The 71328-nt window shown below is 46.7% G+C and overlaps 1 protein-coding gene across 1 annotated transcript; it reads left to right on the forward strand.

The window, feature by feature from the left end:
• The first annotated feature begins 9712 nt into the window (after window positions 1-9712).
• On the forward strand, window positions 9713-56068 carry DCLK3 (doublecortin like kinase 3). Its single transcript, XM_059162149.1, has 5 exons — window positions 9713-10030; window positions 29606-31437; window positions 47011-47143; window positions 50731-50898; window positions 53039-56068. Exons 1-5 carry the CDS (start codon window positions 9964-9966, stop codon window positions 53230-53232), a joined length of 2394 nt encoding a protein of 797 aa, XP_059018132.1. The 5' UTR covers window positions 9713-9963; the 3' UTR covers window positions 53233-56068.
• The last annotated feature ends 15260 nt before the right edge of the window (window positions 56069-71328 follow it).

Consider the following 71328-nt stretch of genomic DNA (forward strand, 5'->3'; position numbering starts at 1 on the left):
GCTCTCTCTTTGCTTAGAGGACCCCTTTCAATATTTCCTGTAGAGCTGGTTTGGTATTTGCAAATTCTTTCAGTTGTTGTTTGTCCTGGAAGCTTTTAATCTCTCCTTCTATTTTCAATGATAGCCTAGCTGGATATAGTATTCTTGGCTGCATGTTTTTCTCGTTTAGTGCTCTGAAAATATCATGCCAGCTCTTTCTGGCCTGCCAGGTCTCTGTGGATAAGTCAGCTGCCAATCTAATATTTTTACCATTGTATGTTACAGACTTCTTTTCCCGGGCTGCTTTCAGGATTTTCTCTTTGTCATTGAGACTTGTAAATTTTACTATTATGTGACGGGGTGTGGGCCTATTCTTATTTATTTTGAGGGGCATTCTCTGAACCTCCTGAATTTTGATGCTTGTTCCCTTTGCCATATTGGGGAAATTCTCCCCAATAATTCTCTCCAGTATACCTTCTGCTCCCCTCTCACTTTCTTCTTCTTCTGGAATCCCAATTATTCTAATGTTGTTTCGTCTTATGGTGTCACTTATTTCTCGAATTCTCCCCTCGTGGTCCAGTAGCTGTTTGTCCCTCTTTTGATCAGCTTCTTTATTCTCTGTCATTTGGTCTTCTATATCACTAATTCTTTCTTCTGCCTCATTTATCCTAGCAGTGAGAGCCTCCATTTTTGATTGCACCTCATTAATAGCTTTTTTGATTTCAACTTGGTTAGATTTTAGTTCTTTTATTTCTCCAGAAAGGGCTTTTATATCTCTCGAGAGGGTTTCTCTAATATCTTCCATGCCTTTTTCGAGCCCGGCTAGAACCTTGAGAATTGTCATTCTGAACTCTAGATCTGACATATTACCGATGTCTGTATTGATTAGGTCCCTAGCCTTCGGTACTGCCTCTTGTTCTTTTTTTTGTGGTGAATTTTTACGTCTTGTCATTTTGTCCAGATAAGAGTAAATGAAGGGGCAAGTAAAATACTAAAAGGGTGGCAACAACCCCAGGAAAATATGCTTTAGCCAAATTAGAAGAGATCCAAAATCGTGAGTGGGGAGAAAGGGGATAAAAAGAGGTTCAAAAAGGAAGAAAGAAAAAAGAAAAAAAAAAAAAAAAAAAGAAAAGAATTTTTTTTTTTAAAAAAGAAAACACCTAAGAAAAATGTAAAAAAATATATATATATATTAGATAAACTAGTAAAAAATCGTTAAAAAAGAAAAAGGTAACAGTTAAAAAAAAAAAAAATTTTACCCGAAGGCGAGAAAAAAAAAAAAAAAATGAAAAAGAAAAAATTAAATTAACTGCAAGACTAAAAAAAATCACAGGAAAAAAGCCATGAGTTCCGTGCTTGGCTTTCTCCTCCTCTGGAATTCTGCTGCTCTCCTTGGTATTGAAACCGCACTCCTTGGTAGGTGAGCTTGGTCTCGGCTGGATTTCTTGTTGATCTTCTGGGGGAGGGGCCTGTTGTAGTGATTTTCAAGTGTCTTTGCCCCAGGCGGAATTACACCGCCCTTACCCGGGGCCGGGGTGAGTAATCCGCTCGGGTTTGCTTTCAGGAGCTTTTGTTCCCTGAGCGCTTTCCGTAGAGTTCCAGAGGACGGGAATACAAATGGCGGCCTCCTGGTCTCCGGCCCGGAGGAGCCGAGAGCCCAGGGCCCCACTCCTCAGTGCGCCCTCAGAGAACAGCGCCCAGTTACTCCCGTCTGCCTGACCTCCGGCCGCGCTCCGAGCTCACCGAGCCTGCGACCGGTTCAAGGTAACACGGAGCTGCGAGCTTACTGTCGGCTCTGTCTCTGTAGCCGGCTTTCCCGTTCCAATACCCGCAAGCTCTGCGACACTCAGACACCCCCGATCCTTCTGTGACCCTGCGGGACCTGAGGCCACGCTGACCCCGCGTGGGCTTCGCTCCGGTTTAGCCTCTGGAGCGATGTCCCTCCGCGGAACAGACTTTTAACAGTCCTGATTTTGTGCGCGGTTGCTCCGCCGCTTGCCGGGAGCCGGCCCCTCCCCCCGGGGTCTATCTTCCCGTCGCTTTGGATTCACTTCTCCGCCGGTCCTACCTTTCAGAAAGTGGTTGTTTTTCTGTTTCCAGAATTGCTGTTCTTCTTCTCTTCGATCTGCCGATGGATTTTCAGGTGTTTGCAATCTTTAGATAAGCTATCTAGCTGATCTCCGGCTAGCTGAAGCAGTCTCAGCTTGCTACTTCTCCGCCATCTTGACTCCTCCCCCCTCTTCATTGTTTTTGAGGATCTTTGTGTCCTCAACACCCGGCATTATGGTGACATAATGATTGAACATAGTGCCCGGTAATTATTTACTGGATGAGTAAGTGGATAAATTCATCAGGCAGCAAGATATGGTGGAAGGAGCATGGGCCCTGTAGTCAGACAGACCTGGATTCCGATTTTAGCTGTGCAACTGCTGCTGTGTGACTCTGGCTGTGTTTCTTAAGCTTTTCAATTCTCAGCTTTGCTAGGTGTTTAAAAACTGAGGGCAGCCTCAGAAAAATGCTAAGATGACCTTATCTCACAGACTTACGGGCAGTTGTCTGTGTCCCTTCGTGGTGTCCCTTCGTGGAAACTCCTGATAGTTCAGAAATACTTGGGGGGGGGGGGGTTGGGAGAACCAGGTGGTGGGTATTAGAGAGGGCACAGATTGCATGGAGCACTGGGTGTGGTGCAAAAACAATAAATACTGTTATGATAAAAAGAAATTAAAAAAAAAAAAGAAGCCTACTGAAAATCCTCTATAGATGGCCTGAAACAAATTTCAAATCTCATGTACACAAATATTTGTTGCTCCCTTCTCCTCCCAATGATTCTTGTTCAAGTTGTACCCTCCTCAGTGGATGTCACTTAAATCAACAGCACTGTGCATATAAAATGTTGTAAATCTGAAAAAAAAAAAAGAAATTCTTTTTTCCCCTCTTGTATTGGACTTCCCTCCTTGGTCGGGGTTGTGAGAATGTTCAGAGAGAGGGTAAATCTACTGAATGGTCGACACTGAAAAGGTTAGATTAAATCAGAATGACTGCCTTAAACCTGAGAATGAAGGGCTTGAATTTTATTTTAAAGATTTTATTTATTTATTTGACAGGCAGAGATCACAAGTAGGCTGAGAGGCAGGCAGAGAGAGAGAGAGAGAGAGAGAGAAGCAGGCTCCCCACCTAACAGAGAGCCCAATGCAGGGCTCGATCCTAGGACCCTGAGATCATGACCTGAGCCAAAGGCAGAAGCTTAACGCACTGAGCCACCAAGGTCCCCAAGAGCTTGAATTTTTTTTCCAGAAAAATATTCACCGTTATTAAACATACAACAAATCAATACACTGTGGTGGCTTGCTCTTCTCCATACCATCAAAAAAACAGACCACAGAAATGTGTTGACAGTACAGCAAGGCTCTGCAAACTTTTTCTGTAAAGAACGAGGTAATGGATATTTTTGGTGTTGTGGAATACACAGTTTATGTCATAACTCTTCAAAAGCAGCATAGACAATATATAAAGGAACAGGTACGGCTGTATTCCAATAAAACTTCATTTACACATGCTGGCAATGGGCCAGATTTGGCGGTGAGTTCCATACAGTATATGCGGATCCTTGCCTTACAGCAGGAACCCTTCAGCTCAATATAAGAACTGGGAGGGGTGTTTGGGTGGCTCAGTTGGCTAAGTGTCTCCCTTCCACCCAGGTCTTGATTCTGGTGTCCTGGATTTGAGCTCCCTGTCAGGCTTCCTGCTCAGCAGGGAGTCTGAGTCTCCTTCTCCCTCTGCCCCTGCCCCCGCTACTGCTCTCTTGCTCTCTCTCTCTCTCTCAAATAAATAAATAAAATCTAAAAAAAAAAAAAAAAAAAAAAAAAAAGGAACCAGGAAAGATCTGTTCACTTTCTCTCTGTTTCTTTTTGAGGATAGCACCCATATCCTAAGTAACCTATTCTTTATATTTGATATCTAGATGAACAAGAAAAATTCATCTGAAGCCAACATAGTCACTGATAAATTCATTTTAAAATTTTATATAAGGATCTGAGCCCCACTTCCTTTATAGGGTTTTCAGTTTCATTGTGTCCCATACATAGGCATGAACCCTACATATGTATACATTTTGCAAATGTGTGTATATGTGTGCCTACATGTCTTCTCCTGGAATCTTAGGACAGGATATCATTTACTTACTTTCCTTTCTTTGAGAGCAAGTGTAGTAATTCAGTAAGAGATTCCACATATTTTTTTATTAAAGTCTAGCTTTCTCAGACTTAAGCCCAGTTGAGTTTCCTAGCTGTTGTTATCTAATTATAGGCCCAGTGTTTTGAGAAATGTTGCTTATTTCAAAAGTCATGTAATACCCTCTGAGACTTGAAAACTTGCCCTGAAACTACTGCTCTACTCTAAGGACTTGAGAATGTTTTCAACTTTCCATTTGTTACTATTCCATATTTGAACATTGATTAGTAGTTTTGAAAATGGGGTTGTTTTCATTGCTAGAATACAGAAACAATGATCTGCGTCTTACTTTTACAGCAGTGAGTGCCATATTCTTGGGCATCAGGAAGGCCCCAATGGCAATTTTAACAGGAGCTTGTATCCAGAAAAAGTGGTAACATTTTAGATGTATTCCTTCAGTCATGTCTACACACAGCTGACACAAAGTTATCTGAACTAGAGTGAGAAGAGAGATTACAGGCATGAAGGACATCCACCTGAAACACTGTATTTTATCTTAGGCAATAGTTTTGACTTCTTCTCTTTCAAAACCTGTCACTGGTGTGGACTCAGGCCAAGCCTGACAAGTCTTTCAAACCAGATGGAGCTGACTTTGGGCTGACTTCAGGTAGGTAAGAATCGCTGACTGAATGGAATGTGCCAGTGACTGGGTCAGTTGTCAGCACTGGGGAGAGACCAGATTGGCCATGCTGCAGTTACCTCAAACACCCTACTTTCTTATCTTTCTGCTGGTAGTGAGTACGGACTAGTTATGGCTTGAATCATGGCTTGGCAGTTTACTTACTGAGGGGAGGTGATGCTGGAGTAAGGGATTCTTAGGGGCAGCTGAAACAAAGCAAGAAATGTGCACTAGCTGAAGCCTACAGTATCCATGGGGGAATGGTGGGAGATCATGGTTGATAAGTAGACAAGACTAGAGGTTGAAGAACCTTCAAGACCCTTCTAAGGGGTTTACAGTTAAACTCTCAGAACAGATTTTTATTATTTTCATTAGCAGATCTTTAGATCTTTAGTGGAGAAATTACATAACATATAGAACAATACTGAGAAAGATTTCCCTCAGTCCAATAAGGCTGGGTGTTAAGTATGGAAAGGATATAGCAGTGCAAGGAAGGAGATGCTCAGGGTGCTGGTTGAGATGTAATCAGAGTGTGAACAAGACGATGGCAGTTTGGCAGGGAGGAGGTGTTGGGGAGAGGACAGAGTTTGGTGACTGGAAATGGAGTTGACATTCATTCCTGGGTTTATGGCTTGGACAACTGAATTGAATGAGACCAAGAATCTAGGAGGAGGAACAGAATCTGGGGGAATGGATGATGAGTTCTGTTTTGGATAAGCTGTGAGAGGTGCCTAAGAGAGGCCTCTGAGGAGCTGTCTAGTAAGCCACTGAGTTCGTTTTGGGAGAGGGGCGATGGAACTGGTCTGAAGTTAGCACTAAGGCATTGAATAAGGTCAGCCAGGTCAGTGAGTCTATCAAAGCCAAGAGCAAAGCTGTAAGACAGAACAATTTGAGGTCTGAGCAGAGGAAGAGAGACCCACAAAGCAGTAAAAATGTTTGCTTTGAGAAGGTGGGGTAGAATGAAGAGCACTGAAGCCAGGAGAGGAGAGAGTTTCAAGACAGATCACATGCTGCAGTGTGATGAAATAAAACAAGGACTGTGTCATGCAGTGCTCACCGAATCGGACAGTAAGATCGTTAACGGTGTAGTTAAAGCAGCAAGGCAGAAAGATAGGAAGCAATTTCCATCCCAGCAGGTCTGAGGAGCTGGGCAGAAGGGAAGGAGTGGAGATGAGGAAGGTATAGTAATCTCTCTAGGGTTCTAGAGAGGAAAGGAGAGATGCTGTGACAGCTGGGGGTGGGGAGGTGTCTAAAATGCCCTATCCACATGGTGAGGAGACATGTAAGGTGTCACTGGAGAAAGCACATTGCAAATTTGTTGGAATAGTCGTTTGTGTTAAGATGCTGAATTTTTCTCCTTTTCCTCGATCTCAATCTGGAATCATCCTGAGTAATGCTGGGAAGTAGAGCAATTTCTTTTTAGAAGCTTCATTATCCCTTTATCTAGGTCTTTCCTGCAAGTTTCTCTGGGCAGTGGTATCCTACCTGGGATTGACCTCCTGGAAATTTTCTAGTTCTTTCCTCAACAAAGCCTACCTGGTGTCCTGGATATGTCCGTCAATTTCCCTGCCATCAGCAATTTCCCCTCTAGGCTTAGGATATCTTTGGCACTGCTTCTGAAAGGCCCCCATCCCTATACCGTGTCCACCCCACCCCCAGGCTTTATTTCCATTCCATTCCCTCTAGCTGCTTTTCCACAGAGCCATGGTTATTTGGGCCAGGGATGGACACCTACCCTCAAAACAGATGATCCAGTATAAGTGCCCTTGTCAGAATAAATAAGCTGGACTTAGTATATTCCTTCGTAGAGAAACTGGAGTCTCAGATGTATCATATGCAGGAGACATTTGAGAGTCAGGTCACGAGGTGGTAGCCAATCTGCTTTTGGATGTTCATGAGATTTCTTCAGATAGCCTTCAACTATCCTGTGCTCCCTGTCATTTTGAGCTAATGGGTGAATTTGGATCACCTGCAAATGGAATAGCTTTGATAGCCTGACTAGACCAATAGGGGTATGTCTTCAGCTATGCTCAATGAGTTGCTAGTTAAGTGGTTCACTGTAAGCATGATGGATCTTTCTGTCTTCTATTTGACATAAATGATTGCAAATGTATGTGATCAATGTTTCTCTTAATATGAAAATAAAGTGATTTCATCTTTGAGTGAATTGATACAAATCATCACTTAGGAGCTAGTAACAATGGACTCTGACTATGGTGACTTAAACATACAAGGGTTCACTCTCTCTTAGAAGGAAAGTCCAGAGTCAGTACTTGAAGCATGGTATGATAGATCCATGATGTTGTAAGGGACTCAGGGTTCTATTTTTTTCTACTCTATAATTCTTAGGGCTTGGCTTCCATCTTCAAGGTGACTGACCACATGACCCAATATGGCTGCTGAAGCTCCAGCCATCATCAACCATCATGTGTGCTAGCTTTCGCCATAATGCTGAGAAATAAAACTGCCCTTTGTCTCACTCTTAGGTCTGCAAGTCTGGTGGGGGTAGCTCTGCTTTAGTCTGCAGGTTGGCTGAATTCAGCAGCAGGTCCAAGTTTAGGTCTACTACATGTTTCTTGACATTTGCTTGGACCAGCAGCTATTTGGGCTGTGGGCAGAAGCATACAATGGTTAAAGCAAATCACAGGAATACATTCCAAGCCTCTGTTCCCATTATGTCTGATAACATCTCATGGGCCAAAGTCAGAAAAATGGTCAAGTCTAAAAATCTATTTAACTACCCTCCATTTTGCTAAGAAACCAAACTACACTAAAAGAATAAAGCCTTTTCTAAAAAGTAAAAAAAAAAAAAAAAAAAAAAAAAAAAAATCAAGGTTTGGGAAGTACATTCTATGTACCTTAAAGGGTGGGTTGTCTGATTCTATTAAGGGGTGGGGTGAAGAATTGAAAATAATAATTAAACCAACCACGGACATTATGTGTGAAATCCTGGACAAAAGAAGGAGGTTGAGAGGGACAAAGGAACATATGTACCTATTAACCATATCTGTCTTTAAGGAGCCTATTTGAAACTCCCATGCAACCCAACCTATTCTATTTAATTGGCCAGAAGCTTTCCATATGACCATTCCTGATTGCCAGGGAGCCCAGGAAATGTATTCTTTATTCCAGGCTGCAGGGTGCTCAGCTAAACACTAGGTCTATTTCTAGATTAGAAAGAGGGAAGAAGTATTCAGGCAACCAGTGATGTCTTCCACAGTGTTCAACAAGATGGATCATATTTGCCCCTCACTGTTGCAAGGTAATCTGATAACTTCAGTTAAGGTGTTCATTTGTATCTAATTAAAATATAAATGATTACCTAACTAGTAATTAAACACTAATGGACTGTTGCTTTGGCAAAAAGGAAAACATAAGTCATCCAAGGTCTCTCCCACAAGTTAGTTTTTCACAAACTCAGTTTCAGTTTTATTTACTCCTAAAATATAAATGATGGGGCCAGGAGGAATGGCTGTTAAAGGCTTCTAAAAAGAAAAAGTATTTAAGTAGCTGAAAGGCCCTTACCTCCAAGAGAAATTTCCAAAGTGGCTCTTCCTTTAAGCTTTTGCTGAACTGTCACCTTGACAGTGAGGTCTTTCCTGACTACCCGACTTAACATAACCACTTTCCCCCTTTCCTTACTTCCTTTTTCTCCATACCAGGAATAACCATACTCAATTATTTCATTACTGCCTCCTCTTACTAGACGGTGAGTGACTTGGAGGCAGGTTGCTTGTCATTTTGGTCACTATTGGTGGAGTGGATTGCTGACTATGGTCCACTATGATCGCTTTGGGTTGTCTGGTCATTGCGCCAGCCAGAAGCAGAGGTTTCTTTTTCACACAATAATAATAATGTACCTATTAACCATAGTAGTATGGAGCTGTTGCAGCCATTCTCTGACCCTGAGGCAACAACCTGAGTCTGAGGAAAAAAGGCGATCTGTTGAAGGTGGGCATTTAGAAGCCTGGAATGATATCTGGTCCTGAGGTCATCCCTGAGAGGCAAGAACAGCCTTCTTTTAGACTTGTTCTATGTGAGAAAGACAGACAGATGCTGACATCTGGGACCTGGTACTCAGCTCAGCCTCAGTGTTCTGTTGAACCCCAAAGATTTCACAGAACATCAACATTGGACAAGGACAAGGTCGCTCTGTGACCTGACGGATCAGGGCAAAAGCAAGATCACTTCTGTAATCTTGTCAGTGTCCACGTGGGGAGGTGTGTGTGGTGTGTGTGCGTGGTGGTCCCTTGCATTCACCATCTCACCGAGGAGGGGCCTGGGAACCGGTGCGAGGATATAGGTCGCCTGGGCCTGGGACCATGATTGCAAGGATATCTGCAAATAGGTGGATTGGGCAGGTGGTACTTGGAAGGGGTACAACAATGCAAGGGGTACTGAGCAGTCCTTAGAGGGTACCAGAAAGACATGAGGCTGAGGGCTGTTTTGAAGCCTGTGCCTTAGAAGCCACTGGTGTGGTCAGAGTGTGAGCATGTCTCTGAATCTCGTGGGCAACAGCATGTACGTGGCTGCGGGACCTGGGGTCAGCGTGCTAGAGTAGTGGGAATGGGGTGGGATGGAGCGACTGGTGCGGGAAGTCTGGACTCCGAACTGCCAGGAGGCGCAAGGGCTGTGGGGTTCCTGAGGCTGTCTTTGCTTTGCTACCTACAGATAACGTGGGCGAGGCTCACGTTCAAAGCAGGATCCCGCCTGGCTCCAGGGCGCGCAGGGCGGGGAAAGAGTGCGGGAAGGCTGGGCCGCCCAGGGGTCCCCGAGGGCCACCTCCCGGCACTAGCCCGCGGAGTAGGGGTGTGGGCGCCAGTTCCCCGCCCTCCCCGCCCCGCCCCGCCCCGCCTCCAGGGCCCAGTGCGGCGCGCACGCTGGGCCAGCGCGGGGAGCGAGGCTGCGGCGCCGCGCGGTTGCTAAGCCCTGCGCCCGCGGAGACGTTCCCCGTGGCTGTCGCCGCGAGCGGCGCGGGGCGGGCGGCGGGAGGGAGAGAAGTGAGGGCGGGCGCCGGTGGGCGCTGTCGGGCGGCTACTCGGTCGCGCCCCGCCTCCCCGCTCCAGCTTGGCCGTCGAGCCGCGGCACCTCGCTGCCATCGCCGCACCCCGGGCGCCCGAGCCAGCCGCCTGGCCATGCCAGCCGCCGCGCCCACTCCACGCCCGCCGCCGCCCCCGGCCCGGCCCGCGCCGCCCCCTCCGGGTAAGTGTCCCGCGCTCGGGCCCCAGCGGGTCTGGGACAAAGAGACCCGGCTCCAGGAGGGGTGGGGCCGCCGTGCCGGACCCGCTGGGGTTCCCCAAGCGCTGTGTGCGCGCGTGTGTGTGTCCGCGCGCACACCTACACCCGCTGGAACTCGCTTTCTCGGGGCGGGGCGGGGGGGGCGGTTAGGGACATAACACCGTCCGCAGCTGATTTCCTCTCAGTTGCCAGCCAGAGGGGCCTTCCCGGGAAACGCGTGGGCATCGTTCAAGGTGCCGTGGAGCTGTGGAAGAGTGCATGCACCCGGCAGGCAGCTGACATTTATTGAACATCTCAATGTGCCAAGCGCCTTGCCCGGACTTGACCACCTTCCATCCTTTTCACAGCCTGTAAGGAAGGTGGAACGACAGCCTGCCCAGAACTCTTGACTTGCCCGAGGTCATAGGGCTTGGGAGAGGTAGAGCTGGGATTCGAACCCAGGTCTCCCGAGCTATCCGGCTGAGCTGAAAGAAAGGGAACACCTTAGAACTAGGTTAAGAAACACACAGAAGAACTAAAGACCATCAAGATAAAGGCTATGGGCAAAGCATTTGGAATTAACAGGAAAAAAAAATGAGTTTGTGAAATCTCCCATCACTTAATTTCAAATCTAAGATCACATTTACACTGCCTTCTACGTCTGGCTCTGGGGGCGAGGTGCTGGGGGGTGGAGAGAAGACTGTGCCAGGGCTGCGCAGAGGCACCTGGGGACACCTTCTCAGCGGATGCACCTGCTGGGGAGTGGGGTGGTGGCGGTGAGGAGAAGTTGTGGAGGGAACTCAGTTGTTATTCATCACCAATGTTTGTCATTCCATCACCTCACCTCTCCTTGTGGATTCCATCTCTTTCCTTTACTCCGTGTTTTGTCCAAGAGGACAGTGGTCAAATTGAAGCTGGCCCAGCTGCCATCACTGTGTTTCACCCAGCGTCTTGGCATTAGGTGGTCCTGTGCTTTGGTGACTGTTAGGAACTGCAAGGGCAGTCTGGGTTACTGCTTGGAGAGGTGAGTTCTGGTGGGCTGGTGTTGAGTTGACAATTGCCATCACAACCAAGAAGGCATCTAGAGTGGTAGCCAAGCACCGGGCTTTTCCTTAAGGGGCAAGGTAGCAAGAAGCAGGGGCCTTGGGAAGTAAAAAAGGAAAGGCATTTTGGGGTTGTCCAGCAGCCCAACTTTGGAAAAGCATTTCAGCTTAGTATTTGGATGCTTTGGGTGGTGCCATAGAAGACTTCACTAGAGAAAGTACAGAGAGGCAGAAAACGATGGAAAGTAATGAGTAAATGTAACTCATTTCATTTAGGTTTGAAAGCTCTTTGAGCCATGTTCTTTGATGGTGAGCTAAAAAAGTGTGAGAAGGGAGAGTCTCCGCACGAGAACCCCATGAAGCCCTCGGAAAAACAGAGATGAAGTCTTAGTTTATCATGGCCAGGCTGTGGGCAAAGCTTGGAGAGGGAAATGCTGGACAGTGGAGCTTCAGTACTAGTCTCATTGTCTGTGCTAGCCACGCTTTCCCACCTTTTCCTTTGGTGACTTGTTCACGTCGAAATTGGGCCCTTTACCACCCTTTAAAGGTGGTAAAGCAGAGCCCCTTTTGAAGATGCATATGTGGGGGCGTTCTTTGGGAAGGATGTTTTGTTAACTGGCTGGTAATGTAGGTCAGGAGAGGGAAATGCAGGGAGAGTGGAGAAGCGGGGAAGAAGGCAGTTGTACTGAGAATCAGGGAGCGGAGTTCCATCCCCAGAGGTCTGCAGCTTCTTGGTGACCTGGGGACAAGTTGCTATACTTCCCTGGGAATGTCAGTATCTTCAACTTTCTTTATTTAATAATATTTGTCTAACCAACCTCAGAGGGCTCTTGATGATCAAAGGGGAAGTGTTTTCATGGACTCATCAGACACTTCTTGAGCAAGTCCATAACATCAGTACCCAGGGAGAACTGGCATTCTCAGGGATGCTGGTGTGTGTGGAGGCCTTGTGGTGTAGGCAGGAAGTAATGGCATAGAGAGAAGCAGTTTAGTGATTGTAAGAGGGGACAAGGAGGTCTCCCTGGGAGGGGGCTGGGGAAGGATACAGGGTGACGTGTGTGAATGGAAAGTTCAGAGGACATCACTGTCTCTCCCACAAAGGCCTTGTTACGGACCTTAAGCCGTGTTACCAAGGCCAGAGTTTCTCAAATGGGAGTAATATGTGAATTCCTTTAAAGGAAACAAAATGTTGCAGATTCCCAGTGGAAACTTGATTTATTTTTATTATAATGCAGTTCAAAGATGTAGTGGCATGAAATAGGTCTGTACTTGCTTGGAGCTTGCATAGGACTATAAAAACCAAACAAGTATATATGCAAAAATATCAATACAGCCACAAACCGAGAAAATCAAATGAACTGGATGAAATTAGTGTGATGGACGAAGTTATTTTTGCTACAATGAAATCACTGTTTCTGATTTTAAAAACAACTGATCAGGTCCTGAGAATTTAGTGTGCTATGTGTTGTGCTACATGGGTTGCCTGATGGCTCGGTTCTTATTAGGTCTCTTTGTTAAGTCTGATTTGGGATGTTCTTATTAACCTGTGACATATTTCCGGTCGCTAACTATATTATAACCGCACAAAAACAGTCTGTGAAACTACGGGCAGTACTTAGCGTAACATGTTTGTTCACATGATCCAGACTATGTTTCTGTTGATTTTTCTATGGATAATCTTAAAAAAGATTTTCACAGAAATGAAAGCACAAAGTTAAAAAACATAATTGGAGAGAACTGGCAAACCCCTGGAATGTGTCAGAGGATCCTCGAGTATTTGAGAAGCAGGTGGGAAAAAACCCTGGAGTGTTTAATGAAGGAGGCCGATGACCGGCTTTGTGGCTCAGAGATACTGCTTGGCCAGGCGTGGGTAGTTTAGTGGAGGGCCAGAGACAGGGGTTGGGTAGAGGTAGGGGTGGGGTGAGGAAGGGGGGTAGGGGTTCAGGTCCCACGTGCTAAGGGGAGGCACGGAGGCAGTACGTAGTTATGGAAGAGGAGAGATGGTGCCAGATTTGAGAGAGTTTGGGAGGTGGAATCCACAGGACTTGGAGACTGGCTGGGGGAGGTGTGGGGAGGGAAGAGGAGTCAGAGATACCTCATCACCATGGGGTCAGGGTGGCTGATGGTGCCACTGACCAGATTGAGGGCTGTGTCCACAGGAAGCACAGAAGAGCTCCAGGCTGGAGCTGGGCTACCTACCATCTTTCCTGATTGGCTTGAGCTTTCCTGAACTGAGTTCTGAGAACGGCAGCGTCTTGTAGTGTCTGTTTTTTCCTCTCCAGGACTTTTCGTTAAGTGCTTGTTTGGATGATAGGATTGGCTTTGTTAGCCTTTCTGATGTGCTGGCTACTCCTGACCTGTTGGAGCAGGTTCTCTGTGGCCTGATTAGGCACATCCTCTGTTTCTTCTCTGTGTTTCGAGAAAGTGAAAAATATTTGAGAAAATCGTGGATGGTTCTGAGAGAGAAGCTGTCAGACCATATAAAATGAGATTGGTTATCTGCTTTTGGTTTTTAAGAGCACCAAGTCTGTTTTTCTTTTCTTCTTTTCTTTTTTTTTTTTGGACAGAGATACTCAAAATTCTCCAAAGAGAGAACAGGTGTGGTGCAGGTTAAAATGATCTCTGGGTAATTATGTAACAAGGAATCTGGAAACTCTGCCCTCAGGGGAAGCCGTGGGCAGAGAACGAGAGGGCACCCAAACAGACACACCAATGGAAAGGTCACAAACTGAAGACAAATCACTGGGGTGACCAGAGTGAGATCTTATGTGAATTAAAGTTATGGGCAGGAAATAATTTAAAATGTAACCTGGTGTTTCCTCTTTGTGTGAGTTATTAACCTAATCTACCTGATGGAAGCCCCAGGAGCAAGCTGCCAGAAGTGGTTTCTGTTTGTGTGTTCTCACTCAAAACCAACTGCTACTTATCTCTTGGCCTCTGCACAGCCATGACCTTCATGGCAGAGCTTCTGATGTCCTCCAGGGGACCCAGGCTTTGCTACATCTCTTTGGAACTGGTGACAAATGGTCTGTAAGGAAGTGCTGACCTGTCATCTCCAGAGACCACATGCTACCGGAGCACAGGCACTGTGCCTTTTCATCTTGGACTCCCCCCAAGACTAGTGGAGCATTTTTCCTAAGAGCTAGCTCCGTACCCGTGAGCTAGTCTAGGGCACCTTTGGGAACCATTGCTAGGCATCAGGGCTGGTCAGAGGAGCAGATGTCCCTGGCCACAGTGGCCTGGTTTTTGGAACGTCTCTTCTGGGAATAGGTTGGGTGAAGCTGGTGTTCTATGTAGTTCAGACGCTGTGTTAACTTTTGATGGGCTGTAACCAGATTCCTCGAGTCCCTCCATCTGTTGCAGACAGCCTGTGCTCCCCAGATATTAGTGTGCTCCTCTTCTTTAGCAGATGCTATCAGCCCTGGCGTTAGTTCCTGTTCTTATGGTTCCCCTATAAGCCGCTGCAACTGCGTTTGAGGGCTTTCTCCGGCTATAGGAGACTGGCTTGCCCTTTCTTGGAGAAAGCTAGAAGTGCTGGAGAGTTAATGCCCCTGGAGCCGCCCCCAACCCCTCATGGAGGAGAATGGGTGGATGAATATCACAGTTACCTTGCCTCTATGGTAGAACAGGCAACCCTCGGGCCTGTTCTACCCGTTCCCCCAGAAGGTTCCTCTCCGAGCCGAGCCCAGGTTGTCCACAGCAGCAGCCAGCTTGCCTGCGCTGCTGTAGAGCCTCATTGCTTCATCCTCCTGCAGCACGTGCTGGGGTCACCTCCCAACTCAACTCAAATCCTGACCCAGGCTCTGCTTTTGGGAGAGTCCAACCCAAGACCCTTTTGGGTTGAATGGGGCCACTGGACTCTGGGTGGAAGTGCTGTGGGCTGCTTCTCTCTCTCTTTTTTTAAGATTTTGTTTATTTATTTAACAGAGATCACAAGTACACAGAGAGGCAGGCAGAGAGAGAGAGGAGGAAGCAGGCTCCCTGCTGAGCAGAGAGCCCAATGGGAGGCTCGATCCCAGGACCCTGAGATCATGACCTGAGCCGAAGGCAGTGGCTCAACACACTGAGCCACTCAGGTGCCCCTGGGCTGCTTCTCTTGCAGAACAGATAAGACCGGGGACACTGCCATTGCATCCATCCTGCTTGGAAGGTTGGAGATGGATGAAGGCTGCTTAGTCCACATGGAATTCTTAGGGCTAAGAATTCTTCTTATGTAGCTGCTGAGCTTGGCCTTTGAGGCCCTTACCTACCTGCCACGTGGCGCCAGCTCTGTCCATGTGGGGTACCAACACTGAAGTCAGTCCATCCTCCATTTCCCCATCCTGTGCTGATGCCTGAGAGCTCAGGATCTTCCACTTGTGACCTCCTTTAATGCTTCCAGTGTCCAAACTTGTTCTCCCTTCAGTGGTTTGATTAATATCAAAATACAATTTATTTATGTGTTTCTGTTGTTTTTAGGTAATCTGGAATCCAAATTTATTTCACTTCCAATTATTAACCAATTATTTCAGTACTGAGTAAAAATGATTCTTTCTGATTAGTTCGTAATGATCTTGTATTATACATCAAATTCTCATGCAAGGTGGTATCTATTTTGAGGCCACAGTTTTTCTTTTTTCCTCAAACCCAGCTATTCTTGTGTAAGTGCAAGATCTTGCAACTGGAGTTCCATAATATATTTTACTATCTTCATTACTCATTCTCATCTCTCTCCTGTCCTCCCTCAAAAATTGCATCAGTACTTAAATGGCCTCAAATATACAAATTACAATGGGAAAGAACTGATTTTTTTTTTTTTTTTTTTTTTTTTTTTTTTGAGAGAGAGAGAAAGAGAACATGCAAGTGAGTTGGGGAGAATAGGGAGAGGGAGAATCCCAACCAGGATTCATGCCCAGCACGGAGCTTGACCTCACGACCCTGAGATCATGACTAGGAAGAATGGATACATTTAACTGATGAAGACTTCATATTCTGGAATGGAAAGTCATGTAAATTTGCTCATCAGTGTCTCTGACTGGCACTAGACATCACTAGCCCCAACATCATAGTCTTCCCTTAGATGATTGACACTTGTTAGTAATAACATGTTTATATTGTGAGTCTGGATAAAAAGATGATGTCAGTAATCTTCAGTGAGGCTCTATGTACACTGTTGATGTAGAACAAAATAAAAGGACACCACAGCCCTGGGCAGGTCTTACCTTGTGTTTGAGTTAAGAAAACCAAAATCATTAGCCATATTAATTCAAGAAGGAAAAGGAGACAGAAAGCAATTGCGTATATTAGATTGAAGCTCCATTTTCTTTTTGGAACTTGAAGTCAACTGATGACCAAGGATTGCAGACCCTGCCCCATAATGTAATTTTGAAGAAGCTCCTTTGTAAAGTTTTAAGTCTACTGTGTGTTGGCTATTTGAACCTTGGAGTGCTTTCCCTCTAATGTCATTAGTATTAATTTAGAATTCAAAGAAGTTGATCATTTTCTACAAGAATGGCATAGCTGAAGATGTCTTGCTGATTTTGAAGATGGTATTTTTCCAGAGTTGTCCCATACTGTGAAAGGGAAACAGGAGTCCACACTCACATTAAGGAGAAATAAAGAATAAATGAAAAAAAATCCGAGAACCAGTTGAAAGACCCCTGTGGTTCCCATGCTCCCTGGAACATTTGTTAGTTATTGGCTTTTTTCCCCAGTTGCTTTGTCTACATTACAGAGCAAAGACAGCAGAGGCTGCCTGGTTCTCTTTTTTAGCTTGCTCTCTTCATCATGAGTACAAAGTAGGTGTCTTTGTGAAGCTGTTGGTGGAGAAGTGTTGGTGGAGAGGTGGAGAGGAGATGGGTAGGGAAACAGTGATAGCTCTCTTTATCTTGCCCCTCCCCCCACTGTTAGCTTGGCCATAAACAGGACTTGAGGGCTTTTAAGTAGTCTTAAGTGAAGATTTTAACAAAGAAAAAACATACATGATGGGTTTTTATTCTGTGGGGAGGAGGGAGTGGAATTTTAAATATCTGCCCATCCCACGGAGGGAAAACGAGGAAAGTTTTATATTCTCCATGCTGCCTTGAATAACTGTCAAAAATTCTCTGCAGTTTTTGGCTAGCTGGCTGCCTCGATCTGGAGGCTGGCATTGTGTTTTCTTAACCTACAATTAACTACCATCCACTCAAAATTCAACCAGTAACAGTCATATTCTTTGGTGCTTTTTAAGGAACTCTTTCTTAAAGGTTCTTACAGTTCTTTTCCTATCCTTGAAAATACCAGTTTTTAGTATAAAAGTTACAAAATTAGATATTGGGAAATTTACTTACCAAGGGTCTCCTAGGCCACCCAGCCTAGGCACAGTAATTTTAATTAGTTTAAATTGAAATTGCAAATAGCCCCATGTAGTCAGTGCCCTTTATATTAGCCGGTACAGAGCTGGAGGGCTGGGAGACAGGGGTTAGAGCATCAGGTAAATGTTGTAACACCAGTAGTGGTAAGCTGGGAGGGAAGCAGCCGCAGTTTGGTGAGTGAGGGGGATGGAGCGGTTGAGGATCTTCATGGAAGACATCTTGGGGAAATGATATTAGATGATCGATTGCAGACCAGACCAAAGGTAGGAAAGATGGTGTGTGTGAGGGAAATAGTTTGAACACACTTTAGGCATTTCTGGATAATTAATTGCCCCCTACTTTTTAAAAAAAGATTTTATTTATTTATTTGACAGAGATATCACAAATGGGCAGAGAGGCAGACAGAGGGAGAGGGGGAAGCAGGCTCTGCTGAGGAGAGAGCCCGATGCACGGCTCAATCCTAGGATCCTGGGATCATGACCTGAGCCAAAGGCAGAGGCTTAACCCACTGAGCCACCCAGATGCCACAATTGCCCTTTGTTTTTAATGAAACATGAAAGAGGGAATGCTTCTGAGAATGAATTTGAAAAAACATGTCACAGAACACTCAGTGTTCCTTCTTATTTTGAGATTTAAAGGCTTTTCATAATTTTAGGCAATGGTTAAAGTTCATGTTTCCTGGAAACAGAACCTGAGCTCAGGATCCTTGTGTATATGATTTTGAGGGAGAGTTGTCAGGAGAAGGGAGGTAGGGGGAAGGGGGAGCAGGGGACACAGCTAAGCAAGGATGTGCTCTCAGCGGGAGACAACCTCAGCCCGAGCCCACAGGAGTTCTGGAACTTGCACTGCGCACAAAGCTGGGCCCTCCTGGGTGAGGGACGGGTCTTTGGTATCCTTCCCTGTCCCCATCGGTCACTGATTGTGGGCCACACTGGTGAAAGTGGCGGTTGGCTGTGTAACCTCCTGGGTGGGTGTCTCCAGTCAGCAGAGGGTAATTCTGGAAACGAGAGTAGTGGTAACCGTTTAATAGCCAATGTTGGTAAGAACTGGTGGGTGGGGGCCGCCGCCTGGTAGGGGGATCGAGCTGGGCACCTCCATCCAGGACTGTGCTGACCCTCGAGAACGTAGATAACTGAGGAACGTGGATAACTGAGTAGCTTTGGATAGACTTGGGGGCAGAAACAGATAGAAGGTGTAGGATTTCTTTGGTCATCCTGGAACTTCCTGGCGATTGTGGACTCAGCCGATAGGTTGTTGTCATTAACACAATTACGGAACTATTGGGTTCTTCATGCAACACCTGTTTATCGCCAGCCTACCGCCTGCCTGGCATTGGGTCTGTGGGCTTGGATTCTTGCCAAGTGAGGGCCATTTATTTAGTAGACACCGTCCCTGCCAATGACATATTTGCAAGGGATCCTGGAGAAGCTTAACCACAGAAGCTGCCAAGGTTTACTCTTATCAAGGTTCTGAAGACACCAATCTTGGCTAAAACATTTATAAATGATGCTCTCAAAGACCTACGTAAAGCAGTTGGGCTCTTTGAAGGAAAATTCTACATTTTCTGCCCACTGAGGTTGGCTGCTGCTGCTGCTTTCTTTCTTTCTTTCTTTTTTTTGCTTTTTAAAGATTTATTTATTTATTTTAGAGAGAGAGTGACAGAGTGCATGTGCATGTGCGCCCACGAGAACACGACAGGAGCAGGGGAGGAGAATCTCAAGCAGATTCGCTACCAGGCATGGAGCCCCACAATCCCAAGAGCATAACCTGAGTCAAACAAATGCCCAGCTGACTGAGCCACCCAGGCGCCCCAGAGGTTGGCTTCTTAGCAGAGGAGCTGGCTGGCCATGGTGTGATTTAACCCTGATGGACTGAGTGCTTACAGGCGCAGATGACCTTATGCCTGTCACCTTGTTACGGTCTTCACGGCCATCCCCCTGGGAGGTGATGGTGGTCATGCAGGCCCCCATGGCAGTGAGGACCGGAATGTACTCCACCAGCAGAGATGAGGGCCAGGTCCCTCTGGGCTCTGGCACTCAGGGTTGGTACTGGGCCCACTGCTAGAGCTTTCTGGGGCCTGGTCTTGGCACGGTGACTTCCCTACTTTTAGATTAGAGGAAAACCAAATCCTGTTTGGATTCCCTAAAGGAAGAAAAGTTTGTACCTCAAGCTTTACCCCAACATCACTCCGTTTGGAATCTTAATACACTTTAGGGAGTTGTGTTTTTAGATCATCCTGTCTATGGGGGTAGCAGGAAAAAGCTCACTTTTTTATTGCCAGCGACATGAATACTCTGTGACTTTATTTTGCCCAGTTGGGATGCTGGCTGCTTTAACAATTAGGGCAGAGCTAAACTGAGGCTGCTTTGCTTAGGTCCTGTTGATGAGTTGGCGTCCTGCTCTGTTTCCTTTTGTTGGTCCCAGGAGTTTTGCTTTATTCCACGGTTACAACTGACATCTCTAAATTTGTCTGAGGCCATTGACACTTCATGTTCTTACTAATTGGCTGTGTGGCCTTGGGCCCATTGTGTACCCCTTTGTCTACATTTGTTTCTGAAAACCGAGGGTATTGGGTTATTGGCCTTTTGGTTCTAACATACAAAGAGTTTCACCCACACAGTCTCTGCTCCCACATATCCTCCTTAGGACTCCCTTTGCATCCTTCTTAGAGTGGGTCCAAGGCATTCCTTCTGTTTACAAAGGATGCATATTTCAACATAAGCAATTCCTGAGAATTTTTACCAGTAAACCCGATCAATTGTGTAATGACTGCATCTTCAATATTTATGGAAAGTTATTCCTCCATCTGATGTTCCCAGTCCTCAGATAAAGAATGCAGTGGAGCTAATCATGTTATTTCTTCCTGAGGGAACTTTGGTAATATGTATCTTTCATGGACTCCATCCATTTTATTAACTTGTCTTCTTTATTGGCATATAATAAATCATAGTATTCCCGTATCATTATTTTATGTAAGAGGCCTCAGTACTTTCCCAAATATGTTGTCGCTCCTGAATATAAGGGAAACATCAATTGTTTCCAAAACATGTGTTTTTTGGAAACATCTCCTTTTAAGTTGCTTTACTTGCTTGCTATTTAATTATATGGTGTACATGGTGGTTGTCTGATCAAGAGGTCAAAATCATTTAAAAAGGGCTTTTAAGGAATCCACGGGCTCCTTGATCCTGTATAATAATGCTTAGTGGAGGTGTCTAACGGCCCCGGAGGTGAACAGCTAATAAACAAGGGGTCAGAGTCTGCAGGACCAGCATTTTCAGATGGTTCAAATATTCCCAGTGTCTCTGCATCAGTCTGAGGTCCATCCAAACCGAAACAGGAAGATGAGAAAGGAGATACATGTGCTCGGTCTATCTAGAAGAAAGAAGATGGGTTTTGCTTGTAGAATTATTTCTGCCGCCTCCCCTAGAGAAATGGATTGTGGTGTAACTCTATCTAGCCCAGTGTGTTTAGATATTGTTAAGACACAGGTCAGTGGAGACTGGTGATCTGTGGAAGAAGGCCTTTGGGTGACCAGTCAGGAAAAGGAAAATATGAGGTCTTAGAGGCATCGAGTCAGCTGGAGATTGTCCTTTGTCCTTCCAAAGAGCCTCCCTGAGCAGCACAGAGAAAAGCAAAATTCAACCCAAATCAAGTTTCTTGGGCCACAGCAGACAATTGGGATTAAAAATCCAGGTCATAGAAAACAACAGCCTGGTCTGAGAGCCATGCCCTGTTGGAATTTTACTGAGTGAGAGGTGACACCTCAGGGATGAGATCGTGGGTGAGTTGGGGTGTGTTGGGAGGAAACAGTAAACCCAGGGGTGAGACAGAAGGATAAGCTGTCCCCAGGGGAAGCTTCCTTTTGGAAGCTTTGGATGTCGCAATGAGGGACAGCCTGAGTGACAGGGTAGCATCTGGTGAGCCTCAGCAAACCCAGAGCTGAAGGGAAAAGCGAAGCATAAAAGCTTCATGTGATGAAATCATCAGAAAGTGGGAGAAGGGTTCATCTGGAGGAAAAGTTGTTGGAGAGAAATGGCATTCTTGTGGTCCCTGGATTGTCTGAGGCCTCACCGGCCCTGGGAGCAAATGAGGCCACGTTAATATTAATGCCCAGTTTGGAGTTATGTGGCCCCCCTGCTTACACGGGACCTCAGCCAGCGTCCTCCGAGTCCCCAGGACAGCGTGTCACCTGTGCTCAGGTACATGGCAGCTCCTACTCTTTCTCCAACAGTTAAAAGTCACTCCTCACTCCCCACCCCTGCTGTCCGTGTGCCCCCAGGACCCCACATTGCCCTCTTCTGCTGTGCTGGGGAAGGTGGGGTGGCTGCCTCTGTTTACTCTTGTATCTTGTCATCTGGGTCACAGAGCCTCACACAGGCTTTCAAAACCCAGCTCCTTCCGTGTCCCTGTGCTCCGAGGATCGGAAGGGCGGGTACAGAAGCCATTCCACGGCCTCTTTGCCACCGCCTCTCATCTTCTTTCTTCCTCCCAGGTGTCTGGTGCGGGTGCACAAAACACCTCCTCTTCCCTCTTCCCTCGCTCCCTCGAGCAACCGGTGCACATACATTCCAGAGAAGTAAACCCGCCCCTAGGTGACAGCCATCCCTGGATCCCACCTTGTAAGGGGTTGCGTCACGCCACCATGCTTTCAGTGATAATCAAGGGGATGTGCACCAGTCCGAGGACTTCATAACCTCCCCCGTCATGGTCTGCCAGCCACTTCGGTGATGCAAAAGGTAGTCTGCAGTGGGGCTTCTTTAACTTCCAGATGCATCAGACCACCTGGGGATTGTGTTCAAATGCGGAATCTGATGCTGTAGGTCTGGGCTGGGGCCTGCGATTCTGCATTTCCAACAATCTCCCAGGTGAGTGCCTGCTGGGGGGCCGCTCTGGGTCGTTGAAGTGGTCCTTCCCTCCTTCGCTTCTGTTGGCTGCACTTCAGTGAGAACTCAGGCAAGGGAGCTTTGACTGGACTTTCGGTTTCACAGCACTGGTCGCATCGTGTTTTAGTTACATATCATACGTTCCTTACTCCCATTGGGAGAATAAAGGTACTGTAGGTTGTAATACTACTTTCAGGAATTGGTTTGTGGGCCACTTTGAAATTGCTGATAGCTGACTGGCATTCCCAGAAGGATACTCTGGAACTTGTCTCTATATCTATGTTTCTCAAGGTGCAGTCCTTGAACAAGCAATGTAGGCATCACTTGGGACCTTGTTAGAGACACAGACTTTCAGGACCTACCCTAGACCTTGACTGGCTGAATTAGTTCCTGTACGTGAACACGGTTTGCAGGCAGTGTGTGTGCTCTAACACATGAGAAGTCTTGCTCCATGGAACACGGTACATAGGGAATGGGAGGTGCTGGCTTAGCCAGTTTAGCCGGACGCTAAAGGAGGCACATCAATGACGGTAGGAAAGTTCCTACTTTCCTACTTTCTAATGACAGGAAGTTCCTCCCTTGGTCATCGGTCCCTCTTTGTCGTGGAGTGTCCTGCGGTGTTTGGGGAGAGAGGAATATGATTTCTGGCTTGCATGGAACATGGAGGTTTTCCAGATACAAAAAAACCAACAGAAGAGGAAGTGAGAAGTGTGGTGTGGTAATGAGGTGTATAGTGTGTGCAGGGTGAGATCCGGGGAGCAGGGAGCGGGGAAACCAAGGGTGGGAGGAGTTCTTACCCAGAGGGTTGGGATGAGCTTTGAAAGTGAGGAGACACGTAAGCTTGTTCACTTGAAAATCCTCTCCTAACTAACTCCTTGCAACTCCAAAGTAGCTGAGACAGTAGAGTTCTTCTTTTTTTGGAGGGGGTGGGGGGTGGTATAAACAACAGTGTCTCCTAGTAACGGAGGCTAGAGGTCTGAAAGCCAACTAGCAGTGTTGGTTTCTTCTGAGGGCCATGGGGGTAGGAGCTGGGGTAGGACTCTCTGCTTGGCTTGTGGGTGACCACCTTCATGTTCACATGGCATTCTCCCTGGACAATTGTGTCCAAGGCAATGAGCAGTTTTGCCTGGCCAGTATCCATTGTGCTTTCTTCTTTTTCTTCACTGGTTTCTTTGTTGTTGTTGTTGTTGTTGTTAATTAAGTACAGTTGACACACAATGTTAGATTAGTTTTGGGTGTACAACATAGTGATTCGACAAATCTAGATGTTATGCTGTGCTCAGTCCAAGTGTAGCTACCATCTGTCACTGTACATCGCTATGACAATATCATTGACTCTATTCCCTGGGCTGTGTCTTTCATTCCATGACTGAGAGCGTGTATCTCCCCCATACTCTCCCCCATTTTGCCCATCCCCCAAACCCTCCCTTCTGGCAACCACCAGTTTGTTCTCTGGATTAACGGATCTGATTCTGCTTCTTGTTTGTTTATTTAGCAAATTCCATCTTTAAATCGGTGAGTAGCTTAGGAAAGAAATATTGGGCATCTGTTAGGCAGGCTATAACAAAGACTGGCAAATATCCTTCACTCAGAGACCATACAAGTTTCTTGTGCCAGTAAGCTGGGAGGCACATAGGAGAGTCGGCGTGAGTAGGTCAGCAGATTAAAAGACGACCCAGACCAGGGGCATCTCTGAGATGAGAGTTGGAAAGGGTCTTTTTAATTACTGTTTTTGATGTCTTGGTTCGATGTGTTGGTTCGCATTGATTAGAGACTGAAGTGTCATCAGTAATGACGGCCAATAAATAGCACGGCAGGTTCATCTTATTACCTTATCTTTATTAATTTCTCTGGCTTTGATCAATATGGACGTTGGCCAGGCTTGCAAGTTACAAAAACAGTAGCATTTTTGAGGTTTAGTGACTGGAGGCTGCATTCCAATTTTTTATTCGTTTAGAAAACCCTCCTTGGGATGTTTGCATAATCAAATGTAAGTTCACAAATGTTTCTCCTGCCTCATAATCTGCATATGAACAAAATGAGTTTGTTCCCAAACAGCCCCTGGAAAAAGCCCAGGACAAATGATTACTCAGTGAAAGGGAAAAAGATTCCAGCTCGTCCTTCTTCATCTTCTACAAAAGAATGGAAGTGAAGGTTTCTCAGTGCGGCGTCCTAGAGCCAAACGTGATCATTTTGGGGGAACCACTCAGAAATATGAGGTCAAGAAAAGGGGAAGTATTTTAGGAGGAACTTCCCTACTAGGAGAGGAGGTTCTATCCCACTAGATGCATTGACTTTCTTTCAGTCACTTTTTGTTTTTGTACTGCCTATTACCAGATGTTTTGAAACACCAATTTCCATTTCTTTTAGTACCCATAATTTGTAAAGGCTTAAAAAGTGATGATGTATTACTTACGCCCGATAGTAATTTGGTGTGATTCTCCCATTTCTTTTTCTCGTGTGTCATTATAGCTCTCTAGGAACCAAGGTGAGAATTCCAAAGTTAGTGGTGACCTCAGACATAGTTTTTCTTTGTTAGACATATGGGTTAGGATTTAAAAATGACTAGGAAGAGGTACACTCTTTTTGTTCTGACTAAAAAAGATAAGTAAAAGATTAATTTTGCAGGATAGTTCCTTCCTTCTTTCCTTCCTTCCTTTCTTTTTATCTTTATCCTAAACTCCATGAATAGCCTCGTAAATGAAGTGTTATTAAGTGATCATGCAGGAAACTGGGTTAAGGTGACTTCCCATCACTGTGGTAGTCTGGTCAGCATGACAAGATGTAGGTCTGACCACTGTAGAATCAGGTTATGCTAGGTCATCTGAATCGTGGCAGCAGAGAGGAGACAGGATTGCTGGGGACCAAAGCCATTACAAGCAATAAGAGCGAAATGCCCATGCAGTTACTGGCTCACACCAGGCAGAGGATCCTAGGATCAGGGAGCAGGAAGTTCGTTTAGCCTCCCAGAACTGCTGTATGCTTCAGTTTGCTGGAGCGTTCCTCCTATTATCCCGTCCTTACTGGTTTCCTATTTCAATCACTACGTGGATGGCAAATTCACCAGCTGAGTCACATTTAGCATCGTTTTCTCTTTGCTCTTGATATGTACAGTAGATTTGGGGGAATCCAAGGTTACAAGACCTGTTTCTTCTGAAGATGGAAGAAAACAAGCACATGCTGAGCACTTTCAGCACGAGTGAGGCTGGCAGGGTAGAGACAGAGGCTCAGAGAGAGTCCAAAACTTCCCCAAGGTCCCATGGCTAGGAAGAGCCTGGTAGAGCCAGGGTTTAAGTGAGGTCTCTGACCCTGTGTTTAATGTTCTTCGAATGCCTCTAAAATAAAGCTATCACATGCTCTCCCTTGCCTGTATTAGTCCTTTATAAACACTGCTTTGGCCGATTTCCTTGTGGTAAATGGATGTCTGTGGTCATGCTTTCTTCCACCTCTCTTATTTAATCTCTTTGGAGGGTCTGGGGTGTGATGTCCACTGAAGCTGAAAGGAGTGACCCTTGGTTGTCTCCAAGGAGAGCTGGCAGACTGAGACTTGGTATTCATGTTGAATGTTAGTGCTGGGAACTGGTTCCCCAAACCTGCAGTGCCTAGTATTGTTAATGGATGTGCTGAAGGGTAGACTAGATAGCCAGCAGCCAAGCGTCAGTATCTGTCTCAAGTATTCATGTGAAGTGTTGACTTAAGGAACAAACAGAGCTTCCGAGGAGGGAGCTGACTGTGAAAGTGAGGTCAGGGAAGGTCTGGAGGCGGATGTGGGTCCCAGGTCTTACCAGTTGGTGAGGCTTGGGTGGATGTAAGGAGTGAGGGGGCTGTGGGGTTGGGATGGGTAGAGGTGCTGGATTATGGAGGGCCTTACATGTCAAGCTGAGGAGTTTCAGTTTGGCCCCCAAGAAGGTAATAAGGAGCCACCGTAGGTTCTTGAGCAGAGGAGTGGCTCAGCAAAAGCAGTGTTTGTTCTGCTATGTGTATATGTGGGGGGTTAGATTGATTCTGGGGAGAAACCCTATAAACATTTGTATTTAGGGTGTATGAGGCAAAAGCAGCAGTACTATCAAGTCAAGGTCAATTTATGTTGCTGTAGAAACTTAGAAAAACAGAGTGCTACAACAGCATCTTTTTCTGCATCACTTTCTGGGAAGCGGCAGGTGACTGAGGACTGGGAATTAGGGTGTTTAATTTTCACTATCTGTACCTTCTTTAACTATTTGTGGTTGATGCGGGGACACAGTAATGGTTATTGTCCTAGATAATTTTAGATTGAGCCACATGGAATTTCCATTCTTTTGCCCATCAAAATGGAAGTACTGGCAGTATCATGTGGTTCCATTTAATCAGTTTTATAAATTGCTGGCGATAAGCAGACACAGGCTGGTCTTTGTCTTTCTGGTTGGCTTGATGGGGGTAGATACCAGGACACTGCTGCTTTTAGTTGGTCTGAGTGTTCCACTGTGCTGCTGTTCTTGGGAGGTGAGGCTATTGCTGGAGACTGAGACCCAAAGTTGTGCTATATCCTTCCTCTCCCTAATGCTTTAATCTCCCCGCATACAGACCAGGCATTCAGAGACTCCTGATTGGATTCTCTCACCTTTAAAGAAGAAAATTTTGCTCTGGACTAAGGATTTTTAAGGGGGGGAGGAAGGCTTGCACCTTGAGGTTATGTTTTCCTAGCACTTCCCAGTAGCTTGATGCAGTCAGAACCCAGTTATGTTGGAGAGGTGAGGGACTGAGTTTTCACTCTTGCCCCCAGACACCGGAGGTTTTGAGTGAGTCAGTGATTGCCTGGGCAGTGGACTAAGTGTGCCTGATGGTGGTGGAGCAGAGCTGCTCTGTCTTCATGTTCTTCGTGTCTGTGCCCTGGGATGGGGGCCACTCTTATGGAGCTTTTCTTGGGTTCAGGGATAGGGTGTTCCCAGTTTACTTCCCTCATCAACAGGAATCAGGGCCAGATCTGAAGTAATTTGGCTTGGTACCATCGCCCCCAGAGAGCATGCCCCCTCCTCCACCCCAACTCTGGGTACCACAGGACCAAGTCATCGATCACCATATCCAAACTCCCTAGTTTCACTGGGATCTTGAGGCCATGGGTCCCATCATGATTCACCTTACTGTCATCCTCAGTCATCATTCAGTGTGAGAACGCTACCAGTGTCTGTTTTGTTCCATGAGGACTCTTATATGGTTCCCTGACCTCTCATTGCTGGACCCTTCTCTGGGACCCTCTTGAATGCCCTTCCATGCTTAAACTCCTCCTGCATCCCTAATGTATTTGTCAAATGCTCCCTTGTCTTTTGGGTTCTTCCCTAAAAATCCTTCTCCTTCCCACTCCTTGGAACAGAGAATTCTTTTCCATTGACTTAGCCTGACAAATGTGTGTAGCAGGTCCGACTCCGTGAGAAGCACCACAAGGAAAACGAATGACAACACTAGTCCCCTTGTGCACACACGTGTGAAGGTCGTCTTCCTTGGTATCCTTCCTTAATTCTCCTGTGCATAAACACAGACATGTGTTACTGCTGTAGATCTTTCTTTCTCTCAACTGTCTCTCCAGCAGAAATGGAGGCAGGTCTCAGAGATTATGAGAAGAAAAGGAAGAACAGATGTCCATAAATAGTGGAACTGTAAACGTGAGTGTTAGGCTCATACATTCATGGCACGTGAGATCAGTCCTAGCCACTACTTGTCATGTAATCTGACACCTGCGTCTAGATGGAAGTCATCTCAGAACAGATTGTACGTGATAATTAAGAAAAAAAAACCATTATGTGTAAATATGCTGGGCCACATTGCGCATCCTGGCACAACCGGGGTTCTTGCTACGATTCAAATGCACGTAAAAATAATTATCTTTAATCTCTTTTTAAAGGAAGCATAAATGGCAGATTCCTACATGTAGGGTAGGACAGATGGGTCCTGTGGGGTAACATAAGTAATCCGCAGCCCATCCTCACGGGGTAACTCAGTGACACATTCTGTCGTTTTCCTCTTTCCTGAACCAAAATGGAAATTGAACCACTTTTACCTCAACTGTTTCATTCTGGCTGGGCACAGCTGATCAGGAAATACGTCTTGTTTTGTTCAGTCATACAATTTATCAGGAAATACATTGAGAATGAGCACATTTTCATTCACTATTAAAGTTCTGAACATTAATATGGCTTTGGTTTCTTTCTTTCCCTTTTTTCCCCCCTTAATATTGGGAAGAAAAACCATTCAGAGAAGAAAGTTTCTGTACCTACACGGAAACTCCTTTCCACTTCATTTCTCTTTCTTTCTCTTTCCCTTTCCCTCCCTCCCTCCTTCCTTCCTCTCCTCCCTCCCTCCCTCTCTCTCCTTCTTTCTTTTCCTTCCTTCTTTCTTTTTTCGGAACCCTAAGAAATACCTACTATGTCATGCTGGTCCATGAATTCTTGTGAGGTCAAGTGAATTCTGCCTTACCAATATATTACTACCAAAATGATAGTTATCATACAAAAGATATTGAGACTGTAAAGACAGTATTAATAATTGGTCATTACTGTGTCCTTACTGTGTGCCAAACACTCCTTTAAGTGAACTGTAATTAGTTTCCCATTTGCTCTTCACAAAAATGCTGCAAGGAAGGTGTTCTCATTCCTATTTCCTAGATGAAGAAACAGAAACTTGAGTAATTTGCCCACATTCACATCAGTAGCCAATGGCCATGCCAGGATTCAAATCCAGATCTGCCTTAAAGTCTGTGGTCATCACCTCTTCACAGCCTCACCTCACCTCGAGTGAATTCAAAGTCAAGCTGAGAAAACTCTTCTTGGCAGAGAGGTGGGTGAGGTTTGGGTTCTTTAAGGTTCCAGAAGGTTCTGACCTCTTGTTGGTATTTCCTGGGCAATGAAGCTTAGACCTTTTTATCCCAGTTGTATATCCCTGAAAGACAGCTCACTTCAGGGTAGCAGAAGTCGTGTTTCCAGGGTCAGGCCTCACCTAGTGAGGACTCCCATGGTGTGGCGCATACTGGGGACCCCTGGGAGGCTCAGAGGAGCCATCACGCCCAACAAAGCCTTGTTCTGCATTCCTTATCTCTTATAGGGGAGACTGGGGATTAGACCCAAAGTGCACAGGCTCCAAGATTTCAAGCAGATCCTCAAAGACCACACTTATATAAAACCATGATAGGATCAGTGACCTTCAGTAAAGCTTTGGCGAAGGCCAAAGGGCTCTTTGAACCCATCATGACTGACGCTGTGTTGTATTTTCTTTTTTTGTTTTGTTTTATTTAAATTTTTTATTTTTTTGTGTTGTATTTTCCTCTTGCAGGACATCGAGGCCTGTGTGACCATTCTCTAAAATCTTTAAGCTCAAGAATCACGGAGCAGAAGCTGCAGGGCACATGGCTGCCTGCTGGCCGAGGGAATCTGGAGAAACCTTTGCTGGGGCCACGCGGCTCCATAGTGCCTGTGTTCAGCCCTCAGAGTGGCCTCCACTCCGTCCACACTGAGACTAGTACCCTGAAGCCCAGGGTGGTGACTGTGGTGAAGCTGGGTGGGCACCCCCTCCGGAAAATCACTCTGCTCCTCAACAGACGGTCCGTGCAGGGCTTTGAGCAGCTCTTGGCTGACATCTCGGAGGCCCTGGGCTTTCCCAGATGGAAGAACGATCGCGTGAGAAAACTCTTTAACCTCAAGGGCAGGGAGATCAGGAGTGTCTCGGATTTCTTCCGGGAAGGGGATGCTTTCATAGCCATGGGCAAAGAGCCGTTGACACTGAAGAACATTCAGGTAGCTATAGAAGAACTGTACCCCAGCAAAGCCCGGGCGCTGACACTGACCCAGCACAGCCGAGCCCCTTCTCCCAGGCTAAGAAGCAGGCTTTACAGCAGGGTCCTGCGAGGGGGGCACCACTGTGGGGAGACTGAGACTGCCAAGAGCTGTGGGGAGGCTGCCCGGTCCAAGGCAGCCAGCAGACATCAGGGAAAGGACCCTGCGGAGCCAGCGCTGGGGGACAGGGCCAGGCTGCAGAAGAAGTGGGTTGGGGGAAAGTGGGACCCCGAGCCCGGCAGCAGACCGCCTAGGGAAGCTACTCTGGAGAGACCTGAGAGTGGAGAGAAGCACCTGGGCGTGGAGATAGAAAGGACCTCCGGTGAGATCATCCGATGTGAGAAGTGCAAGAGAGAGAGGGAGCTCCAGCAGGGCCTGCAGAGGGAGCGGCTGTCCCTGGGGACCAGCGAGCTGGACCTGGGGAAGTGCCAGAGGTATGACGCCTCGGAGAAGCTGGTGAGGACCAGGAGTTGCAGGCGGTCCCCGGAGGCCCACCCTGCAGCCGGGCAGGAAGGGTGGAAGGGCGAGAGCCACAGGAGCAGCCCCAGGAACCCCACTCAGGAGCTGAGGAGGCCCGGGAAAAACCCGGACAAGAAGGAGGACAGAGACCTCGAATGTCAGGAAGGTCATGCTCAGGCAGCCACCAAAGCCAAGCGGGAGCTTGGGGAAGCCCAGCCGGTCAGAGAAGAGGGGCTGCGGGACGTGAAGAGGGAGGCCAGGAGCGCCTGCAGGAACAGGCCAGGTGGCTGGCAGCCCAGGGAGCAGCAGGCAGAGCCCGAGGCGCTCCCCGGGCCGCGCGGGGGCGAGCAGGACGCAGACCAGGAGAAGCAGCCCTGTACGCAGGCATCAGGGGTCAGGAAGCCGGCCACTCGCGGGGAGAGGGAGCCCAGGAGCGGCCGGAAGCGGCGACCGGCGGGCCTGCAGGCCACAGACGTGCACAAGCACTACGAGGCGGGCCGCGTGCTCGGGGACGGCAACTTCGCGGTGGTCAAGGAGTGCCGGCACCGCGAGACCCGGCAGGCCTACGCCATGAAGATCATCGACAAGTCCAAGCTCAAGGGCAAGGAGGACATGGTGGACAGCGAGATCCTGATCATCCAGAGCCTCTCCCACCCCAACATCGTGAAGCTGCACGAGGTGTACGAGACAGATGCGGAAATCTACCTGATCATGGAGTACGTGCAGGGCGGGGACCTCTTTGACGCCATCATCGAGAGCGTCAAGTTCGCCGAGCGCGACGCCGCCCTCATGCTCATGGATCTGTGCCGGGCGCTGGTGCACCTGCACGACAAGAGCATCGTGCACCGGGACCTCAAGCCGGAAAACCTGCTGGTAAGCCCCGGCTGCCGGGTGGTGGGGAAGCGTGCCTCCTACACGGTTACGCCTACATTCTGGAACACGGCCTTCATGTCATTTTAACAGTCTTGAGCCAGGATTTAAAACTTTGGTTTTAGGTCATAAGTAGCTGAGGCCTGTGGGTGTCGATGAAATTATTGAAAAAGCAACCTTTTAATTAATTAATTAATTAATTTATTTTTGGGCAACCTTTCAATTTAAATAAAATGGGAAATGCCTCCTCATTCTTGGGGGAATGATGCTTCTGCCTTGACCGTGCCTGGGTACACTTAATTTCCTGCACATTTGCCTCTGGCCTAGGTACCAGCAGGAGCTGTCCCTGTGGGCTTTGAATCACCCTCCCATGGAAGCACCCCCTGGCTATTGAAGAGAACCTCTTGTCAGGGGGTGAGAGGCTGCCTCTGGAGTCAGATAACCTGGCTTTCTTAGTTACTTGCTGTAGGATAAGTTTTTCACATCTCTGGGCCTTGGTGTCCTTATTTATAAAACAGAAATATTAACAGTTCTTGTCTGACTCTGTTGAAGGAGGACGTCTGGGAGCTGGCCTGGCATTCACACTTCAGCTGTGGGGTTTTCCTGTTGAAGATAGACGGTCTCACGGAGTGCCAACATCAGATGAGGACACTCTGTGACCTTGATGGTCAAGACAAAAACAAGACCCCTTTATAATCATGTCCAAATGCAGATAAACCAAGATTTTCCAAATCACGTAGGACCACACATCCCCTTTTGGCTACTGTGAGTGACTGCCTCACTTCATTCCTCCTACCTTCTTGGTAAGAATTACTGAAACACCCCATTGTAGAATTATCCTCATTTCCGACAGTAGCCAATTTGGAGCAAAACCCTGCTTTCTTGAGCCCTCCCCCAAATCACCTAACAACCCCAATCTTAAAGTCCTTTGACAAAATCTTATTTGAATTCCTGGACCCCAGTGGTGTACCTTCTCTTTTGTTGCAGTGAGTGAGTAAACCCAGCGCTCCTGAGCTGCAGGTGGGTTCTTGGTGGTCTCTGTTCACGTGGTCACTCTCTGGCAAAATCTTATTTGCATGATATTCAAATAAATAAATAAGATCTTGGGAAAAAAGATCTTATTTATTTATTTGAGAGTGAGTGAGACAGAGACAGAGAGGGAGAGTACAAGTGGAGGGAAGGGCAGAGAAAGGGAGAAGCAGACTCTCCAATGAGCAGGGAGCCCAATGCGGGGCTTGATCCCAGGACCCTGGATCATGACCCAAGGTAAAGGCAGAAGCTTCAGTGACTGAGCCACCCAGACGCCCCATCCCACTTTCTTCTTAGCCCTGATCACCTCCTGATACATTCCCTATTTATTCTTCCTTTTCTTTTGTCCTCTTACAGGAAAGACAGTTCCATGACAGCAGGCACTTGGTTTTGTTCAGACTTTACCCCAAAACCCAAACAGTTCTGTCACATGGCAGACCATCTTTAAATAGTAGTTAGATGAAGGAATGGATTCAGACCAGAGTGTGTTGGCTGCCAAACAGCCAGCATTCCACCCGTGGCGCTGGCCATCATTGTTACCACTTTAGAAATGACTCTGATGTTAAGGTCACTATCGCAAGCAGGAATCCCGAGCCAGATGGCCGTAGATAGAGCACCAGTGAACGGGGAAAATGATCTCATGAGCCACATTTTTTTTTTTTTTCTTTTTGGCAGGGCTTTAGCCTGTTTTCCTAAATTTCATGCCTGTAGACCCAGCCTAGGAACATCATTCCACAGTATATTCATCCGTCTGTAACCTGCTCCCACAGACAAACAGAAACACCAAGAGAATGAAACGAATTATCTAGTGAAATGAAGTCTGTGTTGATCCCTCAGTCCAGCAACCTTGTTTTTGCCCAAATTGGTAGACCTGAAGAAGCCATTTGATCGGTTTCCTGAGAGGTCTGAAAGATGACCGCATGTCTCCCTTTGAAAAAAATTCATTTCTGCGTTAGCTGAGTGTTCTCATCCTTTCTTCAGCAGCCTTTTGATTGTTCCTGTCTTCTGGGTCTGAGCCCGGGCGTTCTCCACGTGTGGTGCACTGTGTGCTGTTGATAACGGACATGCTGGAATGAGCCTCGGATATTTTCAGCGAATTGTCTCAGCAGAAGAGGTTCTGGTTAGAGGCCTGGGTGTTCTCTCTGAGCTGCACAGTTTGCGCGTGTGCCTCGTCAAGCATTATAAGGGTCGTACAAGCTTTGGGTGTGTGCAGTGAGATAATGTATCCTCTAGGATTGTCTTCCTTTGAGACAGGCATCTCAGCTGGCATTTTCTCAGCCAGGTCCCTGGACCAGTGCGTGGAGCCAGCTTATCTCCTGGGCCATGGAGGCTCTCACTTATGTAATGGGATTCACTTGTCAGTGGTTTTTAAAATGGAGAAGGCACGGGTTTGGATCTCATGGCGAAGTTTACTTGAGGAATTAGAGAAACTGCAGGGACTATGTTTAGTATGGACAAGCTGAGTGCCTTTGAGAGGTCATTTGACAACTCTGCGTGGATTTAAATGTCAGGACGTGTGTGTCTTTAGTGTCCTTAAGGGCAGTGAAGTGGGTATGTGCCTGTACCTGAATGCGGGCTCGTGTGTGTGTGTATGTGTGTGTGTGTGTGTGTGTGTGTGTGTTTTCTGAGAGAGAGGCACAACAGCGGAGGAAGTATAATTTTCAATCTTAATACATGAGTTATTTATTGGTGTTGATTGTAACTTGTATTTAGACCATTTTCTCTGATTTCAAAGGAAGCCCACTTTTTTCTTTTTTACCTTTTTCTTCATCCTCCCCCCCTTTGTGGTGGTATGGCTCCTTCAGAAATCGCAAAAAAGCTCCACATCTGAGTCATCTTCGGTGAAATAAGCGAATCTCTTTTCTGTGCTGTGGATCATTTGTCTGCTTGCATTGATCAAAATGAAAAGGTCTGTCACATTTATAAGTCACATTAGTCCTTTTTCTGGGTAAGTAAAGTCCAACATATTGTTGTGTCAAGTCTAAATGCTAATGTCAGTGTTTTACAGCTTTTCAGACAGTTCTGATAGCACTGGATTTGGCAGTTATTTATTGGTGTTGATTGTAACTTATGAGCAGTGGGCTCATGGTCTGGGCTTAGAAGGGTGTCATCTCTCAGCTTGCTGGTCTGATAAACACTTCACAAACTTGCTTGATCTGCTAAGACTTAATATTAGCAAATACCACCGTGATGACCACTGTCCCTCAGTGAATGAATGAATTTCCTTCAGTTGCCTTTAATTTAGTGTTTACTGCTTGTGCTGAGCTTTGTATTATCAAAGTGATTGTTTGGTCACTGTCTGTATTAAGACCTGACTTTGCTAAACTTAGAAAGGTGATTTCATGTTAGAGCTAGTATCTGACTACATGGGTGACTTTAACTGTTGCTGCTTTTAGAGACTTTCTGAATGTGCAAAGAGGTCCTTATGAATACAGCAAGCTTATCACGTTATTTTAATCAACAGAAATATCTGTGTCTAATAATTGGGCCCCGGGGTACAATTTTAGGTCTATATTGCTGAGTTTATCTATTTCTACTGATCACATTTCCTGATAAGATGCTAGCACTCCTCTTCCCTTTGGATTACTTCGACTCCTGAGATCTTGCAAAAGAAGTTTTAATTATGAGAATTTCCAGCTTGCAGAAATGTTAATTGCTTCTTCTGCCAGTGTGTGCTCCCTTGCTGGGGCTGGAAGGCTCTGTGTGGTGTTGACGGGGCCCTGGTAGGAGAGGAGGGGGCGGACAGGAGCCCGAGAGGTGAGGATGATGACAGCAGCCCACACAGGGTGGGAGATAAGCAGGCCAAGCTCCTGATGGCCAGACGCTGAGATGCTGTGTATAGCAAAGAAGGCTGAGCAAGTGGGTGGGGGAAGACCCTGAAGAGAGGTCAGACAGGAGCAAGGTCATTTGAGACCCTCTGTCCCAGAGGAAGGGCAAAAGAAGGGACTGGTGCCCACTCTAGAAACAGGCTGAAAGGAAGGGGTTGGACAGGGAACTGTGGCTGCCAAGTTCTTGCAGCAGAGACCCTTGGAATCCAGGGCAAACGGTGGTGGGCAGCTGGGGGGACAGGTCACAGCTCATCAAGGATAAAGGTGGTACTTTTTCTGGCCTCTCGTGGGCTCTGGGAAGGAACAGACTGTTCTAGGTTTTTAACTGCTGAATGCAACTAGGACAGGGCAGTGACCGACGTCCCCAAGGCTGGTAAGGAAGATCTGGCAGGATAATAAATGGCCCAACACACTCCTGGCCATTCTCCCTCAAAAAGAAACCTGTTCAGTCATTTTGTTCATTTAAATTCTCTAGCTTCTTTTCTCCATGTCTACTTGGATGCACAAGAAAGACTCATTGCTTAGTGCCATGAGCAGTGCTGTGGTACACAGTTCTCCCTGGCCTGCACGACTTATCTTTTTCTAGCTCCAGTTTCAATTTTCTTTCCCCTTAGCATCTAAGACAGAGGCATCTGGGGCCTCTCCTTAGCAGTCCAAGTACTCATGAATGCACTTAGATGCCAATTGCATTCACTAAACATTTGGCGCCTATGAAACATATCTTGTTAAGGTATTCTTAACAAAATCAAGAAATGGGAATTTTACCCATAACATGAAATCACTAAAGAAAAAGTGCAGTGAGGCAAGCCTTTTGGTCATTGGCCAATATCGATCAAGTTTGTGGGAAGACAGGTTTATGAGAGATTGTCTCAAGAATCCCAGGTGAATTCCAGCAGGACCCACCAGAGTTAAGACTTTAGGTTTATGTCAGGGAGAGTGGCTCGCCGTCTGCGTTTTAACAGTTTCCAGGAAAATAAAAAGTATCCATATGGTCATTGAACCCACACATTGTCTAAGGCTTGACCACACAGCCAGAAGCTTCAGGAAATTTCTTAAAGTCTTCAAAATTCTAGATACTAGGTCATTTTGAAAACTGAGGTTTTCTTCTGTTTGTTCCTTTTGAAAGAGCCACCTCTGCAACGGTGGGTGTCTGGTAATTTACTGTCCATCAGGAATTATCAGCAACAGAGACAACTTTAAAAGACGATGGAAAATGTTGTGAAATCACTTCTAAAATTGTGACTCCATTCGGGTCCTTTAGTAAAGGTAAAGAAGAGTGATCTGCTAATGTCCTCCTAATGCCTCGGTTCATGGGTGTTGCTGCTGCTCTCAGAGTGATTTCTTGTGATCCATTTGAGGATCTAGGATTCAGTTTCTTAAAAATAAAAAAAACAACAACCCTGTATTTTCAAAATGCCCTTAATCCGAGGAAGCAAATTGGTAAATCCCTTCAACGAGTGTCCAGGGTCTAAGATCTGGTTGTCTAATTATAGTAATCTGAAACCCTGGTTCTGTTTCAGCTTCTTCTGGATGTCCTACATGTTAGGGATCATGTGAGGATATGGAGAGGAAGGAGGAAAGGAAAGGAGAGAGGGAGTGGGGGAGGGAAGGAAGAAAGGGAGGGAGAGGGAAGGGAGGGGAAGAAAGAGGGAAGGGGGAAGGAAGGAGAGGGAGAGACTAAGACAGATGAAGCACAGAGGTGGAGGTGGGGAGGGGAGCTCAGCTGCGGGTCTCCCTTCTCCCACTGCCTCCTGCGTTAAACCCTGCCAATGTGATTGTGCTGTTCCTGCCGAGCCTTCTGGCTACGGACTCCATAGAACTGGGCATTCTGTGTGGATGCGGATCCACCGTTGATCCCTCCCCCGCCTTTAATTTTTAACTGCCATTTTGGGCAAGGAGACTCCACTTTTCCGTATCAAGACAAAACTCTTAAAATCGCTTTCAGTTAGTCGGCTAGAATATATAGAATCAGGTTGAAAGACTATTGTCGAAGAATCTCCTGTGGGCAGCACGCTCAGACATTTGACCCCAGGCGCCTTTTCAAGATGGTAAATTTTCCGTGTGGGAACCACCTCTGACGTTTTGACCTTGTCAGATCCCAGGACACCCCTAGAGGCCCGTGAATAAGTGATGGTGACCGTGACAATAGTAATTCTGTTGGTCGTAACTTTGGCTTCACTGGGTAGGACCTTGACCTTGGGAATTTGGATAAATTATGTGCACGGCCATACTGGGGTGGGCTTGGTGACTTATGTCGGGACATTACCTTTCTGGGAAGGAGTTGGAAGCAGAGGTATAAAGCCATGTGCCCGGGGCCTGCGTGTTGGGACCCAGAGGAGCAAGGAATTATAAGGGCTGAGCAGAGGACAAGGACAGGGAGAAGACACCCTTACAGGCTCTCCCGGTTACTGCTGAACTACCTACCAGCTGCGGGGGCACCACGTGACTGACAGTGGGGTAAATCAGCACTTCTTAAACTGCCTTGTGCATGAGAATCTTGATAAGGTGTAGGTGCTGATTTAGTGGGTTTGGGAAGGGCCTGAGATGCTGCATTTATAATAAGCTCCCGGGGGATGTTGATGGTCTGCCGAGCACACCTTGTGGAGCAAAAATGAAGACATCTCGTTGTCTCAGTGACCGGAAGCTGGAGACAGGTGGTTACAAGGGTGGTTAACGGAGCAGGTCAAAGATCTCAAGGCAGTTGCTGCCGTCTCCCTCAGGGACCCCAAATGTCTACACCAGATGCCCACTCCAAGGATCACATTGTCGCACTCACATAAATGGCAGGGAAAGTGGAGGGTGGACTGCTGTGGGTGTTCTCCCTTCCTATCGTGGCAGGAACGCTGGCTCTGGGGCTCCTCACACACACCTTCTTCTATCTCATTGGTCAGGATGAGTCCCTCAGCGTGGGGCTGGCTCAGAGTCATTTCGGGGGTAGGTCATTGCTGCCACGTCCTCCTCACTCTTCTCCCCGTGTCCACTGTGGGGTCACAGGGTTGCTTATGAGTCCTCTTTCAAGAGATCTGGGGGGACTGCTGGATGTAGGACAAATACGGGAGACTACAGCTTTCAGGAATCCATAGATAAGAAGTGCCTGACGCTCCCCTACTGTCCTACTACTCTTCCTGTGCTGTCTTATCTATCTCTCTGTCAAGTAAATAAATAAAATCTTAAAAAAAAGAAAATAAACCTTGTTTCCTCCACGTCCCCCTTCAGCTACCACCCTACTTTTATGAACTACACACACACCCTCCCCAAGGTGTCTGTTCGCCCTGTTTGTAGTTTTCCACGTTCGATTCCATCCTGAACTCCAGGTGAGTTCTCATCCCCATACAGTGCCACCCCCACACCCCTTCTCTGTCACAAAGATGGGGCCGCCGCTGGCCCAGCTGCTGGTGGCAGGAATCTCAGTTGCTCTGGAGCCCCTTTTTTTACTTTCTCCATTCACAACTTCTCTTTGCCTTAGGATGACACTTCTCACCTCCATTCCTCCACTCGAGACCAAGCCACAACCATCTCCTGCTGGGACAATGGCAGTGGCCTCCTCACTGGTCCTCCCTCTTCCTCTAAAGGTCATCTTCCTCCCAGGAGCCTGAGTGATCTCCGAATATAAATCAGACCCTATAACTCCTGTGTTCAGAGTCATCACTGGCTTTCTGTCACACTCAGGATAAAAGCCAGGTTCATTTCTCCAAGGTCCTGCATGATGTGGCCTCTGGCTTCTTCTCAGAGCTCTACTTTGTCTGCTTACCCCTTTATCCACTCCATTCCTGCCCCTACTTGCATGCCCCTGGACCTTTGCACTTGCGATTTCCTCTACCTGAAAAGCTTTTCCCTAGGATTTGAATATGGCTCACCCTTGATTTTTTTAAATTTTATTTTTTTAATACATTTATAATGTATTATTAACCCCAGGGGTACAGGTCTGTGAATCACCAGGTTTATACACTTCACAGCCATAGCACATACCCTCCCCAATGTCCATAACCCCACCCTCACCCTTGATTTTTTTCAGATATTACTTTCTCAGCGAGTCCTGCCTTAACCACTCCATTTAAAATAGCAACTCCTGCTGCTGTCAGTTTTAGCACTGTCCAGTCGAACTTTCTGTGATCATGGAAATATCCTGTCTCTGCACTGCCCAGTACAATGGCCACTACTATGCGGACACCTAAAATGTACCTTGGGTGTCTGAGGAACTGAACTTTAAATTTTGTTTAAAATAACCACATGTGGTTATGGGAAACTATACCAGACAACACAGCCTTTATTTCACTTTTTCTTTTCTTACCACACTTATCACTGCAGGACTTTACATATTCGTTTGAATATTATTTATTAAGAGAAAGAAGGTTTTATAAGAGCAAGGACTTTACCTGCCTGTTTTATTCACTATTCCTAGTACTTAGAACGATACCTGCCAAACCATAGGCATCTAAATATTTGCTGGGTAAATATCAGATGTTAATTAGCTAGAAAAGTACTGGGGTGAAGGCTTGTCATTGGCCTGTCACGACAGGTCCCAGGGAAGACTTTGTTTCAGCTGGTGCTTTCAATCATTGTTTTGTCTTAGGGTGTCTTTTGCTGTCGAAACGTAAGTTGATTCTAGGCATTGGTATTTCAGTGTGAGTTGGTTTCTAAGATCATAAAGCCCTCATAGCCAGTTGCAAATGGAACCGTGGAGGGAAAAGGCCAGAAGGACCATGATGGATCAAGTAAGGTGTAGGCTTAACCACATCTGAATTTGGAGGGGGGGGAGGGCGGGATGGGGGGGTTGCCTACTGTTTGGTGTATACTCTGCTGCCATCTTCTGTTCAGAGATGAACATTGCAAGATCAGATTTAAATTGAGGTACCATTGAAGGACAGGAAGTTGTTAATTGTTCAGAAAAATAAAGACTCCTCTTGAAGTTTTGGGGCCCTCCAGGTGTTGTATGGGTGCTTATGTGAATAACAGAGACCACCGGATTCAAATCGGGAACTGGTGTGCCTGGAAAAGGGGGTGATGGATGCAGACGGCTCAGCAGTCTTAACAGTGCCGTGTGAATGCATCTCTAACACCCTTGCAGTTGGCGGGCAGCTGAAAACAGAGCCTCAGAAGGAACATGACCCAGAGCAGTGAGTAACAATGGGCCAGAAAATAGAGAAATAGACATGTGGGTGAGAAAGTTCAGATGTGCGCACGGGGGCTGTGGGCGGGCCCTAGCCAAACCTGGCCCATGAAGGTGTAGGGGAGGAAAACAACCCTTTTGTCTCCACCATCCTGGATTCTTGGGCAGGACCCTGGAAATTAAGTCGACAAAAGACAGACTAATAAGAGAAACACAGACGGAGGGCATGAACACAGCACACACACATGGGAGGAACTCTGGGATGGAAACTCAAACAGTAGTTTGAATTTGGGGCTTAAAAAAACAATAAATTTTTAGAGAAGTGACAAGATAAAGGGAAAAGGGTTTCTAGACTTTTAGGGGCAGCAAATTGTGGCAAGTAAAATAATGGGAAAACGAGTGGAAAATTGGAGTTGTTTAATAATCAGTATTTCAAAGTGGCCTAATTTGGGGTGGCATGTTCTGATCCCCTACAAAGACTTTTTGAGGAAGGGGCACCAGAATGGTACCCTGGGTGTAGTCCCACTGGCTGTCTTTATGGCAACCCAGTGTTCCATCCACTGAAAGGCCTGAGGTCCACTGTCCTGATCAAATCACACGTGGCATGTAGTGTTCATTTCTGGGCACTCTTTGTTAAAAGAGGCATCGATGAAACGGAGATCATCTAGAACCTGGCCATGCATCAACCTGGGGTCTTGTCGACATGTAGGTTCTGGTTCAGTGGGTCTGGGCAGCCTAGATCTCTAACCGGCTCCCAGGCAATGTTGGTGCTTTTGGATCAGGCAGCGAACTTAGTGTAGGAAGGAGCGAGAAAGGAGCGGTGATCAGAAGATTAGGTCTTATCAGGATCAATTGGTGGATCCTCAGATGTGAAGTTAGAGACACCAGAGATGACCTGGGGATCATGAGTGTGTCTTTCTTCAGTACCCTCCCAGAGGGCGGACTTGGACAACCGTGTAGGGGGTGGGATTTGGAATCAACATAGGGGTGAAACTCCTCACACGTTAAACTGGCCACAAATGGGATGAGCTGCTGGATGAAGTTGTGGGATCTCTCCCATGTTGGGATTTCAATCAGAGGTGAACAGTCTTTGGTGGGAGGGTGTTTTACACAAATTCCTGTCTGGGAGGAAAAGCTGATGGTTTCAGAAGTCCCATAGATGGTAGGAGGAAGAGTTATCCTGGGAGGATGTCACTGATTTAATTTCACGATTAAGAGAGAAATTACTCTGTTGCCATGAATGGAAAGTGTCTGTTGAAACAAAATGAAACAAAACTGACACAGTCAGTGCAGGACCTTAAATGCAACTAAGCTGCTCATGTAGATGAAGTAGATGAGAGACCTTGAGTCGTGCTGATGGCCCCGAAGGATGTGACGTCCCTACTGTGAGCAGAAGCTGGAGACTGCAGAAATGAAAACACCGGTGGTCTCCAGCCACTTTCTGGAAGGGAAAAACAACTCCCCAGAGCTCAGCCAGCCCCGGGGCTGAGTGTCTGCTGTGTGGGGTGATGTGGGGATGATCCTGATACACAGGAGCAAGATGAAACCCTGAAGAGAACAAAAGGCAGGATAATAGGGAATAATGTAAACACGGCTTTGGTGTTTGGAAATGCATGCATTAGCATCTGGACAGTAAACCTAAAAAAAAGTGCAAAACAAGAGACCGAGTACCCGCCAGGTTGAATCTGCTGGTCTTTCAGTGGAGCCAGGGTTTGGAGTTAGGGGGTTTCTCTGAGGAAAGGACTAGCTTGTTCCTTCTCATGGGAGCATATTTTATTTTGGTGTATCAAGGCTGCCAGATGCTTTTCCCGCTGATCATTTGGTTGGGAGAATGCAAATATTGGTGGGGGACACATTTTTTCAGCAATTACCTAGCAAATGTGGTTAACATAGATGGTCTAGCTGGAAACTCGAGGCACCACACCACTATTTTCTGTACTTCCCTTCCAAACCCAATTTTCTAGTCTAAGTTATTCTCATCATTACCTCTCTGTCTCGTTCTGGGCTCTGTCTGTCTTGCTGTGCAGACCACAGCCGGATCGCACTTTTGTCTGCATCTGTGACTTTCCCTCCAGTTAGGTTAATTAGGGAGACATCAATTGGGTTGCCCTGTAACTCAAGACTCTGTAATTAAGACACATTCTATTTCCAGAGATGTAAGCTGACTGGCAGGATCCAAAGCAAGTGCAGAGAACTTTCTCTTGTATGGAGAAACCGGGGAGTTCCTGCACTGCAATTTTGGGTGTCGCTGTACCCATGGCTCTATTGGGGTCTTCCTATTGCCCTCGGCCCCCTTAAAGGCACTGCTAGGAACATTGGGAACCTTTTCCCGTTCCACTAGAGATGTGAGAGCATCTACCTGCAGACAAGTTGATAATTTCTCCTATAGGTGGTCCCAAGGAGCCTCTCTCCTGGGTGCTGTCAGCTAGCGTTGTCCCTGTTTAATTGTAGCTCAGTAATTAATGGCTCTGCTCACTTTTGCCGGGAGCATTCAGCTTCTGTGATGAGATGCAGGGCAGGCAAGAGTTGGGAGGGGAGTGGGACTTTCACAGCAGAGGATGGACCAGTGCCCTGCCCATATGGGGGCCTTCAGTTTGGGTAAGGAAGATTATCAAGAGCAACCTGCCATACTTCTCATTTTGTCTAAAGTCAGTTCTGATCTTTCCGATCCTCCTTTTCGGAGGCTAAAATAATAGGGTTGGGCACCTGGGTGGCTCAGTGGGTTAAGCCGCTGCCTTTGGCTCAGGTCATGATCTCGGGGTCCTGGGATTGAGTCCCGCATTGGGCTCTCTGCTCAGCAGGGAGCCTGTCCCTCCTCTCTCTCTCTCTCTCTCTCTCTCTCTCTGCTTACTTGTGATCTCCCTCTGTCAAATGAATAAGTAAAATCTTTAAAAAAAATAATAATAGGGTTTACTTAACATTTCTGTCTTGCTTCATAGGTGCTGGGTGCTGTTTATCTCACCTTACAAATATTAATTCATTAAATTCTTACCACACATCTCATCTGCATCTCACTTTACAGATGAGGAAGTAGAGGCATAGAGAGGACTTCTTAGCCAGTTACACCAGCAAATGTAACTACTCAGCCAGTTATACCAGTAAATGGTGAGCTGGAGTCTGCTGGTGGTGGGTCTTTAAAGTCTGTGCTTGTAACTGGTACGTGTTACCGAATCTTCCCGCAAAAGATTATTTCAGTGCGGGACATGAGGAAGCCACCCAGAGTCCCCCTCCAGCAGAGCCAGTGGCAGGTGGGTCTGGGGCAGACCTGTGCCGGGAAGGGGCAGAGCCAGTCACCTCAACCTTGATTTTACGGATTTGTTACCCAAAGGGCTTTTGCCATCAATCCCGCAGGTGGTGCTAGGTTTGGGAGGGGTCCCTCCAGGGGGGAGCTTGGCTCTCTGTTCCTGGGAGCAATTCTGCTGCATGGCCAGGATGCCCAGGGCACTGGCTGGCTGTCTGGGTTTCAAGACAGTCATAGGAGCTGTAATTACTTTTTTGTAAGCGGAAAATAAAAGTTTTGTTGAGAACATGCCTTGGGAAAAAACCCCAAGTGTAAATTTACTTAATCTCATATTTAACAAAATGTATGTTTTAATTAAAACCTTGCATTAATTTCTCCCCCCTCCCAGCTTTACTGGGGTGTGATTGACAAATAAAGTTGTGATATATTTCAAATGTACACCAAGATGATCCAATACGTGTGTCCATTGTGGAAGGATTTCCACACTCTGGTCAACTTCCACGTCCTTCACCTCATAGAGCTGCCTTGTTTTTTGTGACTTTTTTCTCATAAGGATGTTTAAGATCTCTCTTGGCAGATTTCAAGTACACAATGTAGAATGATTAACTACAGTCACCATGTTGTACCTTGGATTCCCAGAACGTATTCGTCTTAGAACTAAATGTTGATCCCCTTGGATCACCAGCTTTCCCCAGTCCCTGGCGACCACCGTTCTACTCTCTGTTTCTTGGATTTGGACTTTTCTCTGTTTGTTTTTTTTAAGATTCCACTCTTCTCTCTGCCCTCTATGGATAAATTCCGCTCTGGGCCTGAGACCTTGACAGCCCCCAGCTTTGTCCTTTCTGTTGGGAGGAAAGGTGCCAGGCAGGATGTGACAACAGGTTTCGTGTGGGCTGCACCTTTCCCAAGAGGCAGATGACAGGGGGGAGGAAAAGATGCCACACTTGCAGAATCCACCATTCAAAGCTCCCTGCTGGATATCTCGTGGGCTGCTTTCTGTGAACATGAGATCAGAATGATGGGTGGCAAGACTGCTAAAGGGGCTTGCAACGCCTTCCCCGTAGGGAACCAGCATCTTCCTGGCTTGCACAGACCAGGTACCAGGAGTGGCTGTCTGGCACTGGTGGAGAGCAGGGGTCCGCCGCTGGGGCCCAGAACTGCTTCAGCCAGAGAGCTGGAAGCAGGCAGGTATCGCTGGGCTGTGCTTTGCTTCCTGCCTCCCAGGAATGAGGGGCATTGGAACCCTTTGGCTTGTGCCTTTATTTCTTGCTGTCCTGAGACTTGGCCAAGGTGAGACTCCTAGGGGGATGGCTGCTGCTCTGAGTCTTAACTCTCTCTGAGGTTGGGAGGTCAGACCGCCCATGGGTCACCCTTCTACCATACTTGTTTGGGTACCAACTAGCGCTGAAGAAGGTTGGAATTTTTTGCGGCCGATGATTTAACCTTTCCCTGGAGTGGAAAACCGCCTGCGTAGCATGGAAGAAACCAATATATCCTTAACTAACTGCAAAATATGCTAGGTTTGCTCCCTTGCTGTTCGTTTTTATGTGAAATATAACGTTTCTTTACTTTTATCATGTCTTGCATGGTGGTGTAAGTACCTGCTAGGCTCACCTCTTGAGATTTCTTTCCTTTAGGGAAGACCCACCACATCCTAACACATCATCCAGCAGGTAGATACCTTGAGGGTGATGGGGACAGGGCACACTAACTGGGCCGTGGGAACTGGTTTACCAACAAGCAGAAAGCCAGTCACTGGGATTTGTTTGAAAGAATGAGATTTGGGTGGGATCCATTCTTTTTTTTTTTTTTTTTTTAATTTTAAGATTATTTATTTATTTATTTGACAGAGATCACAAGTGGGCAGAGAGGCAGGCAGAGGGGGATGGGCAGGAAGCAGGCTCCCTGCTGAGCAGAGAGCCCAATGCGGGGCTCAATCCCAGGACCCTGAGATCATGACCTGAGCCGAAGGCAGAGGCTTTAACCCACTGAGCCACCCAGGTGCCCTTGGTGGGATCCATTTTGACGGTGACCAAGGAGGACAGGGGTTCTCCGTCTTCATTTCAGAGTGAGGGTAGCTGTCTTTTTGGTGCTCTAAAAATGGCTGATTTTCCCTTTCTCTAAAACTTGGGGGAAATGGGGTCTAAAGAATCAGAGCTAATGTCTTTCACCTTCATGCAAAAACATCGGCAGAACCCTGTCTGTCAGTTCTCATGTACAGCAGTCAATCTTGGTTCGGTAGCACTGGTTCCATTGTAGGTGCAAACAAGGACAACTACCTCATCCTGGCTTGCCTGAGGCTATCCTAGTTGTTTGTTTTTATTTTTGTGTGGTTTTTTTTTTTTTTGCCTCTTTTAAGGTTTTATTTATTTGAGAGTGGGGGAGAGGCAGAGGGAGAAGAGAATGTCAAGCAGACTCCCCGATGAGCTCAGAGCCTGACACTGGACCTGATCCCATGACCCTGAGATCATGATCTGAGCTGAAATCAAGAGGGAGATGCTTAATGGACTGAGCAACCCAGGCCCCCAGAGATTGTCCTAGTTTTAAAAATGATAATCTCACATTCTGGGAGCCCTCCAGTCCCTGGTGGCCTGGGACTGTTGGTTACCTTAGATAAGGACTTTGCAGGGTAGATTATGGACCTTGATTGAAACTCCTGACAGAAGCCTTATTGCTGAATATTATCACCTCCCTCCTTTTTAAAAGGAGGCTTAGATGAATAAAGACATCTGTCCAAGACCATCCAGAGGCAACTCTTAGATTTGGAAATAAAGACCCCTGGTCTGTTTGGTCCTTAATGCCTCCCCCAGCCCCCAAATTAGGGTCTATACCTAGTGTTTCTCCACTGATTGTTTACTTTGTCCTTTTAATTCCTAGTTCTTTCCCCTTCTTTTTTTTCTTCTGCCCAATTTCGTATCCCCCAGAGGCATTCTTGAGACCTCACTAATGTTAGTCAGTTCTCAAAATATCATCGATCCTTGTTCTAATTCAGTGGTGCCCGATAGAAGTTTCTGTGATGGTGGAAATGTTCTGCTCAATAAGGTACCCATTAACCATCAATGGCTCTTGAGCACCTGAAATGTGGCTAGTGCCTCTGAGAACCTAAATGTTTAATTTGATACAAATTTTAATACCCATCTGTGGCCATAGGGCACTTCTGCAGTGGACAACACAGCGAGTCTAACTCATTGGTGTTTTACTTGAAAATGTGAGAATCCATCACTGAAATCAGGTTGGGTTTATCAACTACAAGCTCGAGGAGGTTTATCTCTTTGCTTATCCTGACCTTGCATGCTTGTTGTCTCATTAGTTTTTCTTCTTTGTTCTCATCACAATTTTGGTGATTTGGAGATTTTGTTTTTTTACAGGTTCAGCGAAACGAGGACAAATCTACCACCTTGAAACTGGCTGATTTTGGCCTCGCAAAGCATGTGGTGAGACCTATATTTACTGTGTGTGGGACTCCGACTTACGTAGCTCCTGAAATTCTTTCTGAGAAAGGTAGGCGTTATACCTTGCTCCATCGGATCTGGCTCACTTACTAGCAAATGTCTTATTTTTACAATTTGGTATTTTGTATTTCTCAATATGGAGCAGTCAAAAATCTCAGAGTTGGCACCAGGCTTCCACTTGAATTTTAATGGGACTATTTGAAGAAGATCTTGACCAAAGCATGTGGACATTTTTCTCATCTGGGCTGCCCTTACAGAGGAGGGAGTGTGTGTGTGTGTGTGTGTGTGTGTGTGTGTGTGTGTGTGTTGGCAGAAGATTGAGATAAAAGACGGTGGAGAACTACCCAGGGAACTCAAGAAAGCAAGGCCATTTGTGCCACTGACCCATGGCTACCTCTAATGGGAAAAATTTGTAGCAGTTCTTATAGTAATTGGCTTGAAAACTCCTCCACCAACTTTGCATTTAAAGGAACAGGGTGTCCTATTTCAAACCCCATGATTAATATTTATTACCATTTTGTATATTATATGAAGAGCCAGTGAACAGTTTTAGTGACATAGTCTATAAAGTACATAAAAAGGAAACTGTTATTATTATTGTATGGCTCCAAATACTGTTCAGCCTAGGGCCTGAATGACTGTTTAGCCACCGTGGCACTTTGGGAGAAATCAGTGTAGGTGCCATATGTAAGATGGGAAAGCTCTTGGATGGGTTGTGGTGTTGGTGGAGAGAAGGGAGAGAGTATCCCAGCAGCAGAACCATCAGGGAAGGGAAGACAGGGAGACTGGACTATGCATGGAGGTTGGCTGGTAGAGCTGTTGAGAAGACTGATCTCAGTGTGGTAGAGGGAAATTCAGTTGGCTGACTAGGTCGGGTCTGGATTCTCTGCAACTGGGGAGGCTGAACAGAAGAATTTGGACTCAATGTGGCCAGCAGAGTGGCCATGGCAGACAGGAGCATGTTGAGCCATCATAGATATTTTAGTGGAGGCATTGATGCCCTGGGTAGGAGAAGAAGGAAAGCAATAGTCTCCCTGAATGCTGAGGGAAACCACAGCCTTGGGGCTGATACTGACTAAGACAGGCTGCTGGAAAGCTCTTTTGGGGGATGGGGTGGGTGGGTTGAAATGTTAAACACATTGATTTGGTAGAGGTGTGACGATGGACACAGGGAGTTGTCCACTTGGCAGGGAGGTCGGGCCCTGGGCTGAGCGGGTGCTTTTGAGATTCCTCGACTTGGAAATGGCAACCCATGTGGGCGAGAGAGGGAGCGCCTCTTGAAGGGCCGCCAGAGACAGACTCTGGAGGGGGGCCCAGAGCTGGGGATGGAGATGGAGGGACAGTTTAGCAGGGGACGAGGCAGCAGAGAGGCAGGAAGAGGACGAGGAAAGTATGGTGCCACAGAGGTCGAGGAAAGTATGGTGCCACAGAGGTCGAGGGGCGAATTTCAAGATGGGAGGGCGAGCCAAGCTGAGAATGCTTCTGAGTGTGAAAGGCAGGGCAGAGCTGAGGAAAGGCCAGTGACGTTGGCCATAAAGAGGTCAGCAGTGATTTATTTCTATTTTTTTTTTTTTTTTTGCCGATTTATCTTGTCACCATTGCTCTGGGGCTTAATAATGAATACCCAACTTCTCAATTATAGCTGCTGAATGGCTTCCTTCCCCAAAGGTAAAAAGTTAGAACGTGTTTGAAAATGTCCATGTGGCTGTTGCTGGGTTTTGTGAGGATGATTGGGGAGTATCAAAAACCTTGACAGTATATTATGTTCCGCATTCTATTTCTGGAAAGCTCTTTCAAGAATACAGTCAGAGATGTGCTCAAATATTTAATAGATTAGGATGTTCATCACAGAACTATGGTGTAAGAAAGTTAGTAAACACTTAGACTACAACATAAAGGATTCATTATATAAAGGACATACTGACAGTTATTAGAAATCATAATTTTGAAGAATTTTTAAAATATTCTTTATAGGAAATTCCTGTATAGGAAATGCCATGACGTATTAAGTGGATGAAATAGAGTATAAAATATGTCCAATGTGATCCTAATTTTGTTACAGGAAGTATCAGTGTGTGTGCGTGTGTGTTTGTGTGTGTGTGTGCACTCGTGGGGATATAGCTAGTAATGTCAGGCTTTTTATAATCATAGGAGAGCGCCAGTAAAAATATTTTTTCAGTGCGAGAAGACAACGAATGACTAGGACAGAGAAGCTGCTGGGGTAGACCAGGGCTTCTCGAACTATCTCTGGTGAAGGTTTTAAAACTTCTAATATAGTGTGGACCCACATGAAGTTCTGCCACACGGGACGAGGTCACCGCTCATGCCACGTGTGACTCATCATGTGCGTTTGACAACCCCTGAACTCTGCCCCATACTCTGTTCAGTGAGACCTGTTCTTGACCATGCAGCTGGATGTCATGGCCATGCCCAGTTGCTATGAGTTTCCAAATATTTACTTATGCTTTTTCTATCCCAGACCAGAAATAAAGGATTACAAACTGGCAGTTGTCTGAGGACCAAGCTTTGGGTAACACTGGTGTCGATCCCCCACTTGTAGGTGTTGGCAGCCAAATGCCCCCATGTGTTTATTATTTTTTTTATTGTGTTACGTTAGTCATCATACAGTATATCATTAGTTTTTGATGCAGTGTTCCATGATTCATTGTTTGTGTATAAAATCCAGTGCTCATTGTAATATGAGCCCTACTTAATACCCATCATGGGCCACCCATCCCCCCACCCCCCTCAGTTTATTTCCCAGAGTCTACAGCCTCTCATGGTTCGTCTCCCCCTCTGATTTCCCCCCTTCACTTTTCCTTTGCTTCTCCCAATGTCCTCTGTGTTATTCCTTATGCTCCACAAGTAAGTGAAACTGTATGATCATTGACTCTGCTTGACTTACTTCACTCAGCATAATCTCCTCCAGTCCCATCCATGTTGATGCAAAAGTTGGGTAATCATCCTTTCTGATGGCTGAGTAATATTCCTTTGTACATATGGACCACATCTTCTTTATCCATTCATCTGTTGAAGGGCATCTCGGCTCCAGATAATCAAGTCAAAAAATTGGCAGAAGACATGAACAGACACTTCTCCAATGAAGACATACAAATGGCTATCAGACACATGAAAAAATGTTCATCATCATTAACCATCAGGGAAATTCAAATCAAAACCACATTGAGATACCACCTTACACCAGTTAGAATGGTCAAAATTGACAAGGCAGGAAATAACAAATGCTGGAGAGGATGTGGAGAAAGGGGAACCCTCTTACACTGTTGGTGGGAAGGCAAGCTGGTGCAGCCACTTTGGAAAACAGTATGGTGATTCCTTAAGAAATGAAAAATAGAGCTACCAAATGACCCAGCAATTGCACTATTGGGTATTTACCCCAAAGGTACGGATGTAGTGAAAAGAAGGGTCACCTGTATCCCAATGTTCATAGTGGCAATGTCCACAATTGCCAAGCAGTGGAAAGAGCCGAGATGCCCCCCAATGTGTTTACAAGTGGCTCGCGCTTACTCAAAGCTGTGGTCCTCTGTTATGTAGAACTACAGTTCCCCATGTTTCTCTCCTCCTGTCTGATCCAGCCTGGTCTCAGTTTCCCTTGTGTCTCTGCCTGTCTCACAGGTTATGGACTGGAAGTGGATATGTGGGCCGCCGGCGTGATCCTGTATATCCTACTGTGTGGCTTCCCCCCGTTCCGCAGCCCGGAGAGGGACCAGGATGAGCTCTTTAACATCATCCAGCTGGGCCAATTTGAGTTTCTGGCCCCTTACTGGGACAATATTTCTGATGGTGAGATTGGCTTCCCCAAGCAGGAGACGAGGCGACGTTAGAGCTGGAGCCTGTCTTGGGTTCTGACTGCAGAGCTGTTTTTAGGTCAGCTGCAGAGGGCCCATCTCTGAACTGGGCATGGCGGGGGCTGTCGACCTGTACTTCATCCTTTGTTAACCGTGAGCTTCGTGTAGATTTATTTGTGTAGCACTCTGGGAAACAGGACTTGCTTTGGATTCAGTGAAGTCTGACCCCTGGTTGCAGTCACTGAATATTTTTCTTTAAGGCAATAAAGGGAACTCAGAACTGAGGAATATCAGAAATGGAAACCCTCATTTGGAGAGATCGCAGTCATCTTGTATATAGAAGTGCTGGGAATTGAGCAGATTGGGAATGCATATCTTCCTCTGTGAGCAGCTGGGGGTTGTGGCATGGTATAGTTGGAGCTCAGAGGCTCTGGAAAGGGGGAGTAAAGGTCTTGGTTATCTTCAGTGGAGCAGAGGCTTGCGGGATCTTCCTCCTTTTTGGCCCTTCCAGATGCAGTCTTTCCCCTTTTTTGCTACTGATTTTTTGGTACCACTTTGCTACCCTTGTGAAATCAGGAACTAAATATTCAGGGGTTTTGAGTCTTGGAGTTTTGGGCTTAAAGGTGAATAGGAGTGGTAACTTTATTTTCCCTCAATTTCTCCAACCTTGTAATCTAAGATTAGTTATTGAACTGCGCTTCCCAGCCTCAGTCTCCTTATTTGGGGCTGGGGGACTGAGGCAAGGAAAAAGCTTAACCCCCCTCCCCCTCCTTAAATAAGGTAGGGAGAGGGCTGGTATGCTGCAGGGAGAGAGAGGGTCTTGAGCTGAGCAAGCCAGTGGTGACTTGGGAATTGAAGGTCTAAAAATCATTCTAGAAAGTTATGGTGGCCCGTGCCCTGTGCACTATGGCGTAGAGGGCCCTGCTTCTGTCACACCCACCCCACAGAGGGAGGGAACTCTGGAGCCAAGAACCCAGGGCCTCCCTTCTAGGTCACTTCATCAGAACCCCAGAATTCCCTGCTTGAATGGTGCAGGCCCACTTCTGAGACTGAGGAGACCTCTTTACCCAGACACTTCCCGTAGTGCCTCCGGGGAGCCAAGGAGCCTCTGTTCAGAGGGGTAGAGAGAGCTTGGACCTGTTGGAGGGGTGTCCAGTTGTCCACACCAGTACACGTGAGTCTGAGAATTCCCCGTTTAAACCTGACCCGCTCCCCACTGAGTCTTTTGAGGATCTGGACGGAGTGGTGCTGGTCGGGGTGGGTGCTGGGGTGCTTTGTTTGCACAATTCACCCAGCTGGAAGTGGGTGATGTAGGAGAGATCCAGGGGCTTCCGTGCTTAAGAGGCAGCTGGGCAGTGGTGTAGAGGGAGGGGCTGATGGCTGGGTAAGCTGCCGATCTTGAGCAGGAGTCATCCCCCAAGAGAGGTGTATGTTTTCGTTTTCACCTGATTAAAAAGGAGGCTCAGGGAGCTGGCCAGGGGGAGTCAGCAAGTCACAGAGACGTCGTTCCTCCCCCTTGCCTGCCACCTGGCCCAGCAGTTGCCAGAATCAGTCATGATCTTGGGCAGAAAATGGAATCCACTTTGAATTTGTGCTATTTTTTTACTTAGGTTTCCTTCACATGTTTCTCAATTTTGTTAGTGTGAAGGCATATTTACCAACTTAGGAAGGGGATTGAACAGATTTTATTTAACAGCCCGATGATTGATTTCAGAATGTAAGATATGTAGACATATGGTTTGTGGCCTCCATTTGTTCTCTTGTGAGGGGCGCCATGGATGTCTGGGGTGGGCCTGGACCCCTGACTCTAGAAATGAATGGACACCCTCTAGAGCTGTGCTGTCCCAACACAGTAGCACACCCAGCGCCCCTCCCCCACTACTTACGGCTATTGTGATTTAAATAAGGTCAATACAATAAAAATTCCGTTCCTCAGCCTGGACAGCCATATTTCAGATGCTCAGTGGGTCGTTCAGACATGGAAGGTTCCCAGCATCACAGAAAGTTCTGCGGGACAGCGCCCTCTAGGGCGGGGCGCCCATATGGGTATTTGTGATTCCATTTGCGGAGGGGACAGGCAAAGTCAGAGCCCCGTGCATTTGTTTCATTTTCCCCTCCTTCTTTTCCTCCCACAGCTGCCAAAGATCTGGTGAGCCGGTTGCTGGTGGTAGACCCCAAAAAACGCTACACCGCCCACCAGGTCCTTCAGCACCCCTGGATTGAAACGGTGGGAAAGACTAGCACAGGGAGCCTCCAGAAGGAGGTGCCCCCCAGCAGCGAGGGCCACGTCCGGAGCCAGCACAAGCGGTCAGCTGAGCAAGCCTCCTAGTCTCCGCCTTGGGTGCTATGCAGTCCCCCTCCTCCAGGGACAGAGACCGAGACAGAAATCCAGGACGCAGACGCCAGGAGGGCTTCTGCCGGTGGTTGGAGAATCAGGGGAAGAAGAGATGCTTAGTATATTTTAAAGCGTATTTTAAAAAGTAAACTTGAGTCTTTATGTTAAATGTTGTACTGTATTTTTAGATTTGTATATTTGAAGACTTTAATACATTTTTCCGGGGGTGGGGGGCGATAAGACGTCAGCAAGGACTTTTTGGTAACGATGCTGTGTTTTGCTTTCTCCTTGTAATCAAGTTCATGGCAAACAATATGAGTGGTGCTTACCAGGATCTAAACTCCCCCTGGGAGGATAAACAAGGTGAATTATGGTCTCTCTGTATTAATAAAATGTGCTCTAACTGACAGAAGCGGGTTGTATTCTGATGACTTCTTACTGCTGGTGAGGGGAACCAGGGAAGGTGAGTTTCGACATGCTTCCTAAAACCAATACGACTATATCTAAATGTTGTGACGGACACTTGATTAAGAGGCAGGACCTGTTTATTTGGGATGTGCTGATCTTGCTGTCCAGCATTTACTGAAAATCTCCTCTGGTGCTCGCAGAAAAATGGAAAGGAGAATTCATTGATTTATTCTTGCCCTACAACATTCCTTTATACTGTTTTTCAGCCGATTATCCCCGAGCCGGAGTCATTTCCACCTGAAGTTAGGCACTCAGGCTGTGGCTGTGTTAACGTTTTCCGACCACCAGGGAGTCATTTAGCGCATTAATATGTCAGCAGTGCCGTAAATGGATTATACTCAGGCTCCACGTTGCTCAGAGAGTTCAGGCACAGTCTTACCTGCAGGGCAGACACACGGAGGATGCATGTTCTCTGATTCATTCCAGATTTCTGTATGGAAATGTTGCTCTTTTCAGATGACTCGGGGGTATGCATGAGCTGGAAGCAAAACGTAATCCCGCTATTTCCCAAATTGACCTTTCTGGGTTATATATGTAACCCAGCCAGTGGGACACAGAACCAGCCCACCAGCGTGGGCTTCTCACTCCACCACCTCCTCCCTAATGGTTTTGGAGTCATCTGGGCAGAGGAACGCATCAGGAAACTGGGAAGAGCGAGAGAAGAGTGTTTAGCGTAAGGAATTCTTTAAGCGGGCATTGGAACATTGCAAAAGTGCACCAGGGGCTCCGAAGTGATCTGCCAACTCTAACGGCAGGAAATGGCTTCCAATCTGAGCTGGGGAGCCAAAGGAAGAGGCTGGGTGATTAGAACCTGGAAACTTGGAGGAGAAACCAATTGTAGTGGATGCCGAGTGTGCCACCCTGACCGCTTTTGAACATGAAAGGAAGAGGATCCCGGGGTAGCAGCCCTCAGCAGTAACTATCTACAGGCCTCAATTTCAGCTGAAAGAGTCGCCTCCCCTGGGGTCACACCCCCTTCCTGCGGCAGGCTGTGTCCAGTGACTTGTCCGCGCAGGGAAGGAAGGCTTGACCTCCTGGCCCCCGGTGGAAGACAACACCGAAGATCCAACCCAGCCTCAACATCCCAGTATCCGCCTCGCCCAGTCTTGCTTCTTTCTGTTGTCAGAGATGACCAGCTAGAGACCACTTCCTAAGAAAACTTCTGCATGCTAATCTCCATGTCACAGTGGGCCTCCCAGGAGACAGATCCTGTGACCCCCTCTGGAAATGTGGGACTGCTGCAAAGTGGCAACAGCTGGTGTTTTTTCCTCAGGAGCTCTGAGAAGGGAGCTGGAGCCCACACACCAGAGGAGAGGGTGCTTGCCCAGTGGACTCCTATTCTGCAAATGTGGAGAAAGGCTGGAAGCTGGAACCAGTTGCTACTAGAATGTCACCAAAGGCACTAAATCCAAATGAGAATTTTCAGTCCATGTTAGCATCATTTGATTCTCTTGACCACTCTCTCTGAGCCATTTCTCCTGTTGGCCTCTGTGATGCCATGTTTTTCTGGCTTTCTTCCTGCATCTCTGTCTTCTCCTTCGGGTCTCTTGTATAGATAGGTTCAGTCTTCTTCCAGTTGCTAAAGGTTGTTTTGTCATTAGTCACTAGGGAAATGCAAATTAAAACCATGGTGAAATGATTCCAGACACATATTAGAATGGCTACAATGAAAAGACTGACCATACCAAGTGTTGGTGAGGAGCTGGAGCAACTGGAACTCTTGATTATTGCCGGTGGGGATGTTCAATAATCTCCCCCCTCTGGAGAACAATTTGGCAGTTCCTTTAAAAGTTAACCGAATGCTGAGTGTATGATCCAGCCATTCCACCCCTAAGCATTTACAAGAGAAATTATAGTGTATGTCCACACCAAGACTTATACACAGATATTCATAGGTGCTATGTTTGTAGTAGCTCAAAAGTGGAAGCAGTCTGAATGTCCTTACATTGACGATGTACAAACAAATTGTGGTGCGTCCGTACAATGAATACAATTCAGCAATAACAAGGAATAAACTCTTGATACAAGAGACAACATGGACAATATGAAAGGAGAAAAAACAAAAAGAAAAGTAATTAGAGGGAAGGAAAGAAGTCAGACCAAAGCAGATTACATTCTGTGTGATGTCATCTACCTACAATTCTAGAAAGTGAGAACTAATCCTAGCAACAGAGCAGATCAGGGATTGCCTGGGGACAGGAGGGAGGGAGGGGTTACGAAGGAACACCAGGCAACTTTGGAGGCAAGGGGTATGCTCATTATCTTGAATGTAGTAATAGATCTGTGGGTGTATACATGTCAAAACTTATCAAATTATACACTTTCAATATGTGCTGTGTACTGTGTGTCACTTATACTTCAATAAAGCTGTTAAAAAAATATAGTTGTAGTTCCTTCAAGACCAGTCCTAAACCCTATTCCTTCCTCCCACACTCTCCCTTTACCTGTACCTGCTATCGATTTGCAGATGGTCCTCACCTTCCCTCCTCCCAGTATGTCTCTAGCCAAGGCTCCTCCTCTTGGCTCAGACCGTCCATCCAGCTGGCCACATGACGCATCCACATGTGGGCATACATTCCTCCAGACCAGATCATCACCTCCCATCTGGCCCTTCTCCTTTGCTCCCTATGGCACGGAATGTGTCTGCTGAGCAAGTTCAAAACACAGGCACCCTTTTATAGTTTGCTTTCCTGGGAAATTGTGAGTTTCTCATATACAGTTAGTATGAGCAGGAGGCCACTGCTTCCAGAGACCTTCCCCGGTCCTTCCAGACTCTCTTGATGGCGTCCCTGCATACCTGGAATGGACCTCCTAATTCCTGGCTGCCCAGACTGAGGCGAACTCCAGGGGACCAGGGTACAGAATGGCTTTGGGTCCAGGGCTTCCTCAGCGGGTGGACCCTGGTGACTTTGGTGGTGTGATATAATCCAGGGATCAGTAACTCAGAGAGGGGTTATAGACTCAACTGTGGTTTCCTTTTTTCCAAGGAGGAGATTAGAACTAGTTCCAGCATACGAGCAAGGCTCTTAGGGCCTGTGTGAACATCAGGTCTCCAGCCCTGTAGCTGGGCTGTGGGGTGGAGGAAAGTTCCAGCAGGTGGCACTGGAGGTTTCTGGCCAGGAGATGAGGAAGCTAAACCCATCTGGGAAAAGTTCTGGGGTCATGGTGTTCTCTAAAGCAGAGGCCTAGATGGGGACCTCTCTCCTGAGAAATGTGATGAGAGTAGGGCAGGGAGTCTGGGAAGGAGAGAAAAGCCAAGCAAGCAGGAGTTCATGCCTGAGGACTGCTGTGGACAATTGAGGCTTGCTCCCAATAAGGGCAGCGGGGGGTGGGGTGGGGGGGCTCTGAGACACCGTGTGTAGGATACACCTTAGAATCCTCCCACTCCTGGCCAGAGGAGCTGAAGTTTTAACCACCAATGCCCATCCTTCCTTGGGGTTGGGCTCAGTGGGGCAGCCCCGATCTAGGCAGTGCTTTGTTGTTCTTGGTTAGAGGAGATGGGATGGCTGGGACAGACGGCTTCAGTATGGCCATCGATCCAGCAGGCCGGCCTGGGCTTGATGACATGTTGGAGGAAGGGATCCAGGCATGGGGTTGGTAGCTGTGAGGTCTCTCTGGCTTAGCCTTGGAGCTTGCATGAAGTCGCTTCTGCCACTGGCTTCCAGTTATTGGCTGATGCAATTCACATAGCTGGCTCAGATTTAAGGGGCAAAGAAACAGGCTTCACCACTTGATGGAAGGATCTTGAGGAGATTAGAATCTGTAGCCATTTTGGCATCCTAGCACCTCTAAGGTGCCTGCTAAGGAGAATCAGCCATCCTTACTAAGCCACTCATTTTTGCAAACCTGAATTTCCATCTCTTAACACTCACGTGGAAGAACAGAAACTATTTGGGTTCCTTCCATCAAGAAGAAGTCATTCGTGGATTCAGTTCTGAACTCAGCAATTATGATAGAGTTCTTGTCATGAGTCAGGCCCTATACCAGATCTCGAGCATACAGTGATGGATATAGCCTAGGATCCGCTGTCAAGGAGCTTTGTCTTGTCAGGGAGACTGGCCCCGAAGCTGGTCATTTAATGCAATGTATTAAATGGAATGAAGGGGATATTCAAAGGGCTCCATAGATATTATAATTAGTAGTGGTCATTTAGGAGCACAGATGTGGAGCCCGGAACTCTGCCCGGACCTCGATATTTTCTCAGCGAATCCCAAATAATCCCATGGTAGAGGCTTTAGTGTCCCACCCCACACCTCTTGCATGGATGATCAGAGCCAGAGTGGAATTTTTAAAAAATCTTGTCACCGCCATTTAAAATGACTTCCAGTTCCATTTGGAATGCAACCCAAATCCTCACTGTGGCCTGTAGAAGCTGAGCGGACCTCCCTCCCTCACTGATCACATCTCTCACTCCTCTCCCATCCCTAGCCCTGCTGTCCTCACACAAACCCTGCGGCATTTTCTCAAGCCCAGTCAGCGTCCTGTGGAGCCATCATCCTGGCTCTTTCCTTTCTCTGGAATGATTTTCCTTCAGCCCTCTGAGGTTTCAAATCAAAGGCTGTCTCCTCGAGAAGCTGCCTCCCTGAGATGCTGTCTCATCCCCCAGTTTCATTTCCTTCAGTGACCCCAGGGTCCAGAACCTACTCTTCAGGAGGAGGGGACCTTCTCCGTTTTGTTCCCCTGGGTATCATCTAGAACAGTGCCTGGAAAATTTTAGGCTCATAATACATATCTGTTGCATGAAAAAAGAAATCTTGGATTTACTGATGAAGAAACTGAGGACCCATGACTCACAGGTGGAAGGTGGCAGAGTTGGGATCCAAACCCATAACTGTGGAAGGCATGGCTCTTCTCTCCATGTCATCTTGCCTAGAGAACCTGGAAAACCATACCTTTCCCCTTTGCTGGATCTCAATCCCACGTTGTATGACCTTGCTGTTGGTGTCAGTGTGGGATCGCTGTGGCCATCCCTCTCATGGCAAATACTAACAGCTGAGTTGCTGTGAGACAGAATCTCCACAACTGTTTTCCCCCATTCAAAGACGCTTTCCCTTATCGTAGCATTTCTTCAGCTCAAGTGCATTTTACAACTGATGCGTACTGAATATCATTTCCTTTTCCCCTTGAAAGCTCTTCTTAAACCTAGCGTGTGTCCTACAGTGATGGTGTCCTAGAAGCTGGAAACCCAGAGCAGTGAAAACTCTAATTGTTTTCAAGAAAGCAGCGCTACTGGAATAAATAGTGGAGATTTTTCTTTTTCCCCGTAGGTTATATTCTTTCTGTTTCACACAGATACCATACTGAGTAGCATCAGATATTTCCTTTGTTGTTAATGGTATATTTTTTTTCCTCCTTGTCTATCTCCCTGATAGGATCTGGGAAGTGAATAATACAAGAACATAAAGATATATCTAGATTTGTTCTGACAAGTTTCATATCGCCGAATATACTTGGAGAAGAATATTTGACCTTAAGAAAAATTGCATTGAGAAATCCAGCTGCTGTTATAAAAACCACGCAGCACGGAGAAAATGATGCTTCATCTATTGTGGTACCCGTGTAATTTATGTCAACAGAAAGCCAATAGCTTCATCACGATCTGAAAGTATATCTCACTTGAGAGATCTTGGGCCCTCCCCTGATCTAATAGGAAGTGTGCACAGAAATTCTTGGGTCCAACTTCCCAAAAGAATTTCGGGAGGGAGGTGGGGGAAGGCAGGTTGCACTTAGATCGCTCTCCTGTCTCATCAGCCTTTACCAAGGCTCCCAGGCCTTTGATATTGAGTTTTATGCAGGAGCATCATGGAGGTAACCCTGGAAATAGGAAATATTTTGATAAGTATTCTTTCTAAAACTAAGGCTGACCTTTTTTTTTTTTTTTAAAGATTTTATTTATTTATTTGACAGACAGAGACCACAAGTAGGCAGAGAGGCAGGCAGAGAGAGAGAGGAGGAAGCAGGCTCCCTGCAGAGCAGAGAGCCCGATGTGGGGCTCGATCCCAGGACCCTGGGATCATGACCTGAGCCGAAGGCAGAGGCTTTAACCCACTGAGCTGAAAGACCCCCCCCCCCCCCCCCCCGTCGTTAACTAATTAACTGCTCTTTTGTTGTGTAAAAGTACCCCTCCTCCCCTTGCAGTGAAAAGACCCTTCCCCCAGGGTTGAATTCAATGTAACTGCTCTTTTGCCTTTCTGTAACCACTTGGCTTTTAGGGCATGACACTTGACTCCTGTTTGAACAAGATACCCTCTCCTAATAGCAGGGGCATGGTCATGTAGGCAAGGGGGCTGCATGGTCACATAGGTCACGTAGACAGGATGCCTTTCTGCTGAGTAATAAGGTCAAACTTCCCCTCTTTGTTTCCCCTTCCTGTCTTTCTCTTCGCGCGAGGGGGTCTTCCAAAGCCAATCCGCTAACACCAAGTATGCCTTTTTCAAAAGTTCAAACTGTCAACCAATCAGTTGCACCCCACCCAAAACTTGTTTGTACCTGTCTATAAAAATCCTGCACCACCCCAGCCAGGTGTGCTCAGCTAGCAGGAGCTGCTGACCACCCGCAGGCGCGCGCTGACCACCCGCAGGCGCCTGCGTAACAATAAAGAACCTCTTGCTGATTGCATCCAGTGGCAGTGTTGGATTCTTGGGTAAGGGGATCCGCGGGTCTTTCAGAGCCACCCAGGCGCCCCTAAGGCTGTCCCTTTAAATGGATATATTGAAACTGATATGTTTCTCCATCAAATGTAGATGCATACAGTCTTTCTTTCTTTCTTTCTTTTTTTTAAAATCCATGCTTAATGCAAGTTGCTTAATTAACCTTTTGGCTTCAGTTTCCCTGTCTGGATATGGCAGTTGTTAATATTAGTTTGAAACTACGGGTATGCAACAGTTATGGCACAATTTCATTTTCTGTCATTTGAATGATTTTGGCTGTACCCCCATCCTGCTGGCTGGACAGTGACTTCAGCCATTCGTTCCACATGGGATCCCAGTTCTGGGATCCTGTGAAGTGCCACATGGAGGGGGCAGCCTTCAGCGATCTGTCCCCATGGGTTCCTGCTGTCACATGCTCTGTCCCAGCCTACCTCTCTGCTGCTCCCTTGCCACTCTAGGGGTTGGGAATCCTTTGTACAACAGTCCACAGTCTGGTCGCACTGATTATTCTCCTTTGGGGTCCTGATGCCTGAGAAGGCATCTACTTGGATCCCTGGGGTTTCTGGAGCCTGTAGGATTCTCTTTCCTCAAGCTGGGAAGGATCCCTTTGTATGGTTTGGGAGAGAGAGGCACTCTTTCTCCTTTTCTCTCTGTAAGCTCCTTTCTCCCTCCTTATACTCTTTATAGGTCTTCCAGATACTCTCCTGGGCAGGGCTGGGATTGGGATGAGATGAATGAAGATCTCTCTCAGCCCCTAAATTTAAGGGTACACCTTACAAATCAGAGTTTTTTTGTATTAAAAAAAATTTTTAAGCAACACCAAGGATATTTATTGAATATTACTTAACTACTTAATATTACTTAACTTAAGCCTGGGGTGAAATTGACTTAGTCATTTTATTTTTTAACTATTACATTAAAATATTATCTATCCGGACTTCTGAGTTTCTTGTGTGTGGGGGGGGTGTCTTTAGATTTTGCCCGCAGGACAGTGCCTCACCTGCCTCACTTTAATGCTTGCCATGGGATTTTGGAAACAAAACCAGTACATCCTGGTGTTTACTTGTCTTTTCTATCTTTTGAAAACCAGCTAGAATTGAAGAAAAGAGGGAGGGGAATGCAGAGAGGACAAACCATCCATTCATATCCCAGGACACATCCAGCCACACAGTGATAGGGGGTGGAGCTCTTGAACACCTTCCAGCCCTCCTGCCTGCCCTGCAGATCACAAGGAGAGGCTCCTGGACAGGTGTGCCCCCAGGAAGGCCCCTGCTTCCTCACCCACCTCAGGCAGCAGCTGCCATTCAAACCGTTTTCAGCTCAGATCCTTGGCTATGGAGATGTGGCCACTTGACAAAGCCTCCCTGGCTAGAAAAATCATGACAGGAAGAAGAGTGGCCCCTCACCTGCTAGAAGGTTCTTCCTTCCCTTTCCTTCATTTTTTTGAAGCTCAACAGTTTTCCCCTAGCTGTGGTGGCTCTTCACCTTTGTACTCATTAAAAAGCAAAAAGAAAAGCAAAAAACACCTTTTCAAAAAGAGTCTCTATTCTCCAAAATGTGATCTGTGAAGTTTGATTCTATTTTTACAAAAGGCCCAACATTGGCCCAAAGGCCTCCACACAAGCACTCTGATTGAGGAGGGGACTGAGTCTTAATACCGGAGGGTAATTCCTTTTATTGTGCTTCTTTTTTTACTCTCGCCCTCAGGGGCGGGAACCAATCCCAGGGAAAAAATGGAAGGTTATGAAAAGTCAGCAGGGCTGCTCCCCCCACCTGGAATCGCAAAGCCCAGCCTTTGTACCGGGGAGGCAGCTCCTTTCAAGCCACCTGGCTGGCTTTTCAGCCTCCTAAAAATCATCCAAGGGCTGCACATCGCTGTTTTTTCTGCTTTGCCTACTCCCTTGAAAATAACAGAAGCACCATGGGACGTTTTGTCCCACATTTGCAGCTTCTGAGTATATTCTGTTGCCAAGCTCTGGGACACAGGCCACCTTCCGAGGACTGAGTGACTGCACGCTGTTTCCATTCGTCTGGTTTTCTTTGGTCTGCTTCATTGTCCCTTCTGATCTCTCTCAAACAGAATGGACCAGCTGTGACCTCTCCTCCCCCCACCTCCCTTAGCTCTGATTTGTTCCTTTCTTCTTAGGGCGCTTTTCCTAGCCTGTACATCCATAAAAGCTGCATCTACATCAGGAAACATGATGCTGCAAGAGCGACGAGCAGGGCAAGTGAGTCAGGTGGAGAGAGGGCTTACTGCAAGGTCGGTCATGGGGATCCAACAGAAAAGGTCTCTCGAGAACCAGAGGTCACCTGCACTGATTGTCCAGCCTCGTGGAGAGGTAGCTCAGGGGCTTTGAGCTGGGCCTGGGGCTGGGCATTCTTTCTCCTTCCCCTGCACACCAGCCTGCTTCACACCAGTGTCTGGGTCTTGCTCGTTCACAGTTACGGCTGTCCTGTGCCTGCTCTGGCTTTGGATTCTCCGTGACCTTATAGCATGTCTCCTTGGAGCTAACTGGCTCACCCATAGGGATCTGTTTCCAAATTCCTGGGAAAGGAATTCTGATTGGCTAGCTTGGGTCAGTTGCCCTAGCTAGCCCCATCAGGTGTGTGTGATGGTGGTGGCAAGTGGCATGGGAACGTGGCTGCCCCTTCTGGGGAAGCATGAATTGAGAGCCGTTTTTCTAAGAAGAGGACAGTGTGGCCTGGGTAGGAGAGAGCCAGCATTCCTAGTGCCATCCCTCCACGTCATTTCCTGCTTGCTGCCCAGTGCTCTGGGGCACACTCCTGGTAATCTTCCCTTGCAAGGAAACGTGATGCCCTTCTCGAGGTCTCACTCCCTGGTCTTGCCTGTTTTGGGTTCTGATGTTGATCTATTGCCTACAGAGCACCCCTACTCCCAACACCGAGATGAAATATTAACACTGTTTCCTGTTTTTCTTAAACATTTATTTATTTATTTTCTTAGAAATGACATTCCATTCCAAGGGACCGTTTTATTTTATTTTTATTGTGTTATGTTAGTCACCATAAACATTTAAACTATAAATATTTCGTCCATCTGGAATTTGTTTTGGTGCAAGGAGTTAGGTAGGGAGTTCAGTTTTATTTCCTCCCCCCTAGCGGCTAGCCAGCTGTCCTTGGACAATTTTTTAACTTAGCCATTAAAAAAAAATTTAATGAATATCTTATTTATTATATAGTAAATGAATTTAATGAATATCTTATTTGTTATATAGTAAATTTTCTCATGCGTTCAATCAGTATATGCATCCCTATGTCTAGACTATATTCAGTTTCATTAACCTGTTAACCCATGTACCAGAAGCACCATGTTTTAATGATTATGGGCTGCTGCTTCTACATTGTGAAGTCATTTTGTAATTTTGTACATCGGGTGATTCTTCTTTTTTTAAAAATTTAATTTATTTATTTGAAAGAGAGAGAGAGAGAGAGAGAGAGCATGGGTGTGGCTGTCAGCGGGAGAAGCAGACTCTCTGCTGAGCAGGGAGCTGGATGCTGAGCTTGATCCCGGCATTCCAGGATCATGACCCGAGCCGAAGGCACTCGCTTAACCAACTGAGCCACCCAGGCACCTTTCTTCTTGTTTTTTAATTGCAGTACAGCTGACACACAATGCTACATTAGTTTCAGGGATACAGCGTGGTGATTTGACAAGTCTGTATGTTACCCTGTGTTCGCTGCTAGTGTAAATCCCACCTGTCCCCATACAATGTCATTGCAGTACCACTGACTATGTTCTCTATCTTGTGCCTTTCATCCCTGTGACTTATTCATCCCACAACAGGAAGCCTGTTCCTCCCCCTCCCCTTCCTGTTTTGCCCCTCCCCCACCTTCCCTCCTTCATGTCATTTTCTAAGTGCTCTTTCTCATAGATTAGACTGGTCTTGTTTGTATGATATCAGACACTGGGGGACAGCCAGTGCAGATCTTTCTTTCCACGGAGGGAGCCACCTCACCATGGGAACCCCTCCTTTCTGTGGGGTACTCCCCCTCCATGTCCACATCAGCAGACGGAAGCTGCTAGGATCATATATGGGGTCCCCTCGCCAGCCTGCCCAGTGCCATGGCAAAGCCACTCTCATCAGGAACCGTGTCCCATGCAGCTTGCTACCCACACCCTCAGTGCAGGTTGGGGAGCTCTGAGGAGAAGTGAGGTCACTCTGTGACCCCAATCACTCAGGCCTTGGCAGCAGGCTAAGGGCTACTCTTGTTGGATTTGTTTTTGGCTGACTACAATATCACTCACCCCCATCTTCGGCCACTTTGGTTCAGAGCTGGGGTGAGAGCTTGGGTCCTGGAATTCATCTTTCACAAGTCTGTGACTTGTGAGGCCAGAGCTCTCTGAGGGCCCTTGGTCCACAATCTCAGCTTTTAAGTTTTAGGTCTGGCCTCTGGTTGTGATTTAGTTCTCAGTTTGTTTAAGTTATTCTGGTGGAGATTTCAGGAATGAGAAAAGAGAATACAATGCAGAGACTCAATTACCACTTGGATCAGAGTTTCTACACATTTTCTTTTTTTAAAGGGAGAAATGGGAATGTAAATGCTCCCTTTCCTTAAAGGCAGTTTTTCTAAAATGTGGGTCTGTAATAGGTTGCATGGTCTGTTCACAACCCTACCTTCCCTCCTCCCCCCATCCTGGCTTCTTTATGCTTCTGTGGGGGAAGTACACCTCCTGACCCTGCTGTTTTGACCAAAAGAATTGGAGCAGATGTGATGGGCACAGAGGCTTTAAATGTGCCTCTGTGTGGTCTCTGTGCCCCTGCCATTGACCACAAAAAAAGCATGCCAGGTTCAAAGATGAGAGACATGTGGAGCCGACCTGAACTTGGCCTGCAGAGCCAGAGGGGCTCTAACTGACCCACAGCACATGTGGGTGAGGAAGACAGATAGCTGTCCCTGTAAGCCTTCGAGACCTGGGGGTGGGTTGTTATGAAGCACACCACCACTGCAGGCAAAACCTGATTAATGCTGAGTCATATAGGGGGTCCCTTTTAGCGGGAGAAATTTCTAGCGAACGCTATGTGTTGACATATTTTTTCCATTCATTCAACAATTAACACTGGATATGAGTGTATGTGTGTATTGGAGGGGAGGGATAGAAATAAGGAGAGCAGTTAGAAGGAGTCAGAGGTAAATAATTCTGTATGATTTAACAAACATTTTTAAGAAGATTTTATTTACTTGAGAGAACGAGAGTGAGAGAGAGCCAGAAAGAGGGAGAGAGCACAGAGGGAGAGGGAGAAGCAGGCTCCTCACTGAGCAGGGAGCCTGATGTGGGGCTTGATCCTAAGACCCTGAGATCATGACCTGAGCTGAAGGCAGAGGCTTAACCCACTGAGCCCCCCAGGCGCCCCTAATTTAACAAATATTTTAAACAATACTAGGCATACATTTCTTATCCTTATAATTCATACTCCATCATACAAGCAAAACAAAATTACAAATTAGCTTCAGGTAAAACTGCCTCATAATTTATATCAGTTAGATCAGATAGATGATGTTTTATTTCCACTAAGTTGCCTTTTGCAGTTCCACTATGGTCCTTACTGTTCTGTTTACATTCTTTGGAGTTAGGTGGGCTTCTACCCTCCTGAGTCCCCTGTGATGACTCAGTTTTCACCCCATTTTTTCTACAGTCGCTATAGAGCTCGAAGCTGAGTCCTTTGACTTTTACTTAGTAGAAATACCTCCTTGAGGATGCCATCAACGCTCTTCTGATCCATGAACATGCCACAGATAGAAACAGTAGCACCGGACACAACTTCCCAGCAACATCCTAACAAATGCAAAATAGAGGCCAGGAATGTTTTGATGATTTTCCATTCCTTTATCAGTCGTATGATCCAGCATGTGACTGTTTAGGCCATCATAAACACAAAGGCGTACAAACAGCTCACAGATCTTGGAGAGAACTTCGGAGACTGAGCAGGCTCCCCCAGTTTGAGCTGAAGGCACCTTCCATTTGAGGTTGCTGAAGAGAAAGGTTGACGGACAAACCGGCCTTTTCGCAGTCTGGGCAGCAGGTGGTGCTCTTGACTTTTGGAATCACGCTGGGGTGTGCAGCGCTGGGTTCCTGGGTCGGCTTTGGATAGAATTTGCCGCGGTTGCATTGCAGTAGGCTTGTTGTTTCTTCATCTTTTAAAAACACCGTGTCTGCAATGAACTTATCTGGGCCAAGGTTACCCCTAATGCAGCACAGGCTGCTGACGGGGCTGTGGTTTGGTCGCTGGGCTGCATTCTATTTTTTTTTTAGGCTATAAAGGCAGCCGGGGCTCTAGCGCTAGCTGCCGAGGGTTTGCTAGGATACATTCGGACCCTCTTTAGACACAGGCAGTCAGTGTCTCAGCTCTGGTCTACTCCACAGCCCCACGCCTGTAGGCTGGTGGCTTCGTTGTAGGGCTAAGGCAACGGCGTGGGTCTGCTCTGGTCCCGGAAGGAGCGGATAAAAATGAAGTTGTGGTGATTTTACCTTTAGGAGCACGGAAATCCAATGTCTTCATTTGTCTTCAGAGGTGTGGCCATCAGAAGGCACTACATTTTCAAGTTGCTGTGTGGCGGAGGTTTTCCATTCGGAGACTTGGAATAGCGGCATCCTCTTAGGGACGGTAGCTTATCAGAAGCCTCACTTCCGTCTTTTATGATTGATAATGCAAGTCACCCGGGTGCTGCAAGATAGATTAAATAAAGAATCAATCATAAAATTTAAGATGTAGAGATCATCTTACCCATCTTACTCCTTTTACGGTTGAATGTCTAATGCCTAGGGAGGGGAAATAAACTTGCTCCAGGGAAGACGGTGGGTGTGTAATCAGCTTAGATCTCTCCCCTCCCAATCGAGTTTTTAAAAAAGCCATAAGTGTATTTTCCTCCACCACAGCCCCAACTCTGTGCACAACACCATGCCAGCACCATGTCCAGGGCTGCCCACCTGCTCTGTCCTACCCAGGTAATTCCTAGGGTTGAGAATGACTGACCCACATCCTAGAATGAGAATATCATATATATTCTGTCTTCATTAACCTAATCCAAGTCTCGAGGGTCCTAAAGCATGGAAGTATCCCTTTTTACAGACTGAAGATGTCTTTGATGACATATGTATTTGTCTGTTTCCAGATTTTACAGATGCCCATAACAAGTGAGTGTGTGTGTATATGTGTGTGTGTATGTGTGTGTGTGTTTTAAGGTGAGTGTTACTTAACACACAATAAAATGCACCAATGTTAAGTATTCAGCCTAATGGTTTTTGACAACCATGTAATTGCTTTTTGAGGACAAACCTGACTATAGAGTTAAGTCTTACGGAGGATGGAGTAATAGAATTTGTATCTGAAGGAAAGTGAATTGCTGGCTCAGGGCTTGTCTGGAAAGGGAGGAAGCCTGACATCTCAGGAGATCCTGTCCATTCTCCTGAGTTTCTTAAGAGGGTGAAGCCCTGGCTGTGCCACCCCAGAAGTTCACTGTGCTTCCTGCAGCCTGTGGGAAAGGATGCTCTCGCCAGTGTTAGTGAGGTCTCAAAAGACAAGGGGACCACATAAAGCGTGATTGCTACCAATCACAGGCTCTGATTTGTGTGTCCTTGCTGACAATCTGGAAGTCACCCTCACCAACGTGGTCAAACACCAGGCCTGTCTAGGTCCACTGTGGGCACTGTGTGTGGCTCTGGGCTTTAAAGGCTTGGATTTTACTTCCATACTGCTGAGTCTTTACCGTCAGTCTCCATTTTATGTTTCCTTCTGGGTCTCTGTAACTCTAGTGTCAGGTTCCTGCAGCGTCTCTTCCTGCCAATACGTTTGGAGTGGTGTGAATCTGAGTCTTGAACTCAGGTGTGCAGGGAGGATCACCTGGAAATTTCACTTCTGGTGTTACTGTAGGCTCCTCTCCAGCCTGAGGTCGTGCCAGGGTCCTGGGGCCACTCACAATGGTAAAGCCAAGGGGAGACTTTCCAGTCATAAGTCACAGGTCTGCACTGATTAATGCTGAGACATACCCATTGTCTCATTGTCTCTGTTGAGGCTGCATAGGTTCAGCTCAGAATGCGAGAATCTTTGGTGAAGCTTTGAGCTTTGGGTCCTTGGGCCTAGCATCTCCCACCCTCGTATCCTTTTGAGGTCTTGTGACCCCCTCATTCCCCACCTGCCTCAAAGTGCTGTCCTCATGACTCAGACATTCCCAACATCATAGATGTGGGACTCATAGATATTCCCAGCCCTGTCCTGGACTCTCTCCTTGCCAGCATAGGCTTCTCTCTCTCCACCCTATACCTGGGACACCTAGTATTTATCAGGGAGCCATTACAGAGGGCAGGAGAAGGACAAGCTTCTGATCTCAAGTCCCATCTGTATCCTGCTCTGTAAAAAATACCCCGAAGGGAAGAATTACAAAGGCTACTTGCATGAAATCCAAGGAGATTAAAATTGTATGAGAAAACCATAGGCTCATATATCAAAAAAGTATCTTGCCAATGTTTACTTTATTCCAATGGCCTGTTTTGCTTATGATGCTCAAGCATCATGCCCTCTGGCTCACTCTCCAGAGAGTTCTGTATCTCCTTTATTGCTGTGATACATCTGGGATGATCAGAATCATCATGGTAGGGATTCAGTGCATGTTTTTACCTGAAAGCACTCACTTCCTGTGCCCGGTTCAGCTGGAAGAACACACCCTGACAACACTGTAATGCTAGCTGAGGCATTTGTCTTTGGTGGCATTACTGCTCGGCAATCTCACCGTCTTCTCGTGTTTGCAGCAAGGTTTTGGGGGAGAGGTGGATATTGTCTCCTCATGGTGTTTTCACATTGGGATGAGTATTAATTATAAGGGGAGGTTTGTTCTGATATACTTGAAAGAAGACTGGAAAAGGTAAAGAGGCCTGTATGTTGTGCCACTGGCCACTAAATCATTTGGTGGCTGTAGATCTTCCTTCTGGCTTGAGGACAGCACTTGAAGAAGATCACATTCAAAGAGGAAGCGGACCGTGCAATCCCAGGGGGACAGCCATGGAAGACTCTTTCGTCCTCATCTCCTGCCTTTGCAAAGGAATGGAAAGGGAGGACAAGTGGGAAAAAACACTGCACTCCAAATGGGCTGGAACATTCCAGCACTGGTCTAGGTGACCGGATGTCAAATACATCCCAGCGAAGCAAATAAAATTTCAAATTTTATTTGAAATAAAATTGCTTTATTTCAAATGGAACTGAGCTTTTTTTCTCACCGTGTTCATTATGAAAACCGAGTAAATCTTGACGATTAAACGAGAATGAGCAGGTGGGAGAAAGAGCTACAGGCAGGGTGAAGTTTTGACTTTTCTGAACCCTTTGGTTGAGATTTTGCTGGGGTCTTTAGGCTCTGCAGGCTGGCATGTCACCAAGAAGCCACCAGATGGCGCTGTGAGCAGTGTCACTCCCAGGTGAGGCAGATTATCCTGGCATCTGTCCCTGTTCCCAGGGCACTGTATTGGGCTTGAGGAGTCAGCCTGGCTCTGATCAGGGAATGACCTCAGTTTAACAAAGCGCAACCATGCCTGGGTCTGGCACCTGCTTCCTGACCTGGTACCTGAGGGATCTGTGTTGTACTGGTTTCTGATGAATGCTTTTCTTGACAATCTGGGTTTGGTATCTTTCTCATTTTCTGCCCTGCTAGGTTTAGTCTCTCAAAATGGGATATTTCTGTCAGACAAGATAAGGATTGTGTCACTGTAACAAGCTGTTCTTGCTCCTGGCAATGAAAAACTTCATGGATAAGCTGTAAAGTGTGCAGCCCTGCCCCAGTTCTTACATAGACTCCCTGACTTAGGTTTGCCCCATCCCGGATGTCAGGGTGAGAGGGAGTGTGGATGGACAGACCCAGACAGGGGCTGGAGCTTGAGCAAGGGCCAGGGGAAGAATGAGTCAAGGCTTGTTGTGGGGGGGGGGGGGTCAGAGGACAGGGCTGTTAATGGGGAAAGGTTCAGATTCCAGTGCACCAAAGGCTGGGGGGCAGCTGTGGGAGGGGCTCGCTCACATACTCTACAAACATTCAAAAAGAACCCTTTCATACTCGGATAAGGTCCATGTTTCTATATATGCCTTAAAAGAATAAAAACCTCCTAAGGGTTAGAAGAGCCTTGTCGAATTGCTACTTTGAAAGGTCCTGATTCATTCTATGGAAGGCTCTTGCGGAAATTATCTCTTCTTGGATCAACGGGATGCACGCTGAGCAGTGTCGGCTAGGAAGCAGTCTCTCACGCGTGGTGGGCTGGGGAAGCAGTCTCTCATGCGTGTGGAGCCAGCTGGGGGCTGTGGCCACACTTGAAGGTACAAAGAGGTCTGGGTTCATTTCTGCCCAAATCTCCATCTGTGAGAGAGAACAGGTGTGTGAGGGTTTGAATGTCAGTTCTGGGGACAACTGTCTTTCTCTCAACAGCTAACAGCCCTGATTCCTGGCTTAGGGAAGGCAATGAATGCTTATGACTACCTTGTCCAAGCTTGCCTGGAACCAGCTGTCATGAAAAGGAGATAAGATCTCAGGCTGAAATGTTTAAATTGTACAATTTTTTCCCCTCCTAATAACAGAGTTGTTGACAGTTGTGAGGCCTCTAACATTTTAACCTTCTAAAATAGTTAAGGGTCAGCCAACATTTTAAAATCATAGTGTTAAATGTGCCCAAGACATACTCCTGGATATAGGTTCCAAAACCTGAGTTTTCATATGTTGAAGAAGATAGATCTGTTATAAAGGGAACTCTCTTCATATGATGAGAATGTGTTTTGATCCCTGTATACTGCAAAACCTTACACATATTTAGGTTTGAAAGGGGTGTGTGTGTGTGTGTGTGTGTGTGTGTAAGAGAGTCTAAAGTTTTGGGACTTAGAATGTTTACTTTTCTAGAGCATTTATTTATTTATTTTATTTTTTTTTTAAATTTTTTATTTTTTATAAACATATATTTTTTATAAACATATATTTTTATCCC

Source organism: Mustela lutreola, chromosome 2 (assembly GCF_030435805.1).
Source record: "Mustela lutreola isolate mMusLut2 chromosome 2, mMusLut2.pri, whole genome shotgun sequence".
Classification (NCBI taxonomy): Eukaryota; Metazoa; Chordata; class Mammalia; order Carnivora; family Mustelidae; genus Mustela; species Mustela lutreola.

Coding starts and splice junctions, on each gene's coding strand:
- DCLK3 (XM_059162149.1), top strand. CDS start 9,964: ATGCCAGCCGCCGCGCCCACTCCACGCCCGCCGCCGCCCCCGGCCCGG. Junction 47,144..50,730: donor TGAAATTCTTTCTGAGAAAG/GTAGGCGTTATA, acceptor CCTGTCTCACAG/GTTATGGACTGGAAGTGGAT. Junction 50,899..53,038: donor CTGGGACAATATTTCTGATG/GTGAGATTGGCT, acceptor TTCCTCCCACAG/CTGCCAAAGATCTGGTGAGC.